This window comes from Cibotium barometz, chromosome 59 (genome assembly GCF_041138505.1).
Source record: "Cibotium barometz isolate CiBa-2024 chromosome 59, ASM4113850v1, whole genome shotgun sequence".
NCBI lineage: Eukaryota > Viridiplantae > Streptophyta > Polypodiopsida > Cyatheales > Cibotiaceae > Cibotium > Cibotium barometz.
In genome coordinates, this window is record NC_141104.1 from 1,557,613 (window position 1) to 1,629,701 (window position 72,089).

A 72,089-nucleotide genomic window follows, 5' to 3' on the forward strand; every position below is an offset into this window, starting at 1 on the left:
CTATGATCCAAGTGCAAGTCTTTTACTTGATCTAACCATGGGACTTACGAGTTCGATCGGATCAGTTCAGTTAGTTAAGGCTCTTGACTACGTTAGAGTAAAAATATCCTGGAGGAATCGCCCGTGCTTTTCGGGTGAGGGAAGTTTTCCGGGTTCTTGGAAGAACCGAGGGATTAATCTCTTGTCCGGATATCCGTGGGCGAGGCCCCAAGTGAGGGACCCTGCCCCGCGCAAGAAGTGCGACTTCCGGTGCTAGCACCCCCGAATTTGTTGTGTGGAGGGGGCGGGTTTCAGCTGTGGTATCAGAGCGAATTGGCTAAAGTGGATCAACCGAGAAGCCAAAAATGTTAAAAATTTATGAAGTAGCAGCAAAAGGGAAAGAGTTGTCCCAGAATTTATGAACCCCAGAATCAGTTGAATCCCATAATCAGTTGAATCTTAAGGGAAAGAGTTGTCCTCTAGTTTGCGAGATGAGGACATCTCGTGTTTTTTAAGTGGGGTAAGATGTAAGATTCCTCCCTCCAGCTTTTAAGGTGTACAAGTGTAAGAACCTCCACTTCTGATCTTATAATTATTCCCCTCTCTGAAATAGAAGAAAGATCCTGTTTTACCCTGTCTTGGCCTGGAGGGAGAAAATGTCTAGAGGGAGGTAGTCCAGAATTGAGATATTTTTGAATATAAAAATCCTCCTAGTGTCTAAAATGGTTTCCCCTGAAACAAAAATTCAAAAAGAACTTTCCAATGTGCAATTGGAATTAATTGAAAATAGGTATAAAGTACCTTAGCCTAAGGGTCTAGTTTTTTAGAAAATTTTGGATTATGGTCCAATTAAGGTTCCTATGGACCAATAGGATCAATCCATGTGTGGGGAGGAGATAAATTTAATTTATAAAATAAAAATACCCAAAAATGAGTGAATTCCCACATAAGATGAAGAATTGATTGAGTACAAGATTTATTAGTAAAAAACTATGAATATTACTAAAAAATGAGATATTTTGGGTATAATGATACATTTTTGACACCTAAGGAGAAGGGGGCTCTTCAAGGAGGCACCTATTTCACATGTGTGGAGGAGTTTTAAACTAAAAAATAATAAGATATTTTTATCTCTCCTCTCTCCTGGATCAAACCAAATAAAAAAGGGAGCCAAACTGGTCCAAATCATGTCCAAATTTAGCCAAACTGAACCTGAAAAATTCTAGACACTAGTTGGGCTTGGTTAGAGGCCTCCCTCACCTATAAATAGATCCTTAGACCTTTGTAAAGAAATGTGTGAACTATAGTATTATACTGAAATAATGATATTTTCTATTATCCTCTACAATTTGGAGAGAATGGAGTTTCTCTCTCTCTTCAACCTTCTTTGGAGTCTTCATCAACATACTAAACCAATTTTTTGGTTGGGGACCCTCTCCTTAGACTAAAGAATCAAGCAAAATAAGATGTAAAGTGTGATTTATGGTCTTTTTCTTAATCTCTAAATGTTTCTCACTTCTCAACCCCTCTCAAGCTTTAGAAGTATTCAATTGAATGGCTCTTTAATGCAATTGAAGCTCTCTAATGAATTTTGGTGATTAAACACATAAAGTTTTCATTTATGCTTAAATTAAAATGTTTTTTAAAGCATATCTCTCTCTCCCCCCCAAATAATGGTCATTCCTATGACCTATTCTATATTCAATTAATGCTTCTCATGGAGAAATTCTCTATTCACAAATCAAACTCTAGGCTTGTGAAGCTAGAGGTTTAAGAAAATGGTTTTTATACTTATATGCTTGAAAAATATGGTAATATTATGGGATGAATCCATAAATTGGATTTAATGCTAAAAGATAGTTATACTATCATAATTATTTTACTATGTCTTATTCTTTTCATAAAAATTAAAAATTGCCAGTAATAACAGCGGAGCTATGGCAACATTTTTAAGAAATTGATGCATAATTCATTCTTATGCCTAACGTGAAAAGGGATGTCTTATTATATTCTAGGATTGAATATCCTAGGTTAAAAGAATGGTTTTTGTCACATTCAATGGAAAACTAATTTTTAAGTTTATGTGTAATTAAATAATTAAGAAATGAGAAAATTATGGTAATTATATTTAATGATAAAAGAGGAATTCCTATGACATTTGGAATTCAATCATTTAGATGGGAAAAGAGAAATTCCTAGCATATTGGAATTATTGGATATTTTATCTAAATTCAAAGATGAATTTTAGATAAAATTATTTTATCTATGAGAAATATTTAAATTGTAAAAGAGGAATTCCTATGACATTAGGAATTCAATCATTTAGATGGGAAAAGAGAAGAAAAGGGAAATTTTAGATAAATTTATTTGATGATAAAAGAGGATTCCCATGACATTTAGAATTCAATCAATTAAATGTAAAAAGAGGAATCCCCATGATATTTGAGATCCAAGAAATTAAATGGAAAAAAGAGAAATTTTTAGCATAATTCAAATTATGAGTATTTATCAAAAGTGAAATTTTGAGCATTATTGGGAAATATGGGTAGAATTGATTTTTTTAAATCTCATGAATCTTTTACTCAAAAAGAAGAATATTAAATATATTTCACTTGAGAAAATTAAGAAAGAATATAAAAATATCCGTTGAGAAAAAGATCCTTTACCTAGGCCAAGCAATTGGCATAAATATTAGAAAAGTCCCATCGGTATCAAAAATAGAAAATGTTACTAAATGTGCAATGGATGTGGATGTGAAAGAAGAGATGAGAATGAGATGTGAGGATATGTAAAGCATGTGATATAAATGAATGTGGATGTGAATGAAGAGATGAGAATGAGATGTGAGGATATGTGAAAGGATGTGATATAAATGGATGTGGATATGAATGAAGAGATGAGAATGAGATGTGAGAATATGTGAAAGGATGTGATGTAAATGAATGTGGATGTGGATGTGATGTGATGTAAATGGTGTTGAGATATGGAGCTCATCTAGTGAGGCGGTGGACACTGATGACCCACCTGGGGGGATAGGCCCCACACTTACACCACTGGCATGGTTGGTGAGATTGAGAGCCATTCTAGAGATTGGCATAGTTATAGCGCCAGCTCATTTAGTTGGGTTCACACTATAGAGAACCCTATTATGTATTTGGTTGAGTACCTTTTCATATGTGTGTACTCTTATCTTTGTATATGGTGTGTTGAGTGTTGAGTGAAGAAGATTTTCAGCCTCTCACCTTGTGTGTTCTCTTTTAGGGTTTTGTGAGTGTGTGTGTGCTTACAAGAGCTCAATCTCTCTTCTCCCCTGTATGTTTTCATGGTATCAGAGCCTGGTTCATGCTAAGGGCTGAGCTGCAAGCAAGAGAAGCACAGGAAGCGGTACGAGGGTAAGAGCTTCAACTACTCTTCCCTATTTGTGTTGGCGACTACACCCTTGTCGGGAGCTCTACGGGAGGCACCGGCAAACGATCTCTAATTGAAAACTCGTTTCGGGCACGTTACGACCTCCGTTTTTCAGAAAGTAGGCGATTTCAAGCACTGCGGGTAAGTCATCGATTCTCTGTAGAACTCTATTTTAAGAACTGTAGGAAGACAGATTGGTTGTGCAGACATTGTGTGTGCTGCAAGGAGTTCAACAGTTGCCATTGGGTGTATGTATGCACATTGAAGTCAATGGTTGTGACATTTGAGTATACTACAGTACCGCTACAGAAAATACAGCAGTTTGTGTAGGACAAACCAGAGTGCTCTTTCTGGTAAATTTGTGTGTCTGGCAAGATGTCAAATGATGCCATAAACTATATTGTTGTTGAGAAGCTTGATAAGAACAACTTCCATGCTTGGAGGTTTAGGTTGACGAATTTCTTGATGGGAAAGGGTTATTGGGACTACATAGAAGGTGAGCATGAAGAGGCACCAGAGATACTGGAGATCAATCCGAGCCAGATGTGAAAGAGTTCAAGGATTGGAACCAAGGAGCCAGAAAAGTTATGTATTGGCTCTCTATTAGTATACAGGACACCATGATTGGGCACATATAGGATGCCAAGTCCCCCAAGGAGGCATGGGACACCTTGGTAAATCTCTATGAAACAAATACCAAGGCACGAAAGATACAGTTGAAGAATGAACTTCATACTGTGGAGAAAAAGAGTATGTCTGTGAATGACTATGCATTGAAGATAAAGGGTATTGTGGAATCCCTTGCATCTATTGGTGTTTCAGTAGATGATGATGATAAGGTGGAAGTCTGTCTACGTGGTCTTGGGCCACAATACAAGGCGTACAAGACTTCTATTCAGACTCGGGAAAACATTCCCAATTTTACAGATTTGGTGTCTATGTTGATTATAGAAGACAAGAGCTTGGGTGAAGACCAACAGTCTTCACAAAACAAAAATAGTTCAGAGCAACTGGCCTTCTACACAAGTTCAGGAAGAGGACGAGGTAGAGGAGGCCGTGGACGCAGTCAAGGAGGTGGCCGAACAGGTGTTTAATGGTTACACAGCCAAGCAGTTAAGCAGATACAATTTCTCCACAAGAAACATGTTGATTAGGCAAAAATAGAGATTCAGACACAGCAGAAACGTAATGCATAGACAGAACTTTGACAGAGCAAGGTCACACAAGAGATAAAACCCTAAAAATTTGCTTCATTCTCCTCTCCTTCTTCTTCATTACATTGCTTCCCCTTCTTTTCTACCTTGCTCAAAAAACATTACTCTTTTCCCAAAACGTTATTCTTGAATAACCGTTACATATCTTTTCTTAGAATCTACCATCGCGATGTGCCACCTGTATCTGCTCTGCACCATACATCGCTACATCAGGCACTTGGTCTGCAACTATCTCAACTGATTCTGTGCCAGCAAACCTGCAACTTGTGTCTTGAAACTCTGGTTCTTCTCCAGGTCCTGCACTTTCTACATTGAAGGTGCTCTCCATAAAGTATTGATCATCACTCTTAGTGGGCATGCAGTCCTCAACTTAAAAACTCCGAGCCAGTAAAGTCCGACTAAGCAACTTCCAACACAGCACAATTCAGTCAAACAAACCCTGACAAAAGCTTCAGCAAATTTCAAGCTCTACAACAACTGATCAAAACACCATATGCCAACAATTAAGCTTCTTGGCATCATCTCAACACCTATGTTTTGCCTTAAGAACATCCATCTCTGTGTTGTGTTAATTTCTGGTGAGTCGAATCTGACTTCCTCAACATGCACCAAAGCTGAAACTGGCCAATCAAGATGTGGTGGTTTCCCTTGAAACTTCTTCAGCCTAAAACCATTGATTGGCTTCTCTACCCTTGTTCCAAAGACATCACTTAAAGCTTTATTATCCTTCAAAGCTACAGCTTCTACCCATTTAGTACAATAGTTTGTTGCAACCAAAATATACCTGCATCCTTTCCTTGTTGTAGGCTTAACAGGTCCCACAAAATCCACCCCCACTTGTGGAAAGGCTCTAGTGGAAGAATAGGATGATCTGACATTCTATCCTTATTATCTAGCTGACCAGTCTTTTGACATATGACACACCTCTTACATTACTCATGTGCATCCTTCAAAATTGTGGGCCACCACAATCTAGCCTGGAGAATCTTCTTTCTTGTTATATCTCCTGAGAAATGTCCACCTGCTGCACCAAAATGTGCTTCTTGAACAATAGCATTCTGTTCAAAATCTGGGATAGTGCCTTCAGTCAGAAATGTCAATAATTGGTCATACCAAGAATCCGACACAGCAGCCTCTTTGAATGAGATTTGCACCTGCTTGCTGTAAAAATTCTTTTGAATGCTAAAACATGGATTAGAGAGTGTGGGAAATTGGTTTTGATCCACCTCAACTATCAGAGAATCCCCATTTTGATCCATGGGATCACTTTCAAAGTCATTTTCAGCCATGAGAGTTGGAATAGAATGTTGCAAAGAATCAACATCAAACATGTTAGTTGTTTTCATTTGTTTTACATGAAATTGGAAAATTTTGGCATTCAAGGTGACTACCCTGATCTGAATTTTGCTGATTTTTAGCCCCAACTTGTTGAGATTGAGCATGGCTCATCACTTTCTCGTCACCTTGCATCATTAGGTCAAGGAAACTTACAAAAAGGATGGGTTTTGCAACATCAGAGGGCTCTCCAACATCAAAGAGATCATCACATCCTTCATCAATTGAAAGTAAAAACTTCTCAATGTCATCATGCTCATCACAATCATGCATTTGATGCATATGATTATCATCATGAACAAGATACCCACTTTTGGCATCAACATCATCACAAAAATAAAGACGACTATGTATGACATCATCTTCATTCATGAACATCAACCTCAACATCAAAAACAACATCAAACACTTCATCAACATGCACATCCACCTTGTCATGATTTGCTGATTTGCATAAAATTTGAATTCTGGGACATTCAGAGTTACTTCTCTGATTTGAAATTTGACGCATTTCAGCCCCATCTTCATGATCTTGGGCATCATTTGAGACCTGCCCTTCACCTTGCAGCACTAGGTGAAGGAAACTTACAAAAAACATGGAATTCTCAAATTCAAAGTACTCTTTGAGAGCTTTGAACTGAAATCTGATTTGATTCCATTTTTGAAAATTCAGAGTTGGAGTTTTGTGATGCAAAAACATTGCTCATGCACATGATTTCATCATCATCTTGGTTGTTGGGATGCGTGTGGTGAAGAATTTCTCCATTTGGTTGAATGCCTGATGTTGGCTTGTTGGGGGTATCTATGGGTTCTTGGTGGCATCTTTGGCTTACTCCCACTTGTACTCCCTTTCCCTCAATCATCGACACTCCCATTGGGTATCCCCACTCATCATCGTCATCACTTGATTCACTCTCAAACTCATCTTCATAACTCTCATGCAATGCTTCACATGCTTTTTGCAATCTAGCTACCCGCTTAAGGCTTGAACAAGTTCTCTTCTTCCTACCCTCATGCTTTTCACAATATACATATGCATCATCAAGAACCTCTTCAAAGGCTTCTAGCTCTCTCCATCTTCTCACAAGACCCATTTTTGGATGCATATTTGAACTTTGAAATGATTTTGTGAAGTTTGGCGCTTAAACCAACCATGCAAAATTTCATGCATTGATCTCCTTTTGAACATGGCTCACACATGTATGAGCATTCATTTGTTGCATGGTTATGACTCATGCAAATCAAACACTTCTTTTTACCCATATTTGAAGTTAGAAATTAGATAGCTATGTGAGCTCTCATATTCAATGCACCACACCAAATAGAGCCCATATGTATGCTTGGAATGGAGAGCTGCGGTGCTATACCAAGATCCACCCCACTCATGACAAATAGGTGCTCAAACATTGCTAAAAACTTTCTAAAATCAAAATTTTAGGTGTTTATTACGCAAAATCTGAATGATGGCTTACTTGGAACACGTCAACCTCCAATGTGAAGTAGCACTTTGAATGAGGAATTCCACCATCCCATCCAAGGATATGCAGATTCTAATTCTGCTGCACCTACAGATTTTGATTCTGCTGCAGTTGTACATTCTGATTCTGCTCCACCTGCAGGTTCTGATTCTGCTGCACTTGCATATTCTGATTTTGCTCCACCTACAGGTTCTGAGTAGTCTGCTCTGCAAGATCAGAGCAGTCTGCAGCATCAGAGCGGTTTGCAACAACAGGTTCAAAGCAGTCTGCAGAGCAGGTTCAGAGGTGGAACTCTGATTTCTGGAATGGCTTAACTTGAATTTGATTTCACCTTCTGAATCTGATTTCGCCTCCTGAATCTGATTTCGCCTTCTGAATCTGATTTTGCCTCCTGAATCTGTAGCAGTGCCTGAATTTGCAGCACTTGCTTTGCATGCTCCTATTGTAGGCTTCATCCTAATCAACCATTGTGGTTGAAACCACTGTGAATCGCCAGTGTTTAATGGTTACACAGCCAAGCAGTTAAGCAAATACAATTTCTCCACAAGAAACATGTTGATTAGGTGAAAATAGAGATTCAGACACAGCAGAAACGTAATGCACAGAACTTTGACAGAGCAAGGTCACACAAGAGATAAAACCCTAAAAATCTACTTCATTCTCCTCTCCTTCTTCTCCATTACATTGCTTCCCCTTCTTTTCTACCTTGCTCAAAAAACGTTACTCTTTTCCCAAAACCTTATTCTTGAATAAGCGTTACATATCGTAACTTCCAAGATCCCAAGAAATGCCACCTTAATTCCGACTTAGCACATATCCGACTTACTAAATATCTGACTATCCGACTTACTAAATATCTGACTAAGCACATATCCGCAAGCACATATCCGACTTACTACATATCCGACTTAGAAACATTCATCCTAAGAGAGCTATGCCTTCAACAACAGGTAATCAGAATTATGGCCAGCAGCAACAACAACAACAGTCCCATAATTCACAACGACAACAATAACACGCAGGTGGAAGAGGCCAGTTCAGAGGCAGGGGGAGTCAAAGAGGTCGTGGAAATTGGCAAAGGCAGTATAATGATACATGTGGATGCTTTTATTGTGTGGTAAGCCTGGACATGTGCAGGCAGATTGTTATAAGAAGCAGACTGACATGCAAAATGGAAAATTACAGCAAAACAACTATGCATCCTCGAGCAGAAACAATGAGGATAATGAAAGGTTGTTTGTTATGCAGCATGTCGTTAATGCCATGTTTGAAAATGTTGAAGCAGCACATAAAGATGATGTATGGTACGTTGATTCAAGTGCTTCAAACCACATGACAAGTCATGGGGAGTGGTTCAAGGAGATGAAAAACCTTGAAAGACCAGGTTTTGTGGAAACAGGGGATGACACTCCTCATCCAATTGCCCATGTTGGAGATGTGCCATTGTCTATGCAGGATGGCAAAGTGAAGTACCTTGCAGATATACTTCATGTTCCGAACATAACAAAGAATCTGGCTTCAGTTGGCCAGATGATTGAGCAAGGTTTGCAGGTTCAGTTTAACCCTGATGGTTGTTATGTTAAAGACTTTAAAGACAAGTGCAATTTGGTTGCAAAAGGCAACAGAGTGGGCAGAATGTTTACATTGAATGTAAACATGCCTGAAGTGAGTGCTGTGATGTTTGCAAATGGTTCAGGAATTGTTTTGCAGACACAGACATTTGGCATAAAAGAATTGGACATGTGAATGTGTAGAGAATGAAGTCTATGCAGACTAAAGGAATTGTGACAGGGTTGCCAAAGTTTAAAGTTGAAGGTATGCAGAGAATATGTGAAGCATGCCAATTTGGAAAGCAAACAAAGCATGTATTTCCACGTAACATAAATGTGAGAGTAGAAATGCACTAGATGTTGTGCATTCAGATGTATGGGGTCCTACAAAGACCATGTCTATGGGAGGCTGTAGGTATTATGTGACATTTATTGATGGGGCCACACAAGGAAAGTGTGGGTATACTTTATGAAGGAGAAGAGTGAGGTGTTCACTCATTTTCAGAATTTTAGAGTTATGGTTGAAAAGCAAATAGGGAAATATGTAAAGTGCCTAAGGTCAGATGGAGGGGGAGAGTACTTCTCCAATGAGTTCTCTGAATTTTTGAAGAATGCTATTCGGAGACAGTTTACATGCAGATACCCTCCGCAGCAAAATGGAGTTGCTGAGCGAAAAAACAAGCACATTGCTGAGATTGCGCGAGCATTGATGGAAGAGAAGAATATGCCACATAGCTATTGGGCTGAGGCTGTTTCTACAGCAGTTTACATCATGAACAGGACTCCAACTACAGCCATACATGATGTAGCTCCAGAGGAGAGGTTTACTGTGGCAGAAAACCCGATTTGTCTCATCTAAAAGTCTTTGGATGCATTGCATATGTGCATGTGCCAGATGAGCTGAGAACTAAGCTGGATCCAAAAGCTTAAAAATGTGTGTTTATTGGATATTCCCTTGAGCAAAAGGGATACAGGTGTTATAACCTTGCTACACGTGAGTTGAGGGTAAGCAGGGATGATGTTTTTGATGAGATGAGAAGCTAGTATACTACTGGAAAAGAAGCTATTGGGGCTGATGTGAGTGGAAATGTGGTTGCACAGAATGCAAGTCAGCAATCACAGTCTTTGAGTGGACCAGGAGAGTCCTCATCTAGTGGTTCAGTTGATAGACTATGGAGTGGCAGGCTGCATCATAATACCAGTCTTGCAAATGTGATTAGTACATCACATAAAGGCAAAGAGAAAGTGGTTGAGCCCCTTAGAATGCCTGACATTTCTGCAGGGCATTCTAGTGGCTCAGAGATGAGCCTTGATGAGGAACTTGGGATACCAGCTATGAGAACACCTGGTGTAAAGAAGGCTATGGAAGCCATGAATGCAAAGCTGCGAAGATCTAGGAGAGTGAAGAATCTTGTGCAAATGTTTACCTATGATGGTTATGTGACACATCACTATGCATACATGGCAAAAGTTATGCCGGTTGTAGAGTCCACATGCATTGATGAGGCTGTTGAAATGTGTATTGGGAGAAAGCTATGGATGAAGAGATGGATGCACTATATGGAAATGAGACTTGGGATTTAATGCAATTTCCTGAAGGCAAGAAAGCCATTGGATGCAAGTGGGTGTACAAAGTAAAACATAACAGTGATGGAAGCATAAGCAGGTATAAGGCTAGATTGGTAGCCAAAGGATATGCGCAGACATATGGCATTGATTATGAGGAAACTTTCAGCCCAGTTGGCAAGATGGCAATAGTGAGAGTTGTGATAGCAGTGGTGGCTGCGTCAAAGAAATGGTCTTTACATCCCATCAGATGGATGTAAAGAATGCATTCTTGCATGGGGATTTGCAGGAAGAGGTGTATATGTTGGCAGCCACTTGGTTATGAGGATGTGAGTCACCCTACAGGATCAAGTCGCTGACATCTTCACCAAAGCGTTGGGCACAGAGAAGCTCCGCAGATTCAGGGCTTCGTTTGGTGTACATGAGATGGAGTTGAGCTCGAGGGGGAGTGTTGAGATATCGAGCTCATCTAGTGAGGCGGTGGACATTGATGACCCGCTTGGGGAATAGGCCCCACACTTACACCACTGGCATGGTTGGTGAGATCATGGGTGATATGCGGCCAGTGGGATGACAGGCTGTGTGACAGCCATTCTAGACTGGCATAGTTATAGCGCTAGCTTATTTAGTTGGGTTCACACTATAGAGAACCCTAGTATGTATTTGGTTGTACCTTTTCATATGTGTGAACTCTTATCTTTGTATATGGTGTGTTGAGTGTTGAGTGAAGAAGAAGAAGATTTTCAGCCTCTCACCTTGTGTGCTCTCTTTTAGGGTTTTGTGAGTGTGTGTGTGTGCTTGCAAGAGCTCAAGCTCTCTTCTCCCCTGCATCTTTTCAAATGGATGTGGATGTGGATGTGAAAGGATGTGATGTGATGTAAATGGATGTGGATGTGGATGTGGATGAGATGTGATGTGGTGTAAAGGGATGTGGATGTGAATGTGATGTGGTGTAAAGGGATGTGGATGTGAATGTGATGAGATGTGGATGAAATGTGATGTGATGTGAATATATGTGGATGTGAATGTGAATATATGTGGATGAAATGTGATGTGATGTGAATATATGTGGATGTGAATGTGAATGTATGGATGGATGTGGATAGACATGCATGTGGATGATTGGATGGATGTCGATGAATGACATAGAATGTGTGTGGATGTGATGAGGTATGGATGGATATGGAGGTGATGTAATGTGGATAGAATGTATGTAATGGGATGGGAATGCAATGAATGTGATGGATGTGAATAGATGTGAATGCGACGTGATGTAAATAGATGTGAATGGATGACATGTGATGTGAAATAGATGAGATGTGATGTGGATGTGATATGAATCGGGATAGATGTGAATGAATGAGGTGATGTGAATCGGGATAGATGTGAATGAATGAGATGTGAATCGGGATAGATTTAAAAGATTGTTTTAAAGACAGCTGAACCGCTGAAACATGCAATTTCATACTGGGTGTGTCAGTGGTGTGACTATCTTGAAGTTGGCTTGAAGCGCCGGCTAGGGGGCCTGGGAACTCTTTTCCCTAGTACCCGGGGCAAAACATAATCAAATTTCTAAATGGATCCTTTCACTATAGTGGTTGGTTTGGGCGGTTGGCTAACCCATGGGATTGGATGGGGTTAGATGGATCCATAAAATGAGACTCAATTCTGTTATGTTACGATAGATGAAGTAAATCTCGGATAGTCTTTGTTCTATGGAAAAGAACAACGGTTGTACCTCTTGATGAGGAAAAACGCGTTGGTCTCTATGATCCAAGTGCAAGTCTCTTCCTTGATCTGACCATGTGACTTACGGGTTCGGTCAGATCAAGTTGTCTAGTTAAGGCTCTTGACTACATTAGAATAAAAATATCCTGGAGGAATCGCCTGTGCTTTCTGGGCGAGGGAAGTTTTTCTGAGTTCGGTTTTGGAAGAACCGAGGGATTAGTCTCTTGTCCGGATATCCGTGGGCGAGGCCCCGAGTGAGAGGCTCTGCCCTGCGTAAGAAGTGCTACTTCCGCTCTAGCACCCCGAAATTCATTGCACGGAGGGGCCAGGGATCTTTCAAGTATGCTCTCTAGCATAGGGGACCTTGAATCTACCATCATTGTGAAATCTCCAAGCTCCTCTCTAGCACCATTCAAGAAGCCCTAAGCTCTCTCTTTTCTCTTTTTACATAAAGACAATGTCGCAGGCAAAGATTGCATCTCTTAGCATCCTTTTCACATGTTCTTCAAATAATTATAACCATAGCTCATTGTACACTACCCTTAGATATACCATCTCTTAGCATCCTTCACATGTTCTTCAAATAATTATAACCATAGCTCATTGTACACTACCCTTAGGTATACCATCTCTTAACATCCTTCACATGAAGTCTAAATAATTGTAACTAGATCTCATTCCTACACTACTCTTAGGCATACCATCACCTACGTTCATGATAATGGCTATCTGGATCAAACATCAACATATGCATACTATGAAATTTTTCCACCACCACATATGTACATGATATAGGCTACAATTTCCTCCTGCCACCCTTATCCATATTGCATAACAAGAATTTCCTTTATGAAAAAAAAATATCTACGTGGGTCAAAATTTACACCCATAGGCTATATGATGTCTGCCTCTAAAATTGTCTTGTTGAAAAAATATTTTAATTTTCTACTTTTAACATGCTTAGGTTTACTTAGAGCCTCCATAGTTATTGCCTTCTATATATATATATATATATATATATATATATATGAATAGAAGTCTACCTTTGCACACCTAGAAACTCTTAGCATTGGTTGTATATCATGCCCACTATCTACTTATAAATAATAGAGCAAATAATTATGACATGCAAACTATCAAGGTAAGTATATACTAAAAGCTTTGCTATTTGGGACTAGAAATAGACTCAAGGATGTTTGTAGGATTTTTCATAAAGTATGGAGCTTATATTTTTATGTATTCTAATTTTTTTTGAGTGCTTGTCAAATAATGTGCATATTTATGCATAGTGGTAGAATTTTCCCCAAGAAAGTCCATTAAAAAAAATGTCTTACATTCATGAAATTTATAAAATACATTTTTATTTGAAAAAGATTAATATTTCTTTAAGTTGTGTAGACTCCTATGCCATTTTTTAAGTCAAGTTTATTTTTATGTCACAAACAACAGTAGTTTATAAATCTACGAAGGTCACATGTGTTCTTAATCTTGAAAAAAATAGCAAAATTCATGTAATTTTAAAATTTATACATGGATGTGTTTTAAAAAAACTATGTTTTTAAGCCATTTTTTAGATTTCACGCATTTTGGAAGGGAATATTTTTAGGTGACCCTCGTCAGTTACCTATTTTGCTCGCAAAAGTGTTTGAGGCAAGAATATGGACTAATACAAATATCTATTAAGGCCCTAGAGACAAATCTAGAGTAATTTTTCAATGTTTATAAGTTAATGTGGTGCTCTCATTTGCCGATAAATGAGGAGCGCTTATCCTAGATGGATTGTGTTCTAGATTTAAATAATAAATCATTTAAGAGAAAGGTCTTAAAGAAAGAATAAGAACCCCAAAGATTTTTATTGGAAGTATCAAGTTGGTTGAAGAGTTGGAAGCTTAAAATCCTAAAAATAAGACCTCAGTATAAAGATTAGAAGATGATTAAAACTCAAATGAAAACCTTGGGGAAACAAGAAAAGTCTCAATATTTGAAAAAAAAGACTGGAGATTTTAAACAAAAGTATGTAGATTGGAATTAAGAGACCTTGTGTGTTCGTCTAGTGAAAGTACAAATTAAGGCTCATCTTCGCAACAAAGGATCTAATTAGAAACAGGTAATCTTCGGACTTAAAATAGAAATTGAAGAGCCCAAAAAATTTATTCAAAATCTCATAAGGAATTTGGTTGGATCGAGAAACGTGTCTGGAGATTCAATGAATGACCAAGACTATCTCATCAGAGTTCCCGATGACCTTTACCCCATACACGATGCATGCATGATGCATGATTTCTTGATCTTGTCTAATAATTATTTGTATACTTTTTTTAATATTCTTAGTGGAATTATTAAAATGCTTAGTGGAACTTATGAAGGTATCTCACAAGTTAATAATATGATGCTGGGCGAATGTCATTTGAGTGGTGAGTCTTATCTCAAGAAGATGGTGAGTCATCTGAGACCTTGACCCATCTCAACTGACGTAGGTGTGCTCTTGAAATTCCTAGTGTGAGGACATACATGGTGGGGATAAAGGTACCTCTAGAGCATACTGGGCCAGGTAGGTCTAGGCTAGACCTAAACATCGGGTCACAAGAATCTAGTGTGAACATAAGAGGAACATAACCTGGAGTGTTCATGCCTTGGAAAGGATATCGCCCATCAAAAGCAGTTCCTACCAATCTGGGTGAGACTTGTGGACTCCTCATCAGGTGTAGTAGCACAAATTGTAGTGCTCAAGCATGGATAGGTGTATATCTTCCTAGTTCAAGGAGAAGAGGTGTGGTGTGAGATGATATTTCAAATACACGACGTGAAACTATTACTATTGTTAAATAATATTTCAATGTTTTAAATTCCAATGCATTTCAATCAAGTGTGTAAGTAACGAATCGAATTATCAATTACGGGTGTGTGAGCTCACACACTCCATAGGTCTATTGGTAGGGTGGTAGGCTAGACCTAGGGGATTGGATGGGGTCTAGGCTATGTCTATGGATCTAGTTAACGTAGAAGTTAGATACATCACTGGAAAGTAGGAGACAGGGTGGACTCAACTAAATGGGTTTTTTTCAAATGAAACCTAAAAAATGATTTTAAAAGAATAGTAAACTCGGGTAGAATAGGATTTTTATCCTAGGAAAAGATAAAACTCGAGTAGAAACATATACTCCATGATTGAGGGATAGGACGTTAGTAGTCTCTCTTAGTCGCTGTTGTATATGACTTCTATCCATGAGAACTATGGAGGTACACTTCCTTGGAGAAATTATACACATTTCCTAGTGTAAATTCTATTCCAAAATAGTTTACAAGAGAAGTTGCCAGAATAGCTCACATTAGAATAGTATCATATGTGAGGCCCCAAGTGAGATGCTCTACCTACACATTAGTCTTTCACTATAGCTATTTTGAGTATCTATAAGGAGTGGGGGTCTTGCAATTGGTATCAAAGACTAGGTTAAATTAGTGTGATTTAGCTAAATAGATTAGAAAAAGGAATGGACACTTATCAGCTTCATCTTTTTTCAGATGGCTCAATAGATCCCCATTGTTCAGATTTCAAGAGTATTAGATTATATTATGGACTCCTTCAAGTACTAACTCACCCAAGGAATTGAGTCGTGGCTTTTTTTGATCCACCTATGTATTGATGAGACCAATTCTTCTCGACCTAGGAGGATCAATGTTATTTGTGGCACGTCAATGAGTGAGCGAGTGCACAATTATTGTAGCTTGACTTCCAGATTCTGAGAGAGCGTGATTAGATGATGATGTTGCTATCATGCAGCTCGGAGTTAGTACGAGCTAGTACTATGTTCTACTCTTACTCCAAATCGCGTTCTTCAATGTAGATTATATAGATTACCTAGGGACTATATACTGCCAAATAGGATAGTTATTCCTAGAGTTATTACAAGATAGTACTATGTTTTACTCTTACTCCACATCGCGTTCTTTAGTGTAGATTATATAGATTTCCTAGGGACTATATACCCCCAAATAAGATACTTATTTGGGGGTATATAGATTATATAGATTTCCTAGGGACTATATACCCCCAAATAAGATACTTATTCCTAGGGAAGACATAGAGTTTATATAAGCCAATTGATTCTATAGTTGACTCCATGTTATATATAAATAATTTTGATATATATATGATGTTTATAGATTTCCTAGGGATATACAAAGAGAATGCAGGGGAGAGGGAGAGATTAAGATCCTTGTAAGCACACACACACACACACACATAAGAGAGAGTAAGACACAAGAGAGAGAGGGATGGCTAAATTTTCTACTATCTTCTTCTCTTCTCTACAACCATATATCAAAAAGATAAGAGTAGATACTATAAGGGAAAGTACTCTTCTAGAATAACATACAATGGTCGGTCCATAGTGTGAACTTGACTATATGAGCTGGTGCTATAACTATGCCATAACTTTAGTACTCCAAAGTGGCTATCACACAACCTATCATCCACCACTGGCAATGTATCAACCATAATCTCACCAACCATGCCAATGGCATAAGTGTGGAAGCTATCACCCAGGCGGGTCATCAATGGCCACATCACTACTTGAGATTGATATCTCAACACTCCCCTTTGAGCTCAACTCCACATACTACACTCTAAGTAAGCTCCTAAACCTATGGAGATTCTTTGTTTCCAATGCCTTCATGAAGATGTCAACCACCCGATCCTCTGTTCTTACATATACCAGATCTACATCACCTGTTAGAACCTTCTCCCTCACATAGTGATACTATGCACCTCAATGTTCTTTGTGTTCTAGCATGGTATACTCGGTTATTGGCCAATTATATGCTACTCATTTTTTCACAATAAATGACAACTACCCTATCCACGGTCTTACCCATATCACCAAGTAGCTTTTAAAACTAAGTTACCTTACAAGCTACCATAAATGTAATATGCCCATCTTTAATAATAATATATGTCCATTTGATAGATGAATATATGGTCTTTTTATGATGTAGAAATCATCAATTTTAATAATCAATCTATTTCCACTTGGAATCTTTAAATTTTGAGTCCAAATTTGGAATCTGCGTGCTCGATTTTACCCTAATATAAGATTTTACAGCACTCAAAATAGACACCAAATCAAGCCTCTACGTAAACTTTTAGTTATTTTTAATTACAATACGATAAACTTCAAACCTTAATAAATGCATGAAGAGGTGTCTGATTGACAAATGGTCTGCACCCATACGACTGGGGAAACACCTTGGATAATTTCACCCAAAAAAATTTCGTAGCCGCGCTAGGCGCATTGACACACATATCGAGATCGACGCCCTAAAAGTAGGGGTCCCTACCCCAAAAAGATGTCGTTCACATATCCAGGTGCCCATACAATAGCCGCATAAGGACCAAAGGTTGACTGCCCTAGTGTATGGTCCCCACTGGCCGTCACGTGGACACCCATGCAGCCACTGACCCCGAAAGGTATATGCGTACCTCATCTTTTGCCCGCATACAAGCACCATCCCTTTCCCCAGACTCACGCAGCCATAGACTAGTGTACTTTCATCGTACACTATCCTTTGTACCCCACTTTGCTCTCCCTTTCCCTATACTTGTACCCGTACTACCAATCCCCATATAACCCCCCAGCACCCCCAAGGTCAATACCTCGACACCCTGTGCTGCCCGTACTACCTGACATTCTGTGCAGAGACTATACTCGACAGTCTGTACCTGACACTCTATGCAGGACTATACCCGACAGCCCTATGTAACCCCTCTCCTAGCAAACCTTTTTTAGCCCATCTCCAAGTAAGCTTTGTTGAATGTTTTTCATCATCTCACCCTTGTTTTGAGTAGAGGGTGTTCTTAGCCACTCTCTCCTCCCCCCATGTGAATAGACTTAAGGGACAACACTCCTTCCCACCTAAGAGTTTTATGCTCATGAAGTGAGCAAACGAACTCTGATTCATGATCTGGCTGAAGCGTTGAGTTTGCTATGATGTGGGCTATGAGAAGGTGGATAGAATGGTTCCTCCACCACAAAGATGCCAAAATACCACCTTGAGAAGCATGCATCACAACCACCCTAGAAGGAATACTTCGAATGCGGCCCCAACTGTCCCCTTGGGAGTCCAACAAGGAACTAATGGCCAGGTTGGCTTTTTAAAAAAGAGGTTTTTTGATTGACTTTTAATGTTAACATTAATTATGTAAGAAAGAAGTTGCTACTTTTCCTTGCTTTGAAAATGCCAAAATTCTTGTGAAATCGTTGCTTTCTCGAGAACATGATGTTTCTTGTATCCTATGGTCTAGTTAAGATATTGTGTTGTTATCTTAATTAAGTTAAAAGTATAGGTACATCTTCTCTCTACCTTAATGCTGACCTTGTTTCCGTGTTGTGTAGCCAATCAGCGACGTTACCGAGGCCCATAGTATCCCTTCTACCATTGGGAAGATAAGATTTTCCAATTTAGGCGACTATTATGATGATGCCTAGTTTTGCGAGCCCTATTACCATATTATAGTAGTGATGTGTGTGAACACACTTAGGACCGCCGGGGCACTTTTTCCCTCACTAGGAGGTTTTTTCCCCCGTGCATTGTATATACGCCCATTATCTTTTAGGGTTGGTTATCTTTCATTTTTGGCACTCATAATACACTACAGTGTTGTGCTCAAGCTTCCTTATCTTCTTGAAGTTGTGTGTGCATTCCTGCAACCCTAATTCCAACAATTGGTATCAGAGCAGGCTTCCTCCTCCCGGGCAGCATCACCGGCACCTGCCGCTTCATCTCCTCCGATTGCGACGAGGTTTCACGAGCGTCTGCAGGTTAGTATATGCCGTGGGAGAGCCCATAGGGCTTGTTCGTTTCATAATTTTGATCTGAAGTCATTTCGCCCCCCGTTTTTGCATTCCAAGTACTGCGCAGGCAAAATCGTCCTACTGTGCAGATTTTCTGTCAAGATTAAAATCTGCAGGACAGGTGCCCATTCGTCTGTTTTGGGCTGTGCTACATAGCACAGGTCGATTTTATACAGGTTTTCCTCTTACAGACAGCATTTACATCTAGTAGTACAGTCATTGGCCATGGCTGACAACAATGATGTATTCCGCATGTTGGCTGCTAAGGATAAGTAGGATGGCACCAACTATCCATTGTGGGCATATATGATGCGACATGTATTGGTAGCAAAGGGGTTATGGAACATTGTGCAGGGTATTGATGCACGTCCTATTGTGGCTGGGAATGCTGCAAACACATCAGAAACAGGTACTGTTGATGATGGTGCAGGCACAAGTGCTGTAGCAGCTGTTCGAGAACCACCACTTTCAGCAGAGCAGATTCGTTGGGATGGTAGAGATGCGCAGGCTCATGCCTTGATTGCGCTGTCTGTCAAACGTACCATTATCCCACATATTCGCTCCTGCAGGACTTCTAAGGATGCTTGGGATGTACTTGCCACATTGTATCAGGCAAGAAATGAGGCTCGTGTTGCTTATCTCCGAAAATAGTTGGAGAGTGAGCATATGAACGAAGGTGATTCTATGGATAGCTTTTTGACAAAGATCAAGGATTTCAAAGAGCAGCTCATTTCTGCAGATGAAATCCTGTCAGACAGTTCACTTGTGCAGACTGTTTTGAATGGTCTACCAGATTCTTATCAGGGTTTTGCTTCCACTCTTCGCTTGATGATGAAAGGCAATCCCAATGCCTTATCATTTGAGGAGTTAGTTTCTGTTTTGCTGCAAGAAGACCAGTCAAGGCAAAACAGGAATATTATGCGTGTCGCAGATCAAGCTTTCGTTGCTAGTCAGAGAAGCGGGAAAGGTAAAGCTGGCTTTTCTTCTAGTAAGCAGAAATCTGCAAATGCTGCGCAACCAAAGAAGGAAGACAAAGATGAGAAGAAGGGTGACAAACAGAAGACATTTTGCAAGTACTGTAAGGGAAATGATCATGTCATCAAAGCGTGTCCTAAGCTGGCTGCGAAAGAGGCTAAGAAGAAAGAGGCTGGTATGGCTGTTGCAGATGCCTCTCCTTCTAACAATGAATCTGCTAATGTTGTGCTAGATACAGAATGGGCATTCAATGCGCAGTGCAGTTATGACCCATCTTTGCATGACACATGTATGTCTGCAGTAGATTCAGATGTATGGTACTTTGACAGTGGTGCCACTAAGCATATCACCTCGCAGCGCAGTTTATTCACTTTCCTTGAGTCTGCTCCCACAGGGAATACTGTCACTTGTGCCAATAACTCCTCTTATCCCGTTGAAGGAGTTGGACAGATTGTGCTGAATGTTGGAAATGGCAACACCTTTACACTTTTTGATGCATTGTATGTGCCAGGGATCAAAAAGAATCTGCTGTCAGTCTCCGCATTTGCCAAAACAGGTTTGGTTGTAAAATTTGTGGATGACAGATGTACTGTTCATGATCTCTCTTGTGGTGACATCATTGTAGCATCTGGTTCACTATGTCGAGGGCTGTATAAGCTCAATATGGATGGCAAATGTGTAGAGGATTCAGCATGTGCTATTATGGATACGCAGGCTATTTCAGATGCAAAACTGTGGCATGCACGTTTTGGTCATCTGAATTTTGCAAGTTTGCTGCGCCTGCAGAAATCTGAAATGGTGTCTTCTTTGCCTAAGCTCGAGGCACCTGTCAAGCATGTTTGTGAGGGCTGCATATTGGGTAAAATGCAGCGTGCTTCCTTTCCCAAAGATGGATCAGTGAGAGCTGAACGCAGATTGCAGCTTGTTCACAGTGATGTTTGTGGTCCCATGCAAACTCCATCATTTGGAAACTACCTTTACTTCGTGACTTTCATTGATGATTTTACCAGGCATGCATGGGTATATCCTTTGAAGACAAAGTCCGAAGTGTTTTTGTGCTTCAAACAGTTTTTGGTTATGGCTGAAAATGTGTCAGAAAGTAAGATGGGCACCCTCCGTTCAGATCGAGGGGGGGAGTATATGTCTTCAGAATTTAATGCATTTCTGGCTGAGCGTGGGATAAAACACCAATGTACAGTGCCGTATACACCACAGCAAAATGGTGTGGCTGAGAGAAAAAATAGGTCTCTCATGGAAATGGCAAGATGTATGGTTAAGAGTCAAAGTCTACCACATGGTTTTTGGCTTGAGGCTGTCATGTGTGCCACTTATGTACTAAACAGGTGTCCCACCAAAGCATTACAGGTTGTCACTCCATATGAGGCTTGGCATGGCCGCAAGCCATCTGTTGGCCATTTACGTGTTTTTGGTTGCCTGGCATATGCATTAGTGCCTGTGCAACATCGCAGAAAATTGGATGACAAAGCTGTCAAATGTATTTTTGTTGGATATAGTGCTGAGAGCAAAGGCTATCGTTTGTATCATCCACAGACAAAGTGCATTTTGGTTAGCCGTGATGTTGTATTTGTGGAAGATGCAGTTCAGCCCTTGGTTTCATGTACTAAGGAGACAGATATCAGCTCACGTGATGTCTATGATACATTGTTGCCTCTTTTCAGTGGTGCACAGTCAAGTGCAATACCTCATGAGGCAGTTTTTCAGCCTATGCAGGTTTTAAATGATGGCACAGATCAGCCTATATCTGATGCAGATGTGCATGATGCACTTGAGGATGAGAGACAAGAGATTGAGGGCTCTAGGAATAAGCCTAGATGGCTGGTGCAGACTTTGCGTGACAGCAAGTTGGATGCCCCTTTGTCTAGTCGCACTCGTTCTGGCTCTCATGGTGCCTCTTATGCGTCAGATTGTTATGCATTGGCTGTTTCTAGTATGTGCGATGAAAGTGAGCCTGTTTCATTTGATGAGGCACAAAGTTCAGAAAATTGGATGGCTGCTATGCAAGCAGAATACGATGCTATTATGAAGAATGGTACATGGTCTTTATGTGACTTGCCCCCTGGCAAGAAGGCCATTGGCACTAAGTGGGTATACAAATTGAAGCGTAAGCCTGATGGCACAGTGGATCGCCATAAGGCTAGGCTTGTTGCAAAAGGTTATGCTCAAGAGAAGGGCATTGATTTTGATGAGACTTTTGCTCCCACATGTCGTATGACCACTGTTCGTAGCATCTGTGCATTAGCAGCTCATAATGGTTGGAATGTACATCAGCTGGACATAAAGACTGCGTTCTTAAATGGAGATTTGCATGAGGAGGTGTATGTATCGCAGCCTCGTGGTTTTGTTCAAAGAGGGCAGGAAAACAAAGTGTGCAGGTTAAAAAAGGCTTTATATGGTTTAAAGCAAGCTCCACGAGCTTGGTATGAAAAAATACATGCATATTTGACTGCACATGGGTTTCAGAATAGTCCAACAGAAAGCACTTTGTATGTTAAACGTGTGGATGGTGTACATCTAATCATTGCTCTCTATGTCGATGACATGCTGCTCACAGGACCAAATGAGAGTCATATTGCTGATTTTAAGGCTGATTTGAATGCCTCTTTTGAGATGTCAGATTTGGGGCATTTGCATCATTATTTGGGGATACAATTTAAGCAGTGTGATGGAGGTATTGCTTTGTGTCAGACAAAGTATATTAAAACATTGTTGCGGAGATTTGGCCTTGAAGACTGCAAGCCTATTGCTACTCCAATGGAGACAGGTTTGAAGTTGAGTCTTCATGATGCTGGAGATCACTTTGATGTCACACTCTATCAGACAGCTGTTGGTTGCCTCATTTATGTATGCATTACGAGGCCAGACATTCAGTTTGCAATCTCACAGGTGAGCAGATTTATGCATAGCCCAGGCATTAAGCATTGGCAGGCAGTGAAGCGTATCTTTCGCTATTTGAGTGGTACTCGGCATCTTGGGTTGTTTTATCCCAAGGGGGGATCATTGCCGCCAGATTTACATGTTTTTTCAGATTCTGACTGGGCTGGTTGTTATGACACATGCGTGTCCACGAGTGGTTTTTGCTTCATGCTTGGAAGCTCATGCATATCATGGTTGAGCAAGAAGCAGCCTACTGTGGCCACTTCTAGTTGTGAAGCTGAGTACAGGGCAGCTTTCACAGCTACGGTTGAGTGTGTGTGGCTCAGACGCCTTATGGCTGATTTGGGTGTTGGGCAGCCATCTGCCACCACCATCTTCACTGACAGTCAGAGCGCATTGGCAGTTGCGCGGAACCCAGTGTTCCATGCTCGTACGAAGCACATTGAGGTGCACTACCATTATGTCAGGGAGAGACTCTCTGCAGGAGAGATCAGTTTGGCTTATGTGCCAACACAGGATAACCTTGCAGACCTTTTCACAAAGGCTCTGCCTCGTGAAAAGTTCGAAGCTTTTCGCAAAGCTTTGGGCTTACTCCCTTTTGTGGATTCGTCCACATAGCTAGACACTTCCCTATACATGAGTGCTAGCTCTTGTTCACCGCATCACTCCAGGGGGGATTTGTTACCATATTATAGTAGTGATGTGTGTGAACACACTTAGGACCGCCGGGGCACTTTTTCCCTCACTAGGAGGTTTTTTCCCCCGTGCATTGTATATACGCCCATTATCTTTTAGGGTTGGTTATCTTTCATTTTTGGCACTCATAATACACTACAGTGTTGTGCTCAAGCTTCCTTATCTTCTTGAAGTTGTGTGTGCATTCCTGCAACCCTAATTCCAACAAGCCCATGCTAGTGCAGTGAATAAGCCCACCCTAGCATGTAGACATCCCTCTAAGAGGATCTGGAGGATCAAGCGATGGAGCCTGAGAGGGTGATAAGCTGGCTCGAGTCCTTGCTAGAGCTACCGACGACGACGAGGTGTATGGTCCCGTAGGGATTGCATAGTTTAGGGAGGCTGGAAGGCCGAATTGTAGATCATCGGCAGAGAATAAAGTAAAGGAATAAGAGAGCCTAGATCTGGCTATGGATAATTTTGAACATTGTATCTATTTTTTTTTAATCCCTTGTTTGTTAGTATTGTTGTATCATTGTTGAAGGCTGTTTAAACAAACAATGTGTAAGGTCATTAATTAAGGAAGTTGTCTATATATGTCACACAGTATGGTAGGACTACTTAGAAAATAAAATTGATGCGTGAGTTGGGTGGAAAGTGGGAGGATGAAATGCTCTAACGGCATCATCCTATGGATGGGTGGACCCGATTAGTCTGGTAGCTTTCCAACAAATTAATTGAAAACTCTACGCTAGATAAATAGGTTCTTGGGCAACTTTACTCTAAAGGATTAGGTCAATGTCTATGCCTCACATAGATGGGGAAAAAGCGTTATCTCTAGGGATCAAGAATGGAGGTTGCCCAAATTAGATCAATCACTCTATGGGTGATTTGATTTTAAGAGTCATTTAGAAGAACACGCTCCCCCTGTGTGCGGGATAGAACTAGGTCTTACCTATTAATCATATCCTTGTATCTTTACATGGTCAAGGTGTCAACAAGTAGGAAATTTTTCTTGAGTTAAACTTAGTAGAATATCTTATGGTTTTCTCTATTTAGGAAGGGGGGGCCTTACAATTGGTATCACAGCTGATCTTAGTTCCTAGGACTTGTTATTTAAGGTTATTTTGGAATGTATGTTCTACTTAACATGATGCTATTTGATAAAATACCTTACTAGAACAATTTGAATTGGTGATTGAATGATTGTAGGAAGAGGGAGATGCTTACTTGAGATTCCTAGTTTTCTAGTGCATCTTCCAGATGGCTTGTCACTCTTCAAATTTTGAATTCTGTGATATGATGGTACAAATACTCAAGAGGTTGTCCCTTCCTCATCCCTCTTGTATCCAAAGAGGTTGTCCCTTCCTCATCCCTCTTGTATCCAAAGAGGGTGGGGTAGAGATCACTTTTGGAATCGTGGGATAAGGTACTTTTTCATCCGAGTATCCTTGCAAGAAAGACACACACACACAAGAGAGAGAAAGACATAAGAGAGAGATGGATGGTTGAATTTTATACTATCTTCTTCTCTTCTCTTCTATAACCATATATCAAAAATATAAGAGTACATACTATAAGGGAAAGTATTCTCCTACAATAACATACAATGGTAGGTCCATAGTGTGAACTTGACTATATGAGTTGGTGCTATAACTATGCCATAACTTTAGCACTCTAAAGTGGCTGCCACACAACCTGTCCTCATTGTCCATTGGTGGCATATCAACAATAATCTCACCAACCATGCCAATGGCATAAGTGCGAAGGCTATCACCGAGGCAGGTCATCAATGTCTGCACAGCAGTAGTAGTTGACCTCGATATCTCAACACTACAATCTCTAGATATGATATTTATGGGGAAGATGTAGAGTTTGTACAAGACGATTCAGTCTTCTATAGTAGTCAATTCCATGGTATATATAATTAAATTTAATATGTAAATTAAGTTAAAATTTATAAAATGGCATGAGAGTTCATTCGGCCTTTCCTGTCTAGTATTTCAGAGTTGTCTCGAGAAGATGACCTAATAGAATTCGCATTTGAGTATCTTCTATCTTCTCAAAATTGACACAAAAGAATCATCTTAATGCATTATTTTTGAAGAGCTCTTCTTTTGGACGTGGCACGAACAGAGGCAACAATGGGTTGCATCATTAATGACACTTATTTTAGTATTGTTTATGCTTACGACCAACAGGCAAGCATGCTCACAGAGAATATTTATGTAGCCACATGATTCACTACATGTTTGGGATAATTAGTAGGCTCTAGATATATGGATCTATACTAAGATATCTTGTATCCCATAGACACATTTTCAAGGCTATTAGGTTTTTTATTCTTGGAACCCAAATTCTTATCTCACCCATATTTAATAATTACAGATTAATAATTGCAGACGGCATCATATGAAGTGTCATTCATGAATTGGAATACTTAAAACCCGAGATATATTTAAGGAAACAAAGAGATAATGTTGTAGAAAAACAATATTGATATACCAATAAAGCTTTCTTCTTATTGAGTATTGTCTTAAATTTTAGAATGTTAAATGTATAGTTGTGTGATACAGTAATGGCCCAGCTTCAGCACATTGTTGGTCGTGAATACCAAGTTGTTAGTGTCACTTTTCAATATATGATGAACAATAAGATAAGGATGGACAAATACTATCTCGGAGTTTAGAGAGTATTATTTTGGACAACTTTACTAGGCCTCATCATGGATTGATACAGATGAAAATTTTATCATTAAAAATACCTTACCTTCACTCAAGTCACTCTCTTTAAGATTTCAATGTGTAATTATCTTTTTTATCATTATCATCATGAGTCGAGCAAGAAAATCTTCCCATTTGGTGGAAGAACTTGATAGTGATATTCGTGATGCCTTACATAAATCTTCACCAGGACCTTTTTGAGGCAAAGGAAATAATGTGGTTGAAATATTCATGAAGCCCTACACAAATCTTAGCCAGGACCTTTCTAAGGAAAAAGGAAATAATGTGGCTGAAATTGTTCAAAACTCGATGGATGCATGAATAAATACTTTTATATTGCCGGTTATAATGAACAAAGCTGGATGGCCTTGACCCATCTTAAGATCATTGCTCTAACTCGTTGATGTTGGAACCTTGTCGAGGAAAACCATCTAAATCAAGATAAGTTAAAATGGGATGACTTAAAGATGTATCTATTCTGAAGATAATGCTTACAAGGATATGAAGAGGACAAGATGAATAAATGTTTAGAATTTTCCCAAGATGGAAAATATTTCAATGCATATCATAAAGCCTATCCAAATTTAATGCGATTCACCTTATCTATGGATGATACCATGTTGGTTAATAAGTTTGTTCGAAAACTCCATTGACCTATGGATAAGCTGGTAAAAGAATGCCAAAGAAAGCTCAATAGAAGAAGCAGTGCATATGGTGGAAGACTTTGCTAAACTTTTTCTTAAAGAAAACCCTCAAGCTAGAAGAAACCCCCCGGTTGCTTCAAAAAGATCATCAAGCCCGGGTGAGAATAAAAATTTGCCTAGGTAAAAGGAAAACAAAATTCAAATTTTGAACCAAGATTCCCAAAATGAGGGACTAAGAAGAGAAAGTTCCCAAGTACCCGATAGATCCTTGCAAATAGCTTAGAAGCAAATGAAGATGTTACAGATGTTAATAGCGAGGGCATGTTATGAGTGAATGTCACAATACCTTAGTTATGACTTATCCAATGCAAAGCAGTGTGGGACCTCATTTTCAAAGACTAGCAGTATCTATCCAAAGAAACCAGAGATCTATTGCTCTCACCTAAAGTTATCAAGGCCCCTCCATCCCTGAATTGGGAAAATCAAGAAGGAATTTTTCAGCTCAGCCAACTATCGCTCAAGCTGTCACCATTATTGTTGACTTAGAAGAAGATAATAAAGACAAAATTCATGTGGCCATTGAGCATCAAGGCCAAAATCATCAATTTTTTTATCATTCAGGCACCCGCAAACTATCAAAGGAGTTTGAGATTTTATTGATTTTGGAAGCACTTCCTTCATTTTTCCTATGAAAGTTAGAGATAGACCAAAAATAGGGTAAACCAATGCAAGTCAAATCGGAGAGTGTGAATTTTTTGTTCACACGCCATGATACAAACAATATCAAATTTACTCTAGATGGAAACTCCATTGAATGTAAATTTATAATCTCTCCTTTAGGAATTAATTATGATGGAATTCTCAAAATGGATTGGCTTACTCAAAATCAACTAGATGTGCACTACTATAATGGAACCATTTCTTTTTTGGGTCTTCATTAAAATAAGTTCCAAGCTATAGGAGTCTCTGGATCTCCAAAGTTAGGCACCCTGAATGATGAAGGGGCTTAGGAAGAAGGAATAAATTTACCTTGTTAAGCTTAACTCTATGGAGAAAGACTTAGGTTCATTTAAACCTAAATGGTTGAGTGAATATGCAACTATATTTCCTCAAAATTTGAATGAAATGCCTCTAACCTGAGAAGTGGATCATCAAATAGACCTTGTACCTAACCAGAGCAGAGAGAAGGGCTTAGAGAGGGCTTATAAGATGGTTTTACGTGAAGCAATTGAACTTAAGAAATAATTAAAGTAATTATTAGAACATAATTTCATCAAGCTTGGTGCCATGGGGTGCATGAGTTCTCTTTCAAAGGAAGAAGGAACTCTATGATTATATATTGACTACATAGGATTGGATCCCCATGTGGTGCACCAAGACATAATTTCATCAAGCCTGGTGTATCCCCATGAGGTGCACCAATTCTCTTTCAAAGGAAGATGGAACTCTATGACTATGTATTGACTGTAGAGGATTGGATCAGTTCATTGTCAAGAATAAGTACTCACCAATACACAAGATTGACAAACTTCTAGATCGATTACATGGTGCACAAATGTTCACCAAATTTGATTTGAAATCTGGGTATTATGAGATGCAAATTAAGGAATAAGACATACCAAAGACAACATTCAATATGAGATATGGGCAAGTGCTATGAGTACAGTTATGCCCTTTCAGATTGATCAATGCTCCTACAACTTTCAAAATTAAGGAATAAGACATACCAAAGACAACATTCAATATGAGATATGGGCAAGTGCTATGAGTACAGTTATGCCCTTTCAGATTGATCAATGCTCCTACAACTTTCAACTGACTAATGCAAAAAAAATAGAGAACATATTGATTATTTTTTGTTCTAGTATTCTTAGATGATATCTTAGTTTACTCTAAGAATGTAGCTGATCATGAAAAGCATGTCCAAAAAAATTTAGACATCTTAACGAAGCACAAACTCTTTGCTAAGAAAAATAAATGCATTTTTTTGCAGTGATCACGTAGAGTAATTGGGGTTTATTGTCTCTAAGGATGGTATCCTAGTAACCCATCCAAAGTACAATCTATTATATAACACTCGAAACCAAAATTGTAAAGGAAGTTTGAGGACTTCTTAGATTGATAGGGTGGTATTGCATATTCATCCCAAGAGAGTCCCAAGATGTGCCAAAATTGTGTCACCTCTGAAGGCTCTCATAAAGAAAGATATACCCTTCAACTAGATGCCGACGTGCTAGAGTTCTCGGTCATCAAACAAACTCAAAATCCCCTCAAAATTGCCTTGGTGTGACCAATCTCATGCTGAAATTGCCAGAATTTAACACGCATTTTGAAGTGATTATTGATGCAAGTGGATTTGCAATAATTGGTGGAATCCTTATATAAGAAGGAAGGTCAGTAGCCTAAGAATGAGGAAAGCTTAGACCCCATGAGCAAAGTTATGCAATCCATGATTTAGAACTTTTAGTAGTCAATTGTGCATTGAAAGTGTGGAGGCATTATCTTCTCAGTCAAAGATATACTTTGGTAATAGACCACAAAAGTTTAAAATGGATATTTATGTAGAGTGATCTCAATATGCTCCAAAGAAAATGGACGCAAATGTTATAAGAGTTTGGTTTTGAAATCAAATACAAATCTGGAAAAGAAAATGTAGCTACCGCAGATGCCTTAAGCCGAAAAGTATCCTTGCTACCAATAACAGTTATATCAAATCCCCTTCCACAGTACAAATAAAAGAAAAGATTAGGTAGATTTATTCTTTTCTCTAATTATCATCTTATTAAGACAAGAAAGAAACTCTATTCAAGAAATGAAACAAGTCTAAGGATATAAATTTGAAGATGGATGCTTGTACTTTCATGATTGTTTATGTATCCCAAGAGAAGGGAATTTCAAGAATAGAATCTTAGTTGAGGCTCATGACATCCCAATCATAGGACATCTTGGCTATGTGAAGACATTTGCATTAGTTAAGGAAATCTTCTTTTGTCTAAGAATGAAAAAGAATGTATTAAATCATGCATGTCAATGCCTTATTTGTCAAAATACTAAAGTTTAAAGAGTAACGTTACCTTCCCTTGAATTTTTAGACAATGAAATGGGAGTACATTAGTATGGATTTCATCACTAGCAGATTGCCTTCTAGTTTCGGATATGATTCCATATTTAAAATGCTCGATAGACTTAAAAATGTTACACATCTTATACCAATAAAGAAGATGTTTACTGCTTCAGATATTGCCAAGATGTTCTTATGAGAGATATTTTATCTACATGGATTACCCCGTAGAATTATGAGTGAAAGAGATGCAAAGTTTACTTCTCGATTCTAGACATCATTTTTTGAAGCAATGGGGACTTCTCTTGATCTTAGCACAACTTATCATCTTGAGTCTAATGGTCAAAATGAAAGGGTTAATCAGGTTATCGAAGACACCCTCAGAGACTTCTATGGACGTGAGCTAAAAAGATGGTGGAACTATCTACATCTAGTAGAGTTTGCCTATAATGTCTCTTATCACATCGAAGTATTGGAATGAGTCCTTTTAAAGATCTATATGGTCAACGTTACCTTACACCCTTAACTTCGTTTGACCCTCTAATTAAGGTATAGATTTTGAAGTAGATTCTTGATGAAATGGACAACCAAATGATGCCTATAAGAAGAGATATCAAAGCTGCTCAAGATAGATAAAAATATGACGTAGATAAAAAAAGGTTGAGTTGCAAGTTTGAAGACAGTGACATAGTTTTTCTTTATCTATGACCCAAAAGGAGTTCTTTATCCTTAGGAAAGTATAATAAGTTATCACCAAGATATTATGGACCTTATCTTATTACAAGGAAGATCGAAGATTAGGCTTATGAGTTACTTCTTCCTCTAGATTTTAAGATTCACAACGTCTAACATGTTGACTTACTAAAGAAGTATCATGCAAACCTTGAGCACATCTTAGAAGATGAGCACAATGTCATGCCAATGCAAGGACATATGTAAACTTACTAACTAAGTATCATGCAAACCTTGAGTACATCTTAGAAGATGATCACATTGTCATGCTAGCGTAAGGACATATGGAGTTGGAATCCAAATAAATCTTGGATGTTCATAAGAAACCTCTACAAAATAGGATTTTGAAAGAATACCTAGTTAAATATAAATTTTTTAATGTTGAAGATGCAACTTGGGGAAAAAAAAAGAGGATCTAGCTAAAGATTATCCCTAGTTCATGAGATGAGAATGTAAGATCCCTCTCCTATCCATGTTGAAAGCTCGGGGGGTTCACGTAAAAATATGTAAGTCTACTATGTGCGATCATTATGAGGAGTTTTTTAAACCAAGATTTTGAGAAAACATTATAGAAATCTACTTACATTTTAAATGACATTAAAAAAAACCGTAAGTTTATAAAGAAAAAAGGGGGTCATTTTATTAAGTCAAAATTCATTAAAAAATGGTATTTTTAATACTTTTTAACGCATGTTGTATTTAGGTCTTCCTAAAAGTACACCCTCGACGTTCAAAGAAAATGTTAAATAAAAGAAAAAATAGTTTAAAAAATATATATTCTTAAAGAAGAAATATGCACATGGGAAAATTGTTCAAAAAAGAAGAAGAATCCTTTGAAAATTAATTTTAGGTAATAACCTTGAAATTTTATCAGGTTCATATGCTCAAAATTTTATAAAAGTGTAATTGTGCACCTATGCACACACATGTGTGTGTACCCCTATGTGAAAGTCCCTAGATTTGAAAAATTTAAACTCATAATTAAATCTAAATTGTGGGGTTTAGCCTAGGACCAAGAGCTTGGGAAAAGGTGTTGGTAGTAAATTAAATTGTCTAAGTGTGTGCATCCTTAGAAAAAATTAAATTAAATGGTCTAAGATTTTAAGGTTGGATGGAAAACCATGCTTTAAATTAAAACAAGGTGAGAAAGTGGAAAGTAGTTTGAGTGCTTATGGTTTTGCCAAAAGTGTAAGTAGAAAAAGTTGATGGTGTTGAGTTAAGCTAGTGGTTTGTGGTGTTGGGATCCCTTAGCTTTAGTTAACTTGACAACTTGAGTTTCATATTACATAGCCCACAAAAATGCAAGGTATGCATGTATGCATGAAGCTTGAGCCACCAAGAATTGGGCATTAACTCATAGAGCATTTGTGGAGGAGTATGTATAGGGGTAAAACTCCTAGAAAAACCTCTTCCCCCAAGCTAGAAATCCAAGTGTACTTCTAGGTTGTCATAACCCCCTTGCATTTTGTGATATTGCTATTTTCTATCTAGGTTGTGTGTGAGAGGTAGTATACTCCACACCTATAAAATCTAATAATATTTTTTTAAAATTGCTTAACTATTTAGCTCTTTCCACATCTTGTAACAAAGTTTGTTTACTAGATGTTGTCATAACCCCCTTGCATTTTGTGATATTGCTATTTTCTATCTAGGTTGTGTGTGAGAGGTAGTATACTCCACACCTATAAAATCTAATAATATTTTTCTAAAATTGATTAACTATTTAGCTCTTTCCACATCTAGTAACAAAGTTTTCTATTAGCCTTGACTAACTTCATATGAATAATAATTAAAGATAAACACTTGAAATTACATGTAACATTAACGGGATTTGAAAGAAAGCAATGCATTTCATTATCAAATTAAGGATTCACTTATGAGTGATGGCATAACAGCTAAGAATGAATGTTCACTCATTTGAAACGAGTAATATAACCTATCCATGGAAAGGTCCCAAATTAAGGATTCACTTATGAGTGATGGCATAACAGCTAAGAATGAATGTTCACTCATTTGAAACGAGTAATATAACCTATCCATGGAAAGGTCCACCTAAAAGTGATGAGTGTTCATAACGAGCAAGTATAAATGTTCACTAATCTAAAGTGAATCTAAAATGGATGGCATGGGAAAATTTTAAGGGGAAATAGTAAGATTGTTTAATCATTAAAATGCTCAAGGTGTTTGTTTGTTTTTTTTTGGGGTTATGGTATGTTTTAGTGAATTGTGTATTCAGGGATTTCACATGTAGTTTCCATGTCTTCAATTCAATTTGAGCAAGGGTTTGATTTGTGTCTTTAAGTTTGATGTCACGAAATTGTGATTTTTTAAATGAAAGAAAAGAAAAGTAAACATTGGCCCTTGTTTGAAAACTCTTAGTAGTCTTTATTATGCTAAATTCATAGAGAATGTTTAAAAGCATCCCTTGTTGTTAGGCAATGACTTGTCTAAGGGAACATGGTAATTGTAGTTGGTAAAGTGAAGATACGATGTTATTTTCTTGTATAATGGGAGTAGCTATTTTATGATTGTGACAGTTGTTTCACAAGTTGAAGGAATCATTCAATAAAAATGGAAAATTGACTCCAAAGGACTTTAATACTACATGCCCTCTTAACTCAATGTGGGCATTTTGTTTGAAAGTGAAGCAGAGGCATGTTTTCCTTATTTGTAGGTGTCACAAGAGGACAAGAGGGAGTGCACATGGTGAAAGTAACCCATGGTCATCGTGTGCTCCCTTTTGATATGGTGGGTGAAGGCATGGTGGGGAATCAAGGTGGATGTGGGGTTTCCCACGAAAGTAGAGAGAACAATCACTCGAGCTTGTTTGGGCAAGCAAGGCGATGGCACATGCAAAGCTACAATAGCTTTATAAAGGAGGAGGATGAAGAAGATCCTTGGCATTGCATTAAGGGAAGAGACGATAGAGTTGCTTGGCTTGAGCACTACTACTAGCTAGATATGGCGCCAAGGTGCATGATGGTAGTCTTGGGTACGATCATAAGTGTTATGATGAATGGCGCGGATGCGATGCAGTATACGGTGGGAGGATCGGGAGGGTGGACGGTAGGAACCGACATGCAGGTGTGGGCATCCCAATATACGTTCTATGTGGGCGATGATCTGTGTGAGTATAGTGCAGGGATGGAAAAAATCTCGTCTCCTGGTTAATACAAAAATTTAAAATTAATCTGATCCCCCATAAGCTATGGTTACGTAAATTAGTCTAATGAAGATATTGTGTGTGCGTGTAGATTTCCCGTATGCGACGGGGCAGAGCAGCGTGCTGCTGGTGTCGGAGGAAGACTACAACGACTGCAACACAAGCAAGCCCGTGACCTCCGACGGAGGGAGCGGCGGCATGGTCATCTCTCTCATGACTGCTGAGACCTACTACTTCATCTCGGGCCACCCCGACCAATGCTCCCAGGGCTTGCGCTTGACGCTGGATGTGGAGCCTGCTGCGCCGCCGCCGCCGCCAGCCGCCGTAATAGCTCCCCCGGCCAATAATATCCCCTCCTCGCCCGTCATTCTCTCTCCTCCCCGCTCCATCAATACCCCTTACTCCACATTCCGCCCCAACTCTGCCCCTCCCTCTCGCATCCGTGTTCTCACCACCACCACAACGCTCGTGGGTGTAGCTCTCGCACTTGCCCACACTTGCCTCGCCCCCTAGGCAACGTATTTGCCTCCATCATATCCATGGCTATCCTTTTAGCACAAAAGCAAGGATTTCTTGCTCCCATTAGCGCTTCTCAGCAGGGATCACGGTATACCTCGTAATAACGTGTGGGTTGCGTCTTGACATCTTACCTAGAATGCCCCTTTTCAGAATTTCATGTAAAGGTCAATTTGATATATATTGTATATGATGAAGATTTGTGTGTGCTGTATAAACTAGTCCCTCCAAAGTTAAGTGAGGTCTTATTTCCTATCTCTTTCAAAGTCATCTTCATGTACGCAACCATAAAGCAAAATAAGGAATGCTCAAACGTGGTTGAGCCACATGGCAAGAGCATGGCAATGTCTTTGAGTTTTATCCACCATGAAAGACATAAACTCTTCAACTTTCTCTTGATTTGCTTCATAGACACCAAGGTTAAAGCATGGCTCTGCAAACTCCATCCAAACATAGCTCTTTGCCTTCATGCATAAACCACATTTTCATGTGCTTCAAATCCATTGAAAACCTACCCAAAGTGTGCAACTAATTACATGAAGCACCACATTAGTGGGCCCCATGTCAAGCACAATCAAACGGGCATCATAGGCATAATCGGAACACAAAGAAACCCTTATTGCTGGGACCCAACCCTTACTTAGCTCATGGTGTCCTTTTGAAACCTCCACTTTTAGAGGCTTCATCAACTCCCTTGGGCATAATCTCAAAGAATTTATTGATTTAGAGTTCACAAAACTATGTGTGCTCCCCGAATCAACAACTATGTGAATGGATCTGCTCCCAATCGTCCCCAATGAGCCTCAAAGTGTTGGAACCTTTGCATCCGCTTTAGCTTCTTGTGAGAAATGGCACATAACATGGCTGTCCTTTCTTTTGTTTCAACTTCTACCCAATCCTCTCCACCCGGATCAAATGGGAACTCTTGAGAAGGGTCAAGAGTAGGCTCTTCTATCACATCATTAGCACAACTTTTAAAATTCAGCCTCATCCATGTAATCCAATGGTGCCTCTTTATCTTCAACCACCTCAAAGATCATGTTAACCCGTACCTCCTTTGCCTTGCAAATCTTTTTATGCTTGGGACTCCATTTCTCATTGCAAAGGAAGCAAACCCCCTTCTTCCTCTTCTCATCCATCTCCACTTGAGACAATTGCTTAATCACTTTTCCTTGAAGGGAAGAGGATTTAGCATCACTTTTGAGAGAAGGTTTGGCTATAGAACCACTCCATTTCACATTCCTTGGATGTCTATACACACTAGGATATCGTTGTATGGGAGTAGAAGTTGGAGTGAAGCATGCACGAGGTACATAAGGTGTTGAGATGAAGAGGTATTTAAGTTGGCCATTTTACTTCATTTGGGTTGAAAGTAGATGGGTTAGTTGACCCTGCATTCCATCTATTTGCAACACCCACCTTAGGCCACTACACTACACCAAAAGAGAAACCCTTTCGTAAAGTTATGGCTTAGGTCATGGACTAACTTTAGCTAGAAGGGATTGGCCCAATTTTAAGCATACAAGAACAATCATTGAAAAAACTAGTCATTGGGAGATGCACTATTTTTTAGCTGTATAACACGAATTTCGCCAAATCCTCTATGCTGTGGATTTGCTAGGGTTGAGCAACAACCTCCTAAAAGATCTTGGCTAATGGATGAGAGAATGAGCAATGCCAAACACTTGAAATTTGGGCCACAAATAGGAAGATTAGACATAGTGAGTAATTAGTTAATTACTTAAGGAATTAAGCTAATATGAGTTGAGATTAGTGATGTGGGCATAGGGAAGACTCTGATACCATGTTGAAATCATGGGTATCACGTGCATATGCAAGTGATTAGTATTAATCCTATAGTAGTTTGGTGATTAAACTAATCTAAGGTGGGTGATGTCTAAGCATACTCATAATGACAAATTGCTAATAAACTAACTAAGTAGGAGACTTAAGCATAATTAGGTTACAAGATTAAGACTTGTACTCATATAGAGGCTTAAGATTTGGCTTCATATTTCATTTCTTAAAATGCCGCCTTTTTATATAGGTGGGTACAACATTGACATTGCTAGCTCATGTTGGATAATTCAACTTTGCTCATGTGGCTTCTTGTTAGACTTTTCTCTTGCTTGGCTTACTCAAATCACTCTTTATCTCTTCCTTATGCTCAATGGCGCCACACAAGGAGGACTACTTTGCTTGGATCTATAAAGACATGAAGGGAGTGCCACCAGAAGTGGTAGAGTACACCAACCTTATCATGGAAGGATCAAGAGGCTGGCCAAGCAATGGGGTTGGACCATCTAGCTTGCTTGAAAAATGTGTTTAAGAGGTGTCGATTATATCACATATTCTTAAACCCTTTGAAATGCTAATTTTGGGTAAAGCATGGAGTAATAATGGGAATATTGTGTTTGAAAATGGATGATAGTAAGGTAAAAATCATCCTAGAGCTTCCACTCCACCAACTACAAGGGAGTACAACGGTTCATGGGACACGTCAACTATTACTAGAGGTTTATTGTGTTCTATGTTGATATCACTAGGCCATTATATAAGCTTTTGATTGTATTTTAATGGACCTAAGAGTGTCATTAGGGCATACAACAATAAATAAAAGAGGGCATTAGCCACGAACGTGCCACCAAATTGGGAACTCATGTTCCATGTGCATATCAATGCATCAAACTTCGCAATTGGGTGTGTTCTAGCATACCTAGGGGAGAACAAATTGGATTACCCAATCTACTTTATGAGTTGATAGCCCAATGAAGTAGAGATGAATTATACCATAACCAAATGGGAAGGATTAGCCATGGTGTATGTAGTGAAAAAGTATAAACACTAATTGTTGAAACTGATAAGCTCATCTTCTTTATGGATTATCAAGCTTTGTTGTATCTAGTAACAAGCCTTGCATAACAAGATAATTACTCGATGGTTGTTTCTATTGATGGAGTTTGACTTTACGGCGGCGGTCACTAGTAAAGGAAGGGATCACAACATGTATGGGCAAACCACATGTCGAGAATACCTAATGGGGAAGTTGCCATTGGTGTTAATGATGAGTTACAATGCTACTCCTATTCAAATCAGATCTAGTACTAGAATGGAGTTAAAAATTCTCTATCTTGCCTATGGATTTCCACAAGACAAGCCATTAAACAAGGATAGGATATGATGACTTATTAAGTTAGCTGCACCTTAATCATTGGTCAATTGTATAAGCTAGGCAAAGATCACATGTTGAGATGGTGTGTCAGAGGGAGGATGAATTTCTGACCACATCCTAGAGGAGGCTCATGGTGGAACCACTTGAGGACATTTTATGGGCAAAGTAATGGCAAGGAAAAACTTGCTAGTCAAGTTATGGTGGCCACAACAATGCTTGGTGATGCCATGGAATTTGTTAAACATTATGACAAATGTCAACGCTTTAACATTCCCCATGGACAAAACAAAATGCCATTGGTTCTGATCATTGTGCATGCAACCCTTTCTTGAGAAATGGGGAATAGACTTTGTTGGATCCATTAATCTAGTCGTGCGATGATAAACGCAAGCCCGGTACATCATTGTGGCTACTACTAACTATTTCAAAAAATGGGGAGAAGAAAAAGCTACTCAAAAGGTAGATGCTCGTACAATTGCTAAATTTTTATAGGGGTACATCATATCCAGATTTGGGTATCCCCTAAAGCTAGTCAGTGTGATAAGGTTTTCCATTTTATCAATGATGAAATGATTTATGGTGATACATCATAAGTCATCAAACTACTATCCTCAAGCTAATGGGCAAGCAGAAAGTATGTTGGCGAAAAAGCCAACGTATACAATTACGCATATTAAAGCATAATAGATACAGAACATTAAAAGATAACAATACAATCAATCAAAGAAATAAAGAACATGTAATCGGCAAACCATCAATGGACTGCATATATTACTACTACTCTGAATGAATGAATAATTGAATACATAAATAGTGTGCTTTGTGCTTTAAAATGGTGACAGGTGTGGTACAAAATGACACATACATTCAGTATGTCGGTTGAATTCTCATGGCTAATTTGGCGGATAAGTAGTAAATAACTAAGGATAAATCTACAGGTTAACACTTGGCACACCTGTTGGGTAGTATGCCTCACGGACAAAAGTCAAACCCACTTAATGTCGAGGATAAGTAAAAGTGAAACCGGACTCTGTCACTTCTTGTTACATTCCCGTAACGCCGCTACGGGCACTACCACAAGAGGGGACGGCCTCTGGCTCACCACCCAGCCATAGAGGAAGAATGAGGATTGCCCCTCATCCCCCAGGCTATATAGTGTGTGGCCTGCCGTCCACACTAGCCTGGCCGCCCATGACTCCGCATGGGCATCCTCTCCCACTGAACCCCGGACATGGCCATCCGGTCTGCCGTCGGTCACAGGCATTACAGCCTACGTGACATTACCCCCCCCTTAAGAAGAGTTTTCGTCCTCGAAAACAAACTGGGGAAACCTTTTTGAAATTGCACTACGGCGTTCCCAGGTTGCTACTCCTCATCCCTATCTATCCATTTAACAAGTACCTCCTGGTACACTTTATGTCGGGTTTGTCTGTCACGATACTATAGAATCTTTTCAGATTCATGTGGTATCTTTGGTGGCTCTATCAAGTCCACCAAAATCTCTGGAGAAACTGCGTTCTCTCAGTTGTGAACTGATTTCTTTAGTTTACTGACATGGAAGACAGGATGAACTTGAGAACTCTCCGGTAACTCAAGTTTATATACTACGTCCCCAATCTTCTTAAGGATTTTAAAAGGACCACAATATCTCGGAGAAAGTTTATCACACTTTCCCGTTTTCATGGTTTCTGACTGCGCAGGAACCTTGAGAAATACAAAGTCACCTTCTGCAAAGGTCACTTGTCTGCGTCCTTTATCGGCAAATGTATTAGCGCGATCCTGTGCGCTACGGATGCTCTCGCGTGCAGCTTTGAGCATATCATTCATTTATCAAGGAACTCCTTGACAGATTGAATCTTCTCCTTTTCCAGGCCTACAGCCATCGGAGATCTCGGCTGGAATCCATACATTAACATGAATGGTGTAAATCCAGTCGCTGAGTGTTTGGAGCTGTTATAGGCAAACTCCAATAAGGGCAAGTACTCTTCCCAATTAGATTGCTTCTTACTGACATAAGAACGCAACATATCCTCGAGTATTTGGTTAACCCTTTCAGTGTGACCATCAGACTCCGGATGATCTGCCGTACTCATACTCAGAGTAGTATCCAACTTTTTGAAGATTTCCCTCCAAAAATGACTGTTGAACTTTCTATCTCTATCTGACACTATATCTGCGGGCAGGCCATATAGCTTGTAGAGATGTTCAATAAAGAGTTTTGCCAACTCTGGCGTTTTAACAGTTTTCTCGTGGTAATAAACTTTGCCAGTTTAATTCACCTGTCCACTACCACCCACACCGAGTCATTCCTTCGACTCGTCTTGGTTGGGTAAACCGGTAATGAAATCCATGGAAATGTTTCCCATTTCCCTTGAGGAATCTCCAGTGAACGGAGTAGTCCTCCAACCTTAAGACGTTCATGTTTATTGACCTGGCACTTACTGCATTTCAGCACATAAGTCTGGACGTTCTTAAACAAACTAGGCCAATAAAACTGTCTTTTTACTAGTGCATAGGGCTTCTGAATCCCAGGGTGACCCGCACTTGGACTATCAAAACTATACCCCGAAGACTCGGCTAGCTTGTCTGGACTAACTCTCGTCTCGCTACCCACCGCACCTACGGCCAGTTTTTCCGGACTAGCATTACGTGCCGGCGAGGAAGGTGGGCGCGGCTGTGACAAAGTGCGTACGCGTACAGCACGCCAGACCTCTGTAAAGACAGGATCATGCTCACACAAGCCATGATTTGGTATTTCAACCAAAACCTTAAGGCAAATTTCATACCTTGATTTTGCATCATGACATTAGCACAGAAGCTAATGTACTGGAGAGCACTCTAGTAGCGCAAGTTCTTAGACTATGCTACTAGATATCTGAGACTATGCTACCATGTTGCATCACCAACTTGTTAAAACTTCTCCTTGGAAAGCTCTACGGCCATAGGAGAAATAAACTAGAGCCAATCTAATCATGCATCACAAGAATTAGTTCTAAAGCTGAGAGATACTTTCTCTCTTAGAGTAACATCTTTGCACAAGCATATGCTCTAGAATCTTGTTGAGTTTCTAACTACCATCAATCTATGGATGGTTAATCTCCACTCTAGCTCAGAGTAAATGTAACTTTTTGAAGATTTCCCTTCAAATATAACAATCAAACTTCCTATCTCTTATGCCATCACTTACAACTCTGTGTTGCTATTACCAGACAAATCCCTTCTAGTATTGTCTGGACTCACACAACTATTCCAGTTTATGTGATATTTGAGGATATCTTTCCTTTCCCTCAAGAAAGGTTTTTGTCCTCAAAAACTCTACTCTCAAGCGGACTACGCGCTAGTGTCATAGGTCCAAGAATAAATGTAGACCGTGTTTAATATATTTTATTCTTGAGTCCTTTCAAGAAACTTTTAAACATCTTGCAACGAAGATGTGGTATAGTGTCTACGCACATATGGTGGTACTATTGATAAAATGCTTTGCAACAGATCAGTGGTTTCACACTTGTAACAAAGTGCTTCATTGTTGCATATTATTACCCTTCATAAGCGGTTACACACTTATGAATCATTTGGGTGGGTTGTACCATCTATCAAGAAAATTCCAAACTACTAATAACCACATTATCACTCCACAGATAATGACTGAGTTGCTGCGAAGCCATAGGTTGCTAGATAATTGATGGTAATTACACAAGCCCAATGTCCCATTCCATCGTACATTCAATATAAATGCAAACATCACAGTACTTCGTGATGATGAACTTAGGAATTTCATCCTATCCCTGTTTGGTCTTGGTATGAAGTATAACTATGAGAACATTATTTGCTGCCTCTTCATTATAGGGGCAAAGCTACCTACCCATCACAGGTGGCAATCTCTACCAAGCTATAATCAATGACAAGCAAATAAACGAGTACTCTTGTAAGAACTTCATAACCATATCTCACACCCAACTCATAATCACTACGGATTAAATGCCAGGGCTTGCAAATTGAATGTTATCTGATAGTAGGTAGAGGGGATCATCAAACTACAGATGACCTCGACAACTCACTAGGACTAGTGATGTGTAACTTTTAAGTTACTCCACTCTCTTGCTTATTCCATACCATCGAACAAATCAATCCCTCGATTTGAGCAACGTCAACATATTTATGAGTACCTCGATACTCATGTATTGTGGTTCGATAATTTAAAATGTTGATCTAGAGTATCTTCACTCGAGGATCTTAATTATTAGCAGTTATGTATTAGTAGTGAGTAACTACGTACCCACTATCATCACACTAGTAGTTCCATACTAGTAGTGAGTAACTACGTACCCACTATCATCACACTAGTAGCTCCATACTAGTCTGTGAGTAACTCCGTACCCAATGGCGTACCTCCCCCGAGTGGGAGTACCATATACAACCATCTATAACAAGATGCTTAAGTCACTTGCTGCTAAGAAGTGACTACATAAATTGACCTTTCCATTGCACATTGCAGTACAATTTCTGGTATTACAACACGAATTTTTGGACGTCCTTATCATAGAGGTCAACATAAAAAGTAGTGCATAGGTCTTGTGGAGTCTCGGCCGACCTAACCACACCACTGGTGACTTCCTACAAAAAATGTGGCGCCGAAGTCACCACCTATGTACTTTAACTCCGTAAAGTACATGGTCTTCATCTATCATCTATGGAAAGTTGTAAAACATTCTTGCGAGATGGATTTTTATCACCCTAAAATTATTGTGCACTATTTTAGTGTGAAGAGCTTTTTTCCTGGGTACCATGGTTCACCCCAAGCTCATCTTTTGCTAAATTCTCCGATTTAACAAAAGATATGTCTGCCTCCGAACACTCCGGTTCAGCCCCAGACTTTGAGTTTACTTATTAACACTCCGGTTAAGTCAAAACTCACCAGATACAGTAGGATTTACCACTAAGCTCTCCGGCTTAGCCTTCTATCCTAACTCAGCCCGAGTTTATGTACACTTCATATGTCGGATCCGATACTAACAACAACCAGGCTCATCTGGAGTGAGATACTACTCACTATTGCCATGTAAAACCTTATTAAATCCATGGAATGCTCCACTCATTCCCAAGGGTCATACGACTTATAGGGTTTACACGCACATGAACTTTGTAAGCAAAATAGCCTGTCATGCAATATACAATTGCTTATGTAGGAAAGTAATATATTTCCCAAATTCATATGGTAGCAACTAAAATGTGCTCACAATTGCACACTTATGTTGAACTTAGGCAAGACTACGCTTGCAAAATGCTATAGGGCGTCCCCCATGCATGAAACTGTCCAACCAAACTAGTCTTACTGCTAACCTCTAGATTTAGATCACTCCGGAACTAAATCACTCTGTTAGCACTAGAACACCATCATGGTCTTGCTACCTAGAGCTTCTCCGAACTCTGTAACTAGGTTTTATCCCAACTTATGGCTATATTTGGTAATTTTCAAAGTTCAAATTTTATCTTGCACACTTTATCACTACAGACAAGTGTACATACAACCTGCCAAAGAGTCAATTTACATGCACAAGCCTTGGCGTCCCATTCCACCAAGACTACAATCGATTCCGTGAGAATTGATGTCCCATACCATCAAATTACCACCAAACCAATTGATGTGACATATAAAAAGGCTCTTTCCCCCCTCGAAAGATCACCACAAACTCTCGAGCAGTGGGATGTCAACGCATGGCAATAAAAGAAGAGAAAACCATGTTTAGTAAGTTTAAGAACAGTTCTCTTCGTCGATCAATTCTATAAGGGCATTGAGCATTACATCTCAAGACTGTACCCCTTCAGATTTGTTTGTCACTACAAAACAAACACAAATTTGTCTGAACAAAACTTTAACTCTAGCAAGACGACGCTCGCAAAAGTGAAAATTGAAATCTGGCGAGGCTACGCTCCCAGAGTCTAACACTAGTCATGTCTAGAGAGTACGTTGCTAATGGGGTCATGTGATCAAGGCTACTAGAAGGTAATCGACAAACGCGACCTCAATCCCAGCTATCTTAAATGCCATTGATCAATTTTAGAAGTCATGACCATGGCAAGACTGCGCTTGCAAAAGTGTCTCTACGGACTACATTTGTTCGTCACAATGGACCACATCCAAGTAGACATTTTTCATTGGGTCTAAGCACATTGGAGCCATGAACTTCTTCTTGTGGACTTTCAACAAGAACAATGTGTCTGATCTGCTCTCATATTACTTTGTGGTAAACCACATGGTTAAACCACTAACAAAGAGAATTTATATTATGTATTTATGTATTGTCAACGAATACTTCTCGAACTACGCGAGAACATTACCATCGATTTCCCTCTTGCCACCTTAAAAAAAATTCTAGTGCACTACGGCACAATGTGGGTATGAGTGCACTTACGACGTGACACCAACATGTGCACGCCATGACATGACGTGTGTGCAAGACTGTCAATGGTTCAGCAGACATGGGCACGCTATGGCACCCTTAGACGTACGTGCACCGCACGAGCAAGTGCGTTATGCCACAAATGGCCAGGGTGCATTACGGCACGACTGTGCCACACTTCTCCCAAAGATATAACTCCAAGTGTTGGTTGGGGGTTAGTGTGCTACGGCACATATATTCGTCTACTACACCATGAATGCAAAGCATGTGCACTACGGCACGAATCAGACATTATCCTTTTCACCAGCCGAGAGAGAGCGTTTGTTTGATTTTTTATTTTTTAATTTTATTAAAATTGAATAATGAAATTAATTAAAAAAATAAAGAATTTTTTTTCTCTCTCTCCTCTTTTTCTGGCCGCTGGTGGCCGCCTTGGTTGTGGCCCTGGCCGCCTAAGGGCTGGCCGCCCGCTGGGCTGGCCACCGGGGCTGGCCGCCGCCCAAGGCTGGCCTGGCCGCCCCCCCTCAGACTTCGCACATGCGGCGGCAAAGTTGGCTTTGATTCCGGTGCAGTTGCTATGCCCTAGGTGGAGCTGGTACGCTCTGGTGGTGGCGGCGGAGGCCATGGAACCAGACGTACGCGCAGTGGCGAGTGGCCAGACGAGACAGAACAAACTGACACGTAGGCAAGTAAGCGTGTACAGTGCAGTTCATCTGCCCTTGCAGACGACTCTCCGCAAGAGAGCTCACGTGGCAAAATGTCGACCCTGCAAGCGCAAACGAAGCCACCACTACCTCCATCTTCGTCAACGCCATTTTCACGCCTTTTGCTGGTTTTCGCCCCACCTCAACAATGCGTGCATTCCTAAGCCAGTCGGCTGGGCATTTCTAAGCTCTTCGCCCACACAAACGGCTCTTTCCCCACTCAGCCCCTTCAAGGCAGTCAGCGCAAGTCTCCATGGGCTCTGCGCCCCTCCCCTTTTTCCACACAGCTTCAACGCTTGGTAGACCTTCACGCAGAAAATTTCAATCGTATAGAAAAAAAAAACGAAGATTGCTTACTTGATTTTCCTTGCTGTGTGTGACGGGGGGAGAGAGAGAGATAGAGTTCTTCCCCTCCATTCTTCCATGGCTGCCTCCCTCCACACCCTCCATTCGAGATAAGGATAAGGAGACGAATGGTCGAAAACCATCGAGTGGGCTCCGGTCCCCCGGTCACGCGCGGGCTCTGACAATCCCATCGAACCACGCTCTGATACCAGTGTTACATTCCCGTAACGCTGCTACGGGCACTACCACAAGAGGGGACGGCCTCTGGCTCACCACCCAGCCATAGAGGAAGAATGAGGATTGCCCCTCATCCCCCAGGCTATATAGTGTGTGGCCTGCCGTCCACACTAGCCTGGCCGCCCATGACTCCGCATGGGCGTCCTCTCCCACTAAACCCCGGACATGGCCATCCGGTCTGCCGTCGGTCACAGGCATTACAGCCTACGTGACACTTCTTCAAAGAAATCTTCCTGAAAACCTAATCTGGTTTTATCTAAAGGATTTCTAAAATCTATATCTATAATATGGGCTGATGGATGTGCTTGCCTATAAGAATTAAATTGAGATTGTAAGTAATCTAAGAAAGAATGTGAAGGATTATCCAGATTCGTAGCTTTCTCTGCATCTTTTGTTTGCTCTTCTGCTTCCGGTTGGTTACTTTGACCATATAGTCAAGTAACGGCACCTCGCTACTCTCTAGAAGACTGTCCCTGAGCCCTCTGTTCTTATTCTTTAAATATTCTAGATCATTTTGCACTTTGTCTTTGCTAGTCATCTGGTGGTTGCTTGCTTAATGAATGTATAACTTTGCTAAAGTGTGTCACTATTTTAGGTACCGGTCGCACCAATTTGAGGGAAGAGGTAAATTAGTGGATTGCAATGTTTCCACTACCTCTAGTATGCATATTGAGCACTTCTATAACTCCTTCTCTAGCATTTGTATGGATCTCCGAAGCTCCCCTATCTCTTCTTCACTTGCTTTTTCATATTTGTTGTGCTCATCCTGTAGTCTTTGAAGATTTAACTTGTATTCTTCCATTCTTTTCATTGTGTCCTTATTACCTACAATTTTTTCCTTCAATTTATCATTTTTGGTCAAATCCTGAGCTACCAAATCTTTCAAGTGGGCATTACGCTTCTCCAATTGTCGATTCACTAGCTTTAATGCTTCAACTTCATTATTGAACTGCTTCGCATTATGGTGAAAGGATCTTGCTCGCTCTTGAATCAAAACATACTACATTCTAAGGCTGATTCAATGTTGGATCTTCTAATGGATGAGCTTGATCGCCTTTATCTTTTCTTGCAGACTGCTCTCGAGTTGTCTGAGTGGTCTCTCTGGTTGTCTGTTGATCCTTTACAGCTTGTCTGGAAGGTCCCGCTCCTTTAGCTTCTCTCGTCGAATCCACCTGCTCTGGATTCATCATCACTCTATTGTTGGAGTACATCCGGAAGGCATGACAGTTGAATAATCTTCTTAAATTCTTGAATGTACCTCGCGTAAAGAGTGTCCATAACCTCACGAATGCGAGCTTCATATGTGTCAACTCCACTCATACACTTCTGCATCATCCGGTGCATCTAGAGCGCTGGTTTGCAGCACCTGCAGAGTTCTTCTATCTGCCCTTGGCTATGCTTCATGTTGCTCCATGGCAAACATATGTTGGCTTAACAAATGGTCGCTTTGGAGCTCAGCATCTGTACACTTCTTCTGCAAGGTCCTGATCTCCTATTGCATATGTACTTTTTTCTATTTAATTTGAGAGAGCTCCCTCACCTGCATATCAATAATACTTATAAAATGTGTTTACTCCCCTTTGAGGAGTTGTACTCTTTGTTTTACTACTATAAGTGTTTGAAGCTTTTCCTTTGTTTTTCGGAGCTCTTCTCTGATATCATCTACTCCCTGCTGATAAAGAGAAACAACTTTGGGGAGAGATATCTATAAGAATCCTAGATCTTTTCTAAATTGATATAATCTATTGTATTCAAAAAATAGATTTCTGCAAAGCTCTATTGTTGACCAGCTAGGTCCATAAAAGGGCCTTGGTTGACAATTGTATGCTCCTTCTCCTCTTGTGTTTCTTATGTAGCAGCATTGCCTTGCAATTGATTCTTCTTACTATGCTTATCCATGTGCATGAAACCAAATGCACCTCCATAGCTGACTGCAAAACCAGTGTGCTCTGCAAAACTTCTTGATCCATGAACTGAATAAGAATACCAATCTTGGTCTTGGAAGTAGGCCCAATAGTCCTTAGTTCTACCTTCAGAGCTTAATTCTACCTTCTAGCCCATGCAACAAGCTTCCTTGTGCAGAGGCATACATATATAATCCCATGGCCTTCTTTAACATGTAAGTTACCTTATATGTTAGGATGATCATTTTGACGATGAATCGAAAGTGCAATCTGTTGTGGGCGTCTTGATGGTTGTTGGGCTTGTATTCTTTAGCTGATACTTTGGAGCCGAAATAAGACTCCATGTCCTCCTCTATAGCAACGGTACGTCGCGATTGCGCCTTCTAAGGGAAGATTGAAAACCTAAGAATCATATTTGGGAGTGAAGGCAATGGAGCCTGATTCCATGGCATGGATGCAAACTGTAATAGGCCCATATTCTCTAGCCATGCCCTGTTTGTGTTAAGATTAACGTCGATGGTTGATGTTAGCCTCTCAAATTCCACCATGGTTTCTTTGCTAAGTGTGGATAATAGAGTAGGCTCTTAAGGCGACGAAGGATGTGAAGGTGAATAGTGAAAAGAAAATAGAGAGGATAGCGAGCACGATGATAGCCAAGAAAGCAAAAAGTCTCGTAAAAGATTGTAGGTGAAAGATGTAAAGTAGATAATAAGAATGTTAAGCCATGGTAATGATAATCTAAATGGGAAAAAGATTTACCCATGATTTCATGATAATGATAATCTAAATGGGAAAAAGATTTACCCATGATTTCATGATAATGACAATAATGAAGATGCTCTCTATTTGAAAGAATAGGACAGAGACATGAGTTAACAATGATTAAAGAAAGGCCGCCCCATTTTATGGTAATAATGGCACAATTTGGTAATGCACGAACCAATGCATGAGTGCCACGTGGACTACGACACATGCTAGATGCATGTATGGCAAAAACAATGTACACTGAGATAGACATCAATTCAGGTAAACGTCCAAAATAGGGCTTTAATTGTTGGAAACCATTTATGGGATTCGGCAGTTTCACACCATCTAGTGTCACTAACTCGAAAGTGCTGGTGTCGAGTCTAGAAAATATCTGGTATATTGGCCCGTCCATAACTGTAATTCACCTAGATGTGGACCCATCATGGAATTAAACAATAAAACCTTGTCATTAACAAAAAAAAAGTGAAATTCTTTATTGCGATCGACCACAGCTTTCTCTGGCGCCGGATGACATTAGATTTCCAGTCACTTTGCAATCGCTCTTCTTTGAGGGCCATAGATTCATTAAAAGATAATATGGTAGACACCACCACTCTTAAGCAGCTAGGTACCACCACTCTTAAGCAGCTAGGTACCACTCTTAAGCAGCTAGGTACCACAAATTCCATTGGATGGACTGCCTCCAGTCCGTAGAGTAGCCCATGGAAAATGTTGTTTGTTTTGTTGACTTGCAAGCTGTCCAGAATGCCCAAAGGGCAGAATATAGCTTTTGATCCTAATCTATCTGGCTTTCATTGACCACTTTCTTCAAGATTCTCAAAAACACTTTATTGGAAGATTCAGCTTGACCATTGGCTTGCGCGGATAATATATTGTTGATTTCTTATGAATAATCATATGGTATTGAGTTATTCTTTTAATTGCTCCATTCAAAAAATATCCTCCTTGATCACTGACTAACTCAATTGGGCATCTAAATATGGTCATAATCATTTTATAAAGAAATTTTGCAATAGAACTGGATTTATTATCTTTTAATGCTTTGGTTTCCACCCATTTGGTACAATAATTTGTGGCCTAGCAGAATATGTTTGTTGTCGGATCTCTGAGCTGGCAATTTAAATGGCTCGACAAAATCTAGACCCCATTTCTGAAAAGGTTCCATTAGAAGCACTAGATTGTGGGACATCCAATCTAATACACTTGGCTGGCCCAATCACTGGGGCAAACATCACATTCTCTAGCAAACTTCCATTTAATCATCAATGTAGGCCACCGCAATCTAGCTTGAAAACTTTTACTTCTCTAAAAAAATGGCCACCACTTACACCTTGCTGTGCTTCCATATCAATATTGCTTGTTGCTCATGTGCTTGGACACACCGACGGATTATTTGATAAATGCCCATTTTATGTGATTGACCCACAATTACCAAAAAGGTTTTACTTAAGAGAGCTAAATGCTTCCAAAGATCTTTGGTCATACCATTTGGCAAATTTCCTTGTGTTACAAACATAAGCATTTTGTTATACCAATGTGGAGCTGTAGCAATCCAGAACAAATCCGCATCCAATAACTGATCTGATACACCTTTCAAAGCTTCTCCAGTGTCTACCGGGATAGAAAATCTGTGACTCCATGTTGATTACTCGAATTCTTGTAATATTAACATCCATCTTGGTAATTTTGCTGATAAATTGGGCTTGTTGACCAAAAATACCAAAGCTTGATGATCTACATGAAAAGTAAATTTATTGCCCAAAAGAGAATGTTGGAATTTCTTTAATTAACAAATAGCTTAATGTAGGCATGGATAATCAAAATCCAGCAAAATCTCATTAGGCCAATGCCTCAATTTATAGAGTTTAGATCCAAGCATCAAATCCCACTGATTTCTCCTCGATTCACTCCACCTCTTTTGCTTGATTCTCTCCACCTCTCCTAGAATATCTCCACACTTCCCATAATATCTCCACACTTCCTAAATCTTCTCATGCTACCCTTTATTCTCTCCCAGTAGATTCTTCTCACCTTTTCACAGCTTCTTTCTCATTTACACATTCTCTTTTACAGCCTCTAACCAAGGGCTTGTTCCCGCACACACCCTATTCACTTGTATATTTCAACACCTCCCCTCAAGTGAATACTCCTAGAACACCTAGACCCTATACCAAGTTTCCCTCTTACCGCGACCAGTGTCTAGCACACCTCCCCTCAAGTTAACTTAGCACACCTGGACCCTGTACCAAGTTTCTCTCTTACTTGATAGCCCGCAACCAGTGCCTCAAGTCCCTAAACTCATAGTCCTTGACACTCTCTCTCTATGTGTCCAAGGCTACTACAAGTGCCCGCGACCTTGACTAAAGTGCTCACACATACATCTATCTACCACGTGGCCTACATTATCGGTGGCTCAGAGGTGGTTTTACTTTGTTGGGGTAGGTTACATTAGGTTGTGGGGTTTTTCTCTCTCTCTCTCTCTCTCTCTCTCTCTCTCTCTCTCTCTCTCTCTCTCAGAGATTTTCACATGGCTCCTCACTCTTTGGAGCCTCACATCTTCTCTTGTCTTCAGTCTTCTTGTCATGGGGCAGCTTCTCTCCACGCGTCCATGTCTTCCTCTTCCTTCAGTTTTCTTGTAGCAGCTTCTCTTCACGCGTCCATGTCTTCCTTCAATACTTCCTTTAGATCTTCTTCTCGATGTGGATCCTCTTCTTGGAAAGAGATGTTCTTCTTCTTTCATGGCTGGGGCCATGAGCTTGTCTGTCAGGTCTTCGTGCTCCATGTGAGCAACATGTTTAAATGTTTTGTTGACAGTTCTTTTGGGCTTTTGATGTTTATCTTGTGTCATTATGCAATGCAAACCCAAATCTATGCGGGAGGTCTTACCTCTTGCCTTATTCTAGACAAGGGCAGTGTCTGATCCCATTTTTACACTGATGTAATGTGCCCAATACATAATGCATATAGCATCCATTCTTATGCACATTCCCAAATGCAACTCTCGCTCTGAATAATCTTGAATTTGAGTGAGATTTACAAGCATTAACCAAGGGTTAAATGCCAAAAGGTGATTATCACAAATTTATCAGCACAATTTTACCAAAAATTACATTAAATCAAGGGTAACCACATAGTATGCGAGGAGTCCAGATCTGGGGCCTTAGACTTCAAATGAGCTCAAATGCTTTCAAGGCTATCAATAGCAATGAGTCTAGTAGAGGATTAAGCCAAGAAACACAAGATTTGACCAAATATTGAAAGCTTAATCTCTGTTTTACCAAAGTCACCTACAGATTTGATGACTACAAGGTAACTATTTGATCTCATTTGGTGAAATTCACCATTTGGATAGTAGTATTTGCCAAGGTTGTCATATTAGTAAATATGCCTTTGGTCCACATGATGAACTTCATGTGGTAAGACCTCGATCCATATTACGGAACTACAAGGTAGCTCTTTGATCTCATTTGTTAAAATTTACCATATGTAGTAGTTGCCAAGGTTGTTAGATTAGTAAATCTATCTTTGGTCCACTCCTCCGAGTATGCAGCTAGAGGGTGTAGATTTTATTTTAGACGACTCTACTCACAATTTGTGTTTGGTGCAAATACTCCAGCTAACCATGGTAACAATCGCTAAGTGATCATAATTGTTGGGGAGCAGATGTGGAGGTGTGGGATTAAACAGTAAACTGTGTCCAAATTGTTGGTTGTTCGTGAGGTAGAAGAGAGAGAGAGAGACTCCGGGCAGGAGGCTTGGTTGTTCTCGCATATAGAAGAGAAAGAGATTGTGAGTAGAATAGAGAGAGCCTTAGCCTTAACTTAGCTTTACTCCTTGTTGGTAGAATAGAGAGACGCCTTGGTTGTTCGTGAGGTAGAAGAGAGAGAGAGAGACTCCGGGCAGGAGGCTTGGTTGTTCTCGCATATAGAAGAGAAAGAGATTGTGAGTAGAATAGAGAGAGCCTTAGCCTTAGCCTTAGCCTTAGCTTTACTCCTTGTTGGTAGAATAGAGAGACGCCTTTGTTGTTCGTGAGGTAGAAGAGAGAGAGAGAGACTGGGGGCAGGAGGCTTGGTTGTTCTCGCATATAGAAGAGAAAGAGATTGTGAGTAGAATAGAGAGAGCCTTAGCCTTAGCCTTAGCCTTAGCTTAGCTTTACCCATATATTAATTAATTAATCAGGCCCGCCCGTTAGGGCCTGATTAGTTAATTTATATATGTAGTCTTAGGCATGTGTCATGGCCATTATACCTTTGTGGGTTCCGTTGTGCTCTCCTGTCTTCATTCATCACCATGCTTCTTAAGGCCCAGCGAGCTTTCTGCTCGCGTTCTGCCCTCAAACAGCATTTGCCCTCGTCTGCATCGCCTTCCGTGACCTTTAAACTCCCTTCCCTTCGCGCGTTCGCCGCCGACCACGTGAACACAACCCTAACGGGCATCGTTTTCCAGCCTTTCGTGAAGGTCGAGGACCAGCTCGTTCAGCTGCGCGCCACTTCTTCTGCCACCATCAACGAGCAAATTAAGTATGTTCCTTCTCCCTTCTCCTCTCTGTGCATCGGTACTCCAGGCTTACCCATGACAGGTGGGGTTTGCAGTTTTATGAACTTACAGCCCGTGTTTTCTCTCTAGGCTGCTAGGGTTTGCAGCTATGTGCATTTCTGTTTTCACTAGGGTTAGACAGGACATTTTAGATTTGCAGCTATGCTAATCAAATTTTCGTCTTGAGACGGCCTCATCTTATCGTCTGGTAAGCTGCTTAAAAATAAAGTAGGGCTAAGCTTTGCAAAACCTGAATGAAGATTTCTGGCGCCCTAGTCATTTCTGAAATCCTAATCGGTGATAACTAATCTTTCTGAGACCCTAAACAGGATTAACTGAGACCCTAAACAGGATTAACTTAGATGCTTTGCCCCAACTTTCAAAGTTTCACAAGGGTTTTCTCTAGTCTTGTCTTTAAAATTAGATTTGGTTTTTTCTGGAGAAATGGCAATGCAACTCTGTATGACTGGGATAGCCTGTTCTTCTTGATTTACAATATGAAGTCTCCGGATATGCAGTAGAAAAGGATCCGAGTAGTGTCGGTTTGTGGTAAGCATTTGTCAACCTTAAATTTGTGGGCAAGGGCTTTTAGATTTTCTGTGCACAGGCTACAAGCATTATCATAACTACAGCAATGCAGTCATGTAGAACACTCGTGCCTATGTGCCAGGGTTTCAGAGATAAGTGCAGCGGAATTACACACAACGCACACAAGAGTCCTTAAAACTACTGTCTATTATTATGTACAAGAAGAGTTCAACTGAATCCCTGGTACAAAAGATGATTGTGCATGCAAACCGTTATTCACAACCCAATACCTGCTGAAGATATCGGTGGCCAGTTTATGCCTCTGTAGACGCCTAGTGTTGAGAAAGTGCAGATGATGTTGACGAACTTGCTACACATGTATGTATATATACGCACGACAATGCTGGTTGGCCAGTTTCTCTTTATGTAGCAAGGTGGAAAGGTACGTAGTGTACGGCACACTATCAGTACGTACGGAATGTACTTTTGTACTACGGAACAAATTTTAAGGTACGTAAACAATACGTACCATTTGTAAACAGTCCTAGAAACCTGAATATTTTGTAGACATAGCAACCAAAATACTTAAAATAAAGAGTGAACCTCATTACTTAAAGTTTAAATCAGTTACCAAGCCTATTACATAATACCTCATGTCATAGTGATATAAGCAAGAACCATGAAAGTCATAGATGATAAAAGAGAGTACAAATATCATGTCTACAGCACATGTCTTGGTCCACAAGTGCAAAAAGTAAAACAATGAAACACTACAGTTGTCTCGAGGCAAGAGTCTCAAATCTCATCATCAGATGGAGCTGATGAGTCTTCTGAAGAGAGCATGCCTCCATCATTGATACCATTGCCCTCTTCATCGAAAGGTCTAGTGCATCCTCGTCATGTGCCTCGGGAATCTGAGTGTGAATGAGTTGGATAGCCTCATTTGCATGCCTCTGCTGGGTGCGACGAACTGGAAGCTTTCCCCTGCGAATGCTCTCTCGTCTCGGAGAGCCTGGATCTGGAGTTGCGTTGATTTGTTCATTTAGTCTCGTGTTTCAGTGCTGCTAATTCTCCCTGGAGTTTCTTCAGTTCTTGCATGAGGTAGGCTTCCCATGGTGTCGGCGTGCTCACGGGTGGAGGAATGGGCGGTAATCGTGAAGCGGTGTGACTGAGGCAAAAGACTTCTTACTTCCCATGTGTTGCTGTTGATAAAGGAGAGGGTTGTTGGTGGAACGAGTCTCCCCTCAAGGGTACCCTCTCCCCTTTGGGGAGACTCAGAAAATGCGATCTACAAGATGCTCAGCTACAGGTGCAGGGGAGAGTTATGTTGCTGCCTTGGGCGCCTGAGCAAGGGTGGTTGTGTGGGTGGGCAAAGGTGAGCAAGGGTGGCTGGGGAAAGGGGGCAAGGGTGAGCCGAGACGGCCGAGACGGACGAAGGGCGGGGTGCAAGAGGGCGCACAGGCGGGGGGGAGGGCAGAGAGAGAGCGAAGGGGACGCAAGTAGACAGGCAGCGAAGGGGAGGCGCAGGTAGCAGCAGCAGGCAACGGGGGAGAGAGCGAAGGGGGGCGCAGGCAGAGACGGACGAAGGGCGGGGTGCAAGAGGGCGCACAGGCGGGGGGGAGAGCAGAGAGAGAGCGAAGGGGGCGCAAGTAGACAGGCAGCGAAGGGGAGGCGCAGGCACAGCAGGCAGCGGGAGAGAGAGCGAAGGGGGGCGCAGGCAGAGACGGACGAAGGGCGGGGGGGAGGGCAGAGACGGACGAAGGGAGAGGTAGTGATGGTCATCTCTATCGGCTCTGAAAAATGATGAATCAACCGGCGGATGGAGTTGGCCGGTTGTCGCCGCTCCGGATCTGGCACAGTCGGAGTGCTCTAGAGAGGTGCTGGGTTTTTTTTTTGGTTGGGGGGGGTGGGAGGGGGGTTCTGTTATAGCCGGAGAGGGGAGAGTCAGAGCAAACGACGGAGAGGGGAGGAGGCGGAGGGGTGGTTGCAAGGCTAGGCCCAATGCATGCTTTGGAGGGTTAGCAATCCCCATGAGAGGCTGAAAACTTGGAGGGGGGTCCTACGAGGTAACGGTCACTAGAAGGGGTGAGGACGAGGGGGTGGGTTCCTTGAGGGAACTGTGGAAGGCTCATCACCGTAAGGGGGTTGCCGAGATAAATGCTGAAAACGATTCTCTGGCACAATCGAATCCTGCTAGCCCGATGCACTTGCTGCCAACACCGCTTGGCTCTCGACATCAGTCAGTGGTCGCGCCTTGGGTCAGTGGTCTCCCACTCTTTGTGTTGGCCTTCCTCAGGGCCTGGTCCTTTGGTACATGGGGGCCCTTGTCCTGCCCACCCCCTTGGGGAAGGTCTGAACTGGGCCCGGGAGGGGGAGACACCTGGATGTGGCTTCTTGGATTGCCGATGAGGCAGACTCTAGCGAGGTGTTTGCGATAGATCAACCATTGGCCTGGGAGGCCACAATACTCAACTCTGCGAAATCCCCCCACTCCCCCGGGTCCCCGCGCAGACTGGGGAGTGACATGGTGTGAGGCATTGAGTTTGGGGAGGCAATGCAGATACGAAGGGATGGAATCCCAACCATTCGTACAAGAGCCGACGCGGCGGTTTGGGGGGGGGGTTCCTTAACCCTCGCGAGAGTACTAGCTATCACTGGGAGGAGAGGAAGGTATTCGTTCCTTAGGCCTCAGAGGAAAGCTTGAGACGCCACCCAAAGGTTTGGACGTTGGGTTGAAGCCGTGCTGCCACCTCGCAAAGAAGGCCTGGGCCGTACACAGTGCGACAGGGCTTAGCTACATGACTCTATCCGAAAATGCAGGCGAACTGAACTCAACTTGGTAGTAGCCACGGCCCAGAGGATGAATGTCGTTGATCTTTCCAAGCGCACCAAGAAGGCTTCCTTGTAGCAAATTCTTGAACTGTGCGTGCGTTGGGCGGCTACCCACAATCTTGATACCAAAGTGGAGGCCTCCAAAGAGGCAACTGTTGAAGTGCGGAGCTGGAGATCCTCTTCGAAAAAGGAGAGGCAAGGGACGGCGGCCTTGGTTGGGGATGACGGAGTGGCTGCCATGGAGTCCTCCTGGGGGGTTCAAGACCAAAGATGCTGAAACTTGCCACGGATAAGAAAAACCCTGAGAGCGGTAAACATCTGGATAGGAAGATGAGAGGATTTTTTTTGGGGAGGGGGAAGCAGCAGGGCAAAGAGGGGAATTAAGGCAAGAGTTGATGAGGCAAAGGAGGCAAAGGTTGGACTGAGGTGGAAAAATGCAGGGTCAGGAGAAGACAGCAGTGCGAAGAAGGGGGAGGGGGCACTGGATAGGCGAGGGCGCCAGAGGGGTGCAGCCTGATGGAAGAGGGGGAGGTGGAAGGCACGCGAAGGTTGCGGGGGCCAGCTTTTCTACGACTTCCCCTTTATAAAATCTCGCAGATTCCTTGAAATGATGGGTACTTGCTGATAAGTTGCAGTGTAAACAAGTTTGGATGTTGGACGCTGTGTATTAGAGAGTTGCTAGCTGCTCACAGGGGCCAAGGTAACTGCATTACTTTTGGAGATGGTTCAGTATCAAGATGCAACCTTCTCATACAAAAAGGCAAGGGTGGTTGTGCTCTTTGAAAGAAATGTTGAAAACTGCGGAGTATTTTATTTTTTTATAGGGATGTGCGTATCAAAGTTGGCAAGGCAAGCCAAGACCTATACTTTAGCTATGACAGGTGGCTGTTCCAGCTGTCTTCAGCCCTTTCTGGGCTCTTTTGGAGGCATTGCCCCTGTAATATGTGATGAGCCAACTCTTATTTAAGATCTTTGTATGATCTCAGTCTACATATCAGAAAAATTTCAAGTTACTTGTATAGCTAAGATATTTCATGAAAATTTGTACTGCTGACAGTGATTGTGGTACTGTTAACAGGTTTGCTAGGCTTAGTAATGGGAGCTTGGTGTGCAATTACGCTTCGTCGCAGCCAGTGTGGAGTCCTGTTCCTTTACATTCATTCACATATTTATGGTCCACTTATAGGCCTTTAATCAAAAGAGATCTTGTGACCCAGGGTGATTTTAATGATCAGGACGAGCTTGGGAGTGATGCTTCGGACGTTCTTTCTTCAGATGAGGACATGAGTGATGAAGATTTAAGCACAGAGAAGCAGCAGAGAACTTCCACACAACGTAAGGCGATTCATGATGAAGAAGAAGTCTCGTCGGATGATGACAAGGTCAATGGTGAAGGCGATGATGACCTCAAAGTGAGAAGCCCGTTGGATATGGCATCCGACAATATAGCTGAGGACACAGGTGACCAGAAATGTCCTCTATGGATGAGACTTGAACAAGCTGCAGAGAAGAAGTCATTAACTTTAAGAAATGTACTAGATACATGGACTGCTGAGGGCAACCCCATTTCCATGGCTGTCATAATTTTCACCATTACAGTACTACGAAGACGCAGAAAATATTGGCGAGCTTTAGAGGTTTTTTTTAATGAACCTTTTCTTTCACTGACGAGTGATTTTTCATATGATCATCTTTGAATGGGTTATCACATGCATTGTAAATGTGGTTAGCATACTATTTCCTTGTATACTTTTGTTTAGGTTGCAGATTTATAGGGTGGGATGTGGGGACAAAAAAGGAGAATCATCCAATAATGTCTCCTGGTGCCTTCAGTAGTTGCTGCAGCAAGGTGCAAGTATAAAGGCTGGGGAAGCCACTTTTTGGTCACATAAGGAGGTGAATCAGATATCATCTAAAGCACAAGGAAAAGACGGGAGATAGTGTGCTGGACATTGTGCAGATGACACAAAATTTGCGTTCAATGGCCTGCTTTACTAATAGGAGGCAAATAGCACCAAAGCAGACCAGTTTCAAAACTTCACATCTACATGAGCCGGTTATGTGCAAGCTGGAGTTGTTTCAACATGCCGCGTGCCTTCCTGCCCCTTTTCTGGCTGTTGGTTGCTTTTCTTGGCAACCCATAACTAAGCATTCGCTCTATTGGGACCATGTTTCATTCATTTCACAGATGTCACATGCACCGACTTATAGCGGCATTATCATAGCATATGTCGGAATCTGAAATTTATTGACCTGTGCAACTAAGGGAGGGGATCGAATGTGATTTCCCACTAAGGCTATTGGCAACCCAATTACGATAATGGATCTTAAAATCAAACTGTTGAATAAGTTCTACCCATCTGGCTTTACGGCCCTGCAAGTTGGCTGATTGCAAACATACTTCAGTGAATGGTGATGAGTACATAAATAATGTAAATCTGGCACCATACAAATAGTGTCTTGGGATGAGCCTCTGTCATCATTTGGGTGCCCATAAGGCTGGTGCTTGGACTTCTATCTTCTGCTTGGAGCCTGTGATTGCATTTGTGAGGCTAGGGACTCGGTCCGTGCCAAGATCCTGGACATGACATTGCAGTAGGCCTCAGGACTCATTATCTATGCCTGGAACGGTTGTTGGATACAAGCTACATGAGATCCACCATCTTGGACCGAATTTCATGTGCACTACCTAGGGTTTGCATGGCCGGTGAGACCTCCTTCGTCATGGTCTTCACAAGCGCCAAGGGTGCCTTAGAATCACGTCAAGAAGTTCATCCTCCTGAGTTTGGGTCTAACGCCTCGAGTTTTGGGGACGCTCAGGCTTCTTCTCACTGCCATGAACAATATTCCACAAACCCTTGTGAATGAAGCAGACCTGTATATTCAGCTTCCAATGAGCATAGTTAGTTCCATCCAGCTTGTCCTCCTTGTTCGTACAGATGGGACCCATATCCACAGCAAAAGAACTCTGCCCGCAAGAACGCCAAAGTACGACCTCAAATCTCAGCACTCCAAGACTTCTCTCCAGCTTTTTCCAATGAAATCGACCACGAGAACCGATCAACGCCCTCTGAAATCTGAGGTAGATAGGGGCTAAACAGAAGCAAATAGGCCCACTGGGAACACCCAACCGAAAGGTAGGGAAGCTAGAGAAGAGGAGGGCTGTTAAAGCCGTTTATCAGGCAGCACCACATGTGAGCAAAACCAACCTCCACTCCTGTTTTTGCAGAAAATACTGCCCACTCACCACCAGCCGTTGCAGAAAACGGTTAACGCAGTAGAAATGCAGCCACACTAGACAACACCTTGTTGCCTTGCAGGAGAGTGCAGGGGTAGGAGCACGGCGAGAGAAAAGAAACGCTAATGAGAAGAGGCTCTCGGAACAGCCACCAAAAGAAAAAAAAGGCAGCCACCTTTTGGAAAAACACAGCCTCACAAAAACGCAAGAGGAGGAGGAGGAGGAAGGAGGGGTTCGCTGTGAAGCTGCCGGGACCTAGAGCGATGATATTATGTTGGAGTGCACAGGCGGAAGCATGAACAAGAAAAGAGAGAGAGAGAGAGAGATTGCAAACGAGATCACATTGATATTAGCAAGAGGTTTACAATGGGCAATACTTGCCAGAAGATATGGGTTAGCAATATGCGGTGGACAATGGATGATTACAACAGGAGGGGAGAGGGGCCTTTATGTAGGGTAGCCATAAAGCACCAGGCCTACATGAAGCCTCACGACTAGCATTAACAAAGAACAACTTAATAAAGTGGCTAACCCTTATATTATATATGTCCCAGTTCCCGCACAACACATGAGATGCACACATTTTAACAGGGTACACACTTATTAATAAGTGGGCGGACACTTTATTGAAGAGGCTCTACCTATTTACAAAGGGATCGGCCAAGGAAATATTGGTGCCCCTCTCCTGTCAAGGTGTGGGCCTTTGTGTGTGTGGGGAAACCAGCACAAGTGGGGTAATCAATCATTATGCTCTTGTACCTGATGTTGGTGATGTGGGAGAGAGAGAGAGAGAGAGAGAGCTTTGGAAATATATTGGCTGGAAATTGTTTTGCTCTTGGCCATAGGAGGAGAGAAGAAGATTTGTTTGGACAGTCTGGTTTTCAACCGCGTGCACACATCTGGTCTTCTACCGCTCGGTCTTGGCTCCTGCGTGCTTTGCTCAGAGTCCAAGGGAGGGTAGCATGTGTCTGGCGTGACCCGGTTGCGCGCACACGCGCGTGGGGGGGGTGGATGGGGGGGATTTTAGTCTCTCTGAAAGCTTTTTCTTTCGAAAGGCGCCATAGGTTGTACGATGATGATGGTCCCAGTTTGTATCATATGGCTCAGATATGCAAGGAAGAAGCAGAAAGAAAAATGAGAGGGGGTGAGGAAATCAGGAGGGCGGATGGCTCAAAACAACCTTGAAAGGAGAAGAAAAGAGGTGGGAAACCCAGCGAAGGAGAAGAAAAAGAGGGGGGCAAAGTTCTGGGGAGGGGGGGACAACTGTGCATTAGCCTGAAAGCCTGAGGGTGACGCCTAGAGCTCAGAGCAAACAGGGTGGAAGAAGAGGAATTCTTACAGGGTGTTGGGCAGCATGTGAAGGGGACGCAGGTAGTCCAACCTCCTTTTGTTTTGGGTTGAGGGGGTTTGCGGGGGCGGTGCGGTGCTCTTGCGCGCGGGGAGGGGGGGTGCGTTGCGTGATAAGATCCTCCAACCATGCTTCAATCTCCAATCTCTTTTCTTGTTTGTTACACCATTGACAATCAATCCAGGACTATTTTTGAAGGTAGGGATTGCTTCTTAGGGGTTCTTCGTGTTGTTGCTCCCTGGCTAAACACCATCAGCAACACAACAAACATCCAGCTTGTAACTTGTTAATTTTCTTGTCAGTGTAGAGTCCTAACCTCAGATATGTTTTGGTGCAGGTATCTGATTGGGTCATGACACACAAGCCGTTTGAGTTGACAGACATGGATTATGGCATTCGCGTAGAACTAATAGCCAAGGTTCAGGGTGTACAGAAAGCAGCTGACTATTTTGCAACAATTCCCAAGCCATTTCAAAGCTCTATGGCTTATAGCATATTACTTACAGCTTATGTCGATCAAAATAAGGAGAAAGATGCAATGAATCTGGTCCAGAAAGTGGAAAGGCTTGGTCTGGGACATAGGACATATATGTACAATCAGTTGTTGTATCTTTTTAAGAAAAATGGATTGATGGCAGGAGTAGCAGAGGTGCTGCAAATGATGGATGAGAAGAACATAGAGCCGGATGTGTATACCTACAATATCATACTTGATGTCAGGGCAAGAAAAGGTGATGCTGTTGGAATGGAGAAAGTGTGGTCTCGGGTAAAAGATGATAAGAATGTGAAGCCTGATGCTGCAACCTTTGCAATATTAGCCAAGGGTTACCTCGTAGCTGGCTTGCATGAGAAGGCAGAGAAGGCGGTGAAAAGAGTAGAGCTTAGCCCTTTCAGAAGGAGACGGGTGGTAAATGTTTTGCTTTTAAAGCTTTATGGCCAGTTGGGGAAAGAAGATGATCTTGAAAGAATCTGGGGTTTGGTAACATGCGGGCCGAAAGTGGCAACGATAGATTACATAGCTATGATACGAGCACTAGGAAAGGTTGGAAATGTAGACAGAGCTGAAGAGATTTTTGAGGAAATGATAGAGAAAGTTGGTAGCAAGAGTGTGCATCAGTACAATGCACTTCTTTCCGTGTATGCAAACCTGGGGAGGACCCAGAAGGGGGAAAGCTTTATGAAACAAATAACCAAAGCATCTCTCAATCCTACCCCTTCAACCTATCATGAGCTGGTAGTGATGTATTTGAAAGCTGGTCAAGAGCAGAAAGCCATGGAAACTCTATTGAAAGCCCAGAAAGCTAGTCGAGCATCTATCAGAAGAAGGCCATGGTATGCTTCGTTTCAAGCAGCGCTTGAATGGTTTGCTGACAAGGGTGATGTAAGGAATGCAGAAAAGGTCGTAAAAGACCTCAAGGATGCTGGATATACGTGTGCATACAGGTCATATTGTGTCTTGCTGAAGGCCTATGGAAATGCACGAATGAGTCCTTACGGATTCTTAGATAGGATAAGAGCTGATAATGTCATTCCAAATCAACACATTAGAAAGGAGTTGAAAAAGCTTGATGGAACTTGATCTGTTTGCATTGCTTGTGGCGATCTATGATATATATCTTGGCTGTTCACCTTCTTGCTTTAAATGCATCAGAGCTAAGTGTACAACACAAGGTAGGACACAGTCAATGAAATACAGCAGAAAGTAGTAGATGATAGAGTGGTTAGAGTTTGGGCTGGTGTGGACGAGTAGGTGCGGTTATCCCTGGCAGGTTCTGGCTCTTTTGAGCTGATCTTCTCAAGACAGCTGAAAGCTTGCAGTAAGAGTTGCAATTTTGTTGTTCTTTCTTAAATGAATGGTAGTTTAAGGTGGGTTTCAACTCCGTTGTTTGGCTCTCATCAATCTGAATGCAAAGGTTATTTGTTGTTTGATCGATAATGTGTTTCAAAGATTGGGGATAATTTGTAGAGTGGGCGGGATAGTTTTTGCATTTGTTTTGTTGGACTCTAGGTTGTGCAGAACGGAAATGTTTTTAGAAGAATGCCTTCATAACACATGAAGGTCTGTTTCAAGTGCTAAGCATACATTCAACTATAGGAGCGGACGCTCAGTCTTTCAGTTTAAAAGAGAGGCCTCCCAAATGGGCGCCCAGTTAAGTGGACCTTTGATTATTCACAGGACCTCAAAAAGAGGCTGCCGGCCTTACTACCTCAGAATTTGGGGCTGTAGCAATGTTTCACAAGGTATGTGGAACATGCCTCCTCATGAGACAGCCTGCACTTCTCTACTCCCACCTTGCGAAATTCGTCTTCAGCCTCAACACCACCTCCACTGTGGATGGTGCTCAAGTTTATCTAATCGCAGATTCCCCAGGTTTTCTCAATACTGTCTCGCTATTCTGTACACAAAAGCTTCATGTTTTTGTTGCTATTTATCCATTTGTTCATGCTTTTTGCTTTACTTTTTTCTTGGGAATCTTAAGTCCACTTTTTTTTGTCATTTGGCTTTTAACCATGGGTTTGTGTTCTACAAAACAGAACTCACGATTATGATCTTGCATGGCATGCAGAAAACAACTCACCATTATGATCTTGCATGGCATGCAGAAAACCATCAGAATGAGATGTAGGACGGGAAGAAGCCAACATGTAGGACGATAATGTAGCCTCCCCTGATGTGCAAGAAAGGAGGAGGCCAATATGTAGGACTGCCCCAAATGTGCAAGATCCAGAACACAGGTGCCCTCACCAGGGTTAATGAACTTGATCAGCAAAACTGAAAGTGTAGGTGAAGGCAGGTCCTATTGTATCCAATCATGGCACATGCAAGCAGCAAAAGACCAAGTCCATGTTTTATGCTGCCTCCTGTGGGAGAATGCAGTAGAACCGAGAGGCAGCATGCGAGATACCATGCAGGCAATCATTCGTTTCTCATAAACTTCATGGGTACATTTGCAGGCCATCGAAGGGTAGCGGTGGATTAGACCTTTTGATGCAGGTACTTCAACCTTGGGTATTGGCAGAGTACTAGGTGTTGAATAGCTGGCTGGCAGCTTGTGGGATGTTGTGTGAGGACTGCTTTATTTTCCCTGGTTCAATGCTAGATTGAGTCCAAGCTCGTTTGTGCTATTGAGATGTATGGGCTGAAGTTTAAGAGATACACTGGCTTAACAAACTTTATTTGGCCAGAATTTGAGTTTTTTATAATGTATTTAATATTCTTTGATTGGAACGTTGTTTTGAAGTTTTAAAGAGTTACACTGGCTTGATAAACTTGATTTTGTCACAATTTGAGCTCTATAATATTTTAAATTTTGCGTTGTGTGAGGGTAAAAGATGGGTGGCTTCACATGAGTGCTGTCTCATGAATGTCAGGGTCAACATGTTTATGGCCTTGTGTGAGGGTAAAAGATGGGTGGCTTCACATGAGTGCAGTCTCATGAATGTCAGGGTCAACATGTTTATGGCCTTGTGGTTCTTATAAAGGTGGGTGTGGGTTCACATAGGGTTGATGGTCCTATTAAACTACAGGAATTCTCATAATCTTTGGATTCCATATGCTCAACAGCCTTCCAATTGATTAAACTGTGTGCGCGTGAAGGGAGCGCGCCTACGACAAAGCAACCACAACAATTGATAGTAGCCATAGTCTCTATTATGCTATATTCTCTTTCAGTGAAGAATGGATTGTTCAACCTGTGATGTCAAAGAGAAATGATGTCTCCAACATCTTTGTCATTTGCAGGCCCCGGGAACTCACGTATATCATTGGGTCAGAGTCGACCATTGCATGCAAAGTCATGGAACAATTGCCATTCTTCTTGTATCAGTTGGTTAGGTGAGATGTGGGTGCATCCATGATACACTGATTTGTTGGACTTTCATTTCTACTGATGTTGATGGCCATCTAATGACCAACACGAGGAAGTCGTCCAATATTTTGAAAGCATTGACAAACTGCAAGACATTATGTAATCTTGAAAGTTAAAGTCATGTTGAAGCATAGCCTAAATGAAATTATTATGATGGCCTACAATATCTATTTTTAAGTCAGGGTAGTAAATTAAAAAACTGAGGTTAGGCTAATATGAAATACTACCCCCACTCCTTTCCTCTCCTCTCTCTCTCTCTCTCTCTCTCTCTCTCTCTCTCTTTCTATCACCCAAGTGTGGTAGATTGGTTAGCTCATGGAGTTGTTATTCAACACGACTTGTGTTCGAATCTCAGTCTGGTCGGTTGGATCATATTTGGTCTCTTGTGATTGTTCCTATGACCTTAAAAAGGGCGGCTTCTTCTTCTTTGCTCACGTATTAGGGTTCACCACGCCTTGTTGCACAAATTAGGGTTTCTCCATCTGCTGTGATTTGTGAAATTAGGGGTTTGCCATTTTTTGCGTTGTGTGAAATTAAGGCTTCTAGCAATTTATTTTGTGGGAATTAGGGTTTTGCCATCTCTCTCTCTCTCTCTCTCTCTCTCTCTCTCTCTGTTGTCGAGTGTCTTTTTCTTGGTCGCTCACCATGCCTCCGTAGCACATCATTGCTCTCTTCACCAACTCTCTCTCTTTGTAGCCCATTTTTCTTCTTTCGTTGCCCACCAAGAGTCCTCGTTGTAGTTTCTCTGCCTTAGTAGTTGCTTATCGCTTGCCTGCGGAACATTTTTCTTTTCGCTCCTCTCTCTCTCTCTCTCTCTCTCTCTGTTGCCCAGCCAACAGCTTGTCTTTTCTCCGAAGCAAAATCGATTTTGCCCTTTTTCGATTATCGTTGCATCCACAACACATATTTTCGAATATAGAAGATAGAATTCATAGGGGAGAAACACGAGGAAAGAAGATGACATGCTCCAGTAAAGGGGGTGGTATGCAGGGTAAGTTGAAGGAGGTTGTGGAGAAGATGGAGGCCGATGTAAACGCCAACAAGGAGAATAAAGGGATGGGCGGTTGGATTCGAGATGGGATGAAACTCGTCCGGGGCATCTTTCTGATTTAAGAAGACCAGACGGGGAAAGAAATGGCAGATGCTAAAGGGGAACACCTGCGAGAGACCAAACACTCAGAGAAGAACTCCGGGAGCTCAAGAAAAAGCTATCTATCCTTAAGCGGAATCGCATGACCTCTGAAAGGAACTCCAAGATTGCAAGGGGGCCATTAGCTAACCCTTTGTCTTATCGGAAGTGAAGGTCTTGAAGATGGAAAGCACCAAAATGCAGGAAGATTTGGTGGCCACCAAAAGAGAGGGAGAGGGAATGGGCGGAAGTGGTGAAGAAGGAAGTAGAGAAGAAACATAGCCCCTCCTCCCTCCACTCCCACTCACTCCCACTATCATCCATGGTACTCACTCCCACTATCATTCATGGGACTATGAGGGTACACTATGGTTCGACCAAGCAGGATTGAGGGAGACTCTTGTTGGGAGGAGATATCATCTTCTACACCAAGACACACTAGAGCCTCGAGAGAGGCATACCACATGTCTTAGGGTAGTGGGAATTGTTTTACAGAGGGGAGACCTGCACTTCAGGAGGGGTACAAGGATCGAGAGGGGTGTTGATACTATTCAAAACACATCTACAACCCATGGTGTCTAGAAGGACGAGGAGGCACACTTTATGTAGGTACACGATTTACCAAACATGATTGATTGAATGTAACCCTTAAATAAAACAGTTCCAATGTGTGTGAACAACCGCTATTTTGTATAAGTCTTGTGTGGGAATAGCCTCTTAAAAGTCATATGTGGTGGCATCATATCTAGCATATGCTTTACAAATTTTTATGAAAATCCGGTAAGGCCTGATCCATTGCATCTGGAGCTTTTACTTTGATGTGGACCCATTCTGGAGTTGAATCATAAAACTAGTATAAGATTAACGCACAACAAAAGGATAGATAGCAAAACAAAGTGCAACAGATAGTTTGTAGGTCTATCTTTAGAACTTGTGTATGCATTGGATGTGTTTTCTATGTTGATACATCTAACTTGGGTATCCTGTGGTAAATAAATCTTTAGAACTTGGGTATGCATTGGGTATCCTGTAGTAAATAAATCTTTAGAACTTGGGTATGCATTGGTGGATGTGTTTTCTATGTTTGTATGTCTACCTTTAGAACTTGGGTATCCTTTAGTAAATGAATCTAATAAAGTGAAATGAATCTAATATAATGCCATGTCACCGACTTGGCTTTCTCTCATAAAGGGTCTCCTCTAAAGGGTTTGCTCAAAATAACATCATATATGCTAAGATCTTAGCTTACAAATAAAATTTATGCTAAGATCTTAGCTTTGACAATGTTTATAAATAAAGATGAAATCAGTGTCTCCCCAAAATCCTTATTTCTAAAGAATTAGATAGAAAAAGAATAAGAAATGGTTAAGATCTTGATCATGGGCTTTGCATGGGATGTGGCCAATCTTATTTCATTCTTTTCATCACACATATAAACATTTCAATAGGAGGAAGATCTTAGCTTTGAAACATTCGTGTTGAGCCATTGTAAAAGCTAAGCTCTTCCTTCTTTTTCTTCAAAGACTAGCTTGCGAATACTCAATACCCTTCCCTTCATAGTTTCATTATGTGGATATAATGTAGTTGTTGCCCTGTTAGCACTTAGTCTTTCCTCATGTTTCTCTTTACACTTTTCCATTGGGCTTTTATAGTTTCAAACTTTCACCAACTCCTCCAGGGGTTATAGGTTTGTCAAAAGTCCTTTTTATTATTAGGGTCTGTCATCGTTTCTTTAAGTAATAAACATCTTCACTTGATCATGTTGACCATGTTTTTATGGTTCTTCGTTTGGACCATCCCTAAATTTGAACCATAGTTTCACCCTTGGCTAAACATCTACCTTTGCTCTATTAGTAGCTAGCCTAAGCACGAGTTAAAATATTTTAATGGGTCTATATAAAGGCTTATGGCAAGATTGGTAGAAGTTGGTGCTTCCCTACTTGATTTGTACGAATAATCTTTGATCAAATGATCCACTCCACACTTGGAATATATATAATCTAGAACATTCGTACATAGGAGCTTTAGGCTGAATTGGCATATAACCACTTAAGTGGACATTTCGCTATTTGGTGGGGTCCTTGGCAATGGAAACATTACAATGGAGCCCTCATATAACAATTGAATTAATGCCTTATGCTTTCCATTAAGACAGTGGTTTGGCACACTAGTACCAATGTAGCTCCTTAAATAACATGCACATGATATCATGAAGCTCCTCATAGTAGTTATTGTTCATCTCTAACTCACTTTCTTCTAAGAGTTCCTTACTTTGATTAGGTGGATATGGTTGTGGTTGTACGACTGTTGGTGGTGGTATAGGAACCCCCCTACATACTCCTTGGAGATGGTTGTGGTTGTAAGACTAGTGGTGGTATAGGTACATCATAGGTAACCTGTACATACCCCTTGGATATTTTTACACATTTTGTTATACATGGCTAGTAGCCATATTGGAATGAACTAGGGGTGCTGGTAAAGCTAAAGGGGTCCTTGGTGTAGGCAATTGAACTATTGGATGGGATCGAGGGCATGGTAGTATTGCGATTCCTTAAATGCATGTAAAATGAAGCATTTATTTGGGTCGTAGATGTGGGCAATCATCAATGCTCATGTGATTATTTCTACATATGTCTACATATTAAATACTAGATTAGCTCTCTTCCTAGGTAGAGTGGGTAGAGATGCGTGTTACCTCTTTTAGCTTTTACTTTTCTAATATGGTTGTGCTTGCTTGTTGACATGGTCATGTTGTTTACTTATTTTCCTTGAATTCTAGAGTCATGATGAGTCAAGATCTAAGATGGTGCGCAACTAATGAGGAAGACTTTGTATCATTTGACTTCGCACCAACTTGAGACTCAAGATGGTGTGCATTCAAACACGTTGTCTTCATTTTCTATGGCCATTTTGCAACAATTATCTAATGATGCTAGTCTGGACAAGAGCAAATAATCATGCATCTTTGGGTCTTGTATTCCCTTACATAAATATGGAAATTAACCTATCCCAAAGTTTACAACAAGAGTTTATGAAAACATGGCAATAGTTAATCATCACCGATTAACCTCTCCCAAAGTTTACACCAAGAGTTTGTATGTTTTAATCTTGAGACACTTTCTTGTTGACTTGTACTCATGTTGTTTAATATTATGGAGTTGTGCCACTAGGCTTTATCTATCACCACTTCATGCAAAACTTAGGACGACCACGGTTTAAAGCGTAGTGAAATTGGTTTTGTGTGCAATCTTTAATGCTATGTATTATTGGTGAGCCTTCCCATATAATGATAGGGAGAAAGAATGAACTTTAATTTAAGTCATATATTGGCCCATATGTTTCACATGTTGCTTCAAAGATCTCTTTATGTTTGCATCAGCCACCATAAAGCTTTGCATTGTCTTAGCAATGCGATGTGGCTTCATCTATGATAGTCTTGTTTGGTGCACAAGATGTTCCTAGTTCCCTAGCCACTCCCACCTCAATAGCCATTCTCAATAAATTAGTTGGGGGAAGGGCAGTTGAGTTGTGAGGTTAGTCCTAGAAGATCCCCTATATTTGTTCTTTGTCCTTTGTTCCTTTGTGGGTCATGCATGTATTGAGATATAAGCCCCAAATTAGGCATTATGGGAGTGTCATCCACCATTGGTTCTTGGATGTCATCGATGAGAGTTCTCCCATAATTTTGTGACATTACTTCATGCATGTGTGTGAGAAACTCGGGCTCAATATATCCTCTTTAGTGTTGATAGGCCCTTTCATTGTCATGATTAGGCTCTATAATGTCAGGTTGAGTTGTTTCTTTTGAACATTCTAAAAATGGCTCTAATGGTGGCATACCCAAGGGCTTGAGTGAGATCTTAGGCTTTTGCAACCACATCTTCTCAAAACTTAAACTAGAATCAACTTGAGTCTAGAGTTTGGAGTCTCTCATTATTTCTGATTCCGCATTGTCTCTTCGTACATCCAATCCTAGCTTGTTGCAATTGAGCATCTGTATATATAGTTTTGCCTTAAACATTTTCTAATCATAATTATGCCTCTCTAATTATGCATTCTCTTCATACATCCAACCCTTGCTTTTGTAATTGAGCACATGCATTTCTAGTTATGCCTCTTGAATTATGCATTATCTCTTCATAAATCCAAGCCTTACTTTTTTGCAATTGAGCACTTATATTTGTAGTTGTGCCTCTCTCATAGTCTCTAGTTGTTGTAAGAGCACTAGTATCATCTCTTCGTGTAATGGGGTTGTTCCAAGAAACTTGTAAGAGTATGTGGTTGCATAATCATTATTGGTGGGGTTACAGTTTGAGTATCTCTTCCACTAGCCTCTTCCACCAGCAATGCTTGGTAACTCCATTTCTTGATCATATAATTAGGTCAGTTACTTATTACTTGATCCTAATTAGCTTAATTACTCGTTGCTTGACCAAAATTAGCTCAGTTTCAGGTTGCAATTCAAATAGTCCCTCGACATAGTCCAAAAGGCTATTAGATTTCATGAGAGAGGATATAATCCCCTCATCAATTTGATCTTGAATTTTTGAAGAGTACTCCATGGATTCCTCTCACTAGTGGTTTCAATAGATTCCAATCCTCTCACTAGTGGTTTCAATAGATTCCAATCCTCTTTAGGAAAATACAGTCAAGTGGGTGTTGGTGAAGTGACCAAATCCCACACTTAACTGATAGGAGGATCTTGGGTGGTTTGATGCATTATCTTCTAGAGAGATCGTCATCACCAATCACTCTCCCAAATTGAGTCTAGACATGCCAAAATCCATTCATCATCACATGTCTTCTAGAGTGAGATTTGTTACAAATGTGGATCTAAGGAGGATCAAAGCAAGTGATCAAAGACATGATTAAGGAGAATAATAAGGTGATTAAGAAAGTAAACAAGATGTTAACAAAATGCTATGCTCACAAAATGTTACATAATCTCATTGCAATAATCAAGTTCCATACACCCATATTTATAGCCTTGGGAAGGGCTCTAATCCATGCTTTGTGTGCACCCTAGTGCCAACCATGTGTTCATTAATGCTCACAATACATGTGCTCCCTTGCACTTTCCATATGCTACCTTTTTGACCTTTGATTGCACCTTTTACAAATGACCATACAAATCAATCTTTGCCAATGTACCCTTAGTCTATTCCTTTTCTAATGTGCATACTCCTTCTCTTGCTCATGTGACTCACTCCCTACCTTCCTTGTGCTCCATGATGGCACCACATTTCTCAACAAGATTGTGATTAATCACTCTCCTAGATTGAGTCTAAACATACCAAAATCCACTCACCACACCTATGTCAATGTTTTGTCATCAATATTATGGTCTCCACATAATTGAGTTTTTTACGCCATGAAATCCTACCTAGGTTTTCATGGTGTAAAAGTTCAAAGTTTTTACGGTAAAAAATACACCTTGTAATTGATGTTTTTTTATATAATGTATGCATAACATTCCAATACCCCAAAAATGTATGCACGACACTCCAACAATGTTTTACGACCTAAAATCCTGCTTGGTTTTTATGGTGGAAAAATTTCATGGTTTTTCATAGTAGTGAGAAATTCACCTTGTATTTGCCTTGCAATTGCAGGTTTTTCAATATATGATGTGTGCACAACAACCCAATGCCTAAAAAATGATCACGGTCTTGAGTTTTTCACAATGCGATCGCATTGTGAAACAATGATCACGGTCTTGAGTTTTTCACAATGCGATCGCATGAAAGAGTAAGTTCACTTGAAATTTAGTTTGGAGGTTTCTTTTAATAGTGTTTCTCAGTGCTGGCACAAACAAACAAACGGGCTTTTCGAGGGCCTTCAAACAAAGATTTTACAACAGCTCCTCCGTCATCCAACGTTCTCAGTGTTGTAGGACACGTCAGAGACAGTTGAGAGACTCATTTTCTCTAACATTTGTCATACATTATCTGAGGTGAAGACACGTGGAAAATGAATGATTTAGTATTTTACAGTGTGAAAACTTCAAATTTTTATGGATACTCACTATCAGCACAACATCACAAAAATAAAAAAGAAAAAACACATAAGAGGTTTTTCACACTATGAAAAACTACCCTACATTTTCACGGTTTTTAGTACACATCATGTGTGTGAAATAAAGTCTATAATCATCATCAAGAAGAAGAAGAAAATCCAAAAAGAAGCAAGTCATTGAAGTTTTTCACACCATGAAAATATACTCTTTTTAAAGTCCAACATAAATTTGACACATGTCAACTCTCAAGACTAAAAATAAATATACAAATAAGAGGTTTTTTTACATCGTGTGATAAACTATGTGCATTTTTCTAGAACATAACATTTTGGCATATCTATGTGTAAAATATATTCTCTGATAATCATGAAGAAGGAAAAATCCAGAAAGAAGCAAGTTATTGAAGTTTTCATGCCGTGAAAATACACGCTTCCCAAGGTACAAAAAAATTTGACACGTGTCAACTAGTGCTTTTATCCTCACCACCTTGTTCATTTCATTATACCTAAAATCTCAAGTTGATTTTCCTTCTTGCATCATTTTCATTTCATTTTTTTTTTCTCTTTCAA

The 72,089-nt window shown here is 40.9% G+C and overlaps 2 protein-coding genes across 5 annotated transcripts; both read left to right on the forward strand.

Annotated features, from left to right (window-relative positions):
• The first annotated feature begins 33,687 nt into the window (after nucleotides 1–33,687).
• On the forward strand, nucleotides 33,688–34,802 carry LOC147605361 (mavicyanin-like). Its single transcript, XM_086793469.1, has 2 exons — nucleotides 33,688–33,941; nucleotides 34,069–34,802. Exons 1-2 carry the CDS (start codon nucleotides 33,776–33,778, stop codon nucleotides 34,488–34,490), a joined length of 588 nt encoding a protein of 195 aa, XP_086649595.1. The 5' UTR covers nucleotides 33,688–33,775; the 3' UTR covers nucleotides 34,491–34,802.
• A 17,453-nt stretch (nucleotides 34,803–52,255) lies between these two features.
• On the forward strand, nucleotides 52,256–63,770 carry LOC147605362 (pentatricopeptide repeat-containing protein At1g80270, mitochondrial-like). Of its 4 annotated transcripts, XR_015265134.1 has the most exons (5): nucleotides 52,257–52,544; nucleotides 56,999–57,557; nucleotides 60,844–62,323; nucleotides 62,683–62,877; nucleotides 63,111–63,770. XR_015265134.1 is itself a non-coding variant. In XM_086793163.1 (3 exons), the coding sequence occupies exons 1-3, from the start codon at nucleotides 52,315–52,317 to the stop codon at nucleotides 62,083–62,085; spliced, it is 2,031 nt and encodes a 676-aa protein (XP_086649289.1). In that variant the 5' UTR covers nucleotides 52,256–52,314; the 3' UTR covers nucleotides 62,086–62,442. The 4 variants fall into 4 exon arrangements, 1 of the variants encoding a protein (XP_086649289.1); XR_015265133.1 differs by having other exon boundaries at nucleotides 62,683–63,770; XR_015265135.1 differs by lacking the exon at nucleotides 62,683–62,877.
• Nucleotides 63,771–72,089: the final 8,319 nt, after the last annotated feature.

Coding starts and splice junctions, on each gene's coding strand:
- LOC147605362 (XM_086793163.1), top strand. CDS start 52,315: ATGCTTCTTAAGGCCCAGCGAGCTTTCTGCTCGCGTTCTGCCCTCAAA. Junction 52,545..56,998: donor ACCATCAACGAGCAAATTAA/GTATGTTCCTTC, acceptor TACTGTTAACAG/GTTTGCTAGGCTTAGTAATG. Junction 57,558..60,843: donor AATATTGGCGAGCTTTAGAG/GTTTTTTTTAAT, acceptor GTTTTGGTGCAG/GTATCTGATTGGGTCATGAC.
- LOC147605361 (XM_086793469.1), top strand. CDS start 33,776: ATGGCGCCAAGGTGCATGATGGTAGTCTTGGGTACGATCATAAGTGTT. Junction 33,942..34,068: donor CTATGTGGGCGATGATCTGT/GTGAGTATAGTG, acceptor GTGTGCGTGTAG/ATTTCCCGTATGCGACGGGG.